The sequence below is a fragment of the Carcharhinus amblyrhynchos genome, chromosome X (genome assembly GCF_965287045.1).
Source record: "Carcharhinus amblyrhynchos chromosome X, sCarAmb.v2.hapA, whole genome shotgun sequence".
NCBI classification, from domain to species: domain Eukaryota; kingdom Metazoa; phylum Chordata; class Chondrichthyes; order Carcharhiniformes; family Carcharhinidae; genus Carcharhinus; species Carcharhinus amblyrhynchos.
Genome location: NC_137359.1, coordinates 8,341,528 through 8,413,063, shown reverse-complemented (window position 1 = coordinate 8,413,063; position 71,536 = coordinate 8,341,528). Strand labels below are relative to the sequence as shown.

The following is a 71,536-nucleotide window of genomic DNA, read 5'->3' as shown; positions in this document are numbered from 1 at the left end:
GTCTGTGTGAAGTCTGCACATTCCCCCCATGTCTGCGTGGGTTTCCTCCGGATGCTCCGGTTTCCTCCCACAGTCTAAAGATATGTGGGTTCAGTTGATTGGCCGTGCTAAATTGCTCCTTTGTGTTGGTTAGAGCAATGAGTGAGGCAAATATGTGGGGTTGTGGGATGGGGCCTGGGTGGGATTGTTGTCAGTGCAGACTCAATGGACCGAATGGCCTCCTTCTTCATTGTCAGGATTCTATCATATGAAATACTCTTTTTCACTTGATTTTGTCCTTCCAAACTTGTGTCAGGTCAGGCAATGTTTAAATTCTGAAATGCCAGAGCAAATTGATGGGCCATAATGAAGGAAATGAGTGAAGCATTCCAATCAAACTAATAAGGAATCAGAATATAAACAGATACGAGCGAGAGTAGCTTTACTATTGAATAATGCTAGACCAGCCTATCAAATACTCCATTACATTGCATGTATTGTAGTGCAGGTTGTTTTGAACCTGTGTTAGTATCCTGTTGCCTGATGTAATTTTCCAACAATGGGACAGGGAAAAGCTAAAATACAACAAAGTCCAACTTTTTTAATGAAAGGCTACAGAGCTGAAATGTAAATTGTGTTTCTCTATCTGCAGACACTGCCAAATCTATTGAAAATTCTGGCCATTTTTGCTTTCAGTCATACAGTCAGCATCTTGATTTCTTTAGCTGCTTAAGTGCTGAGGGTAGGGGACCCATATCCAGAAGCGTATACATAAAAATTCACTCTCTCTCCCCCCACCCCACCCCCCACATTCCCTGACAGTCCTTGTTTGTAAATTATCAACCTCTTATCCAAACAGACCTTCACTCTGTTTCCCACTCCATAGAATCTTTTTTGACCTGCTGAGTGTTTTCAATATGTTGTTTCAGTTGTCATGTTCGACATGTAACACGACATTCTGCACCCTCTCCTTTCCTTCTCTATGAATGGTATGCTTTGTATAGCGCACAAGAAACAGTACTTTTCACTGTATGTTAATACATGTGACAATAATAAATCAAATCAAACTAAACTCAGTTAATTCCTCCTCAGTAACAAATTTGATTCACAAGATTTGCAGTGTGGATTTTTTGTGGGGACTTTCTCCTGTAAAGTTGTGGTGATAATGAGTGTCCTGGGGAAATGAGTGTGAATCCCCCAGCCCCAGGGGAACTGACTATCCATCTCTAGCTCTAACTCCCAAACACAAAATACTGCCAATAATCAGCAACTCAGCCTGAGGCTGTGGCCCCGCCCACCATCTAAAACCGTCACAATGCCCGGCTGATTGACAGAACCTCCTGACCAATAGGAAGAGAAGGGGCAGGGCTGGAGGAGCGAGCGGGAGCGGCTGGTCCTCCAACCAATCGGAGTGAATGAGGGGCAGGGATGGGAGTGGAGCATGCGCAGTGTGGGTAATGGCGATCGGGAGGTGCATCTTTGTTGGATGCGGAATAAGTAAGTGCAGAAAACGACAAGACTGAGGAGGCGGTGGATCCGGTAGGCGAGCGGAAAGGCTTTGTAAACAAATTCTGTAAACCGCAAACCCGGAAAAAGTATTTCCCTGTTGTCAGTTTTTCCGTTTCCATCGAGCGCGGACTCAGATTTTTCCCAGTTTCTGAGCCGGGTTGAGCGCCGCCATCTTTATTGGGGGCAATCCGCTGAGGAGCGCATGAGTGGCTGCCATCTTTGTAGGGGCTATGTGAGAACAACTTGTTCACCAAGGTACTTCACACTCTGATGGGGCAAAACAAAACAACCCTGTATGTACAAGGCAGTGACTATATCTGTATTTATATTGTGTCTTTAACATCGTAAAACTTCACAAATCATTTCACAGAAATGTGACAAAGTAACACATGACACTGATATTAGGGCAGGTGACCAAAACCTTGGTCAAAGAGGGAGGTTTAAAGAAGAATAGTAAAGGAGGAAAGCGAGGTGGAGAGGTTTAGGGAGGAAATTCCAGACCCTGTGCTCCAGGGAAACGAATACATTCACCAACGGTGGAGCAATTCAAATCGGGAAAGTTCAAGAGACCAGAATTAGATGAATGTTGTGATCTCGGAGGGTGTATGTCTGGAGGAGATGACAGAGCTAGGGATGGTTACAAACATGGAGGAAAACAAGGATGAAAATTGTAAACGTTTGGTGTACTCAGCATTTTGTAGGTCAGTGAATGCAGGGATGATAGGTGAACAAGTCTTGGTGCAAATAAACACATGGGCAGCGTAGTTTTGGATAACCTCAGGATTACAGGGAGGTCGTATGTGGGAGTTCAGCTGGGAGTGGGTTAGGATAGTTAACTCTAGAGCTAACAAAGGAATGGATCAGAGTTTCTGTAGCAGGTGAGAGGAGACTGGGGTGGAGTCGGGTGAGATTGCTGAATTGAAAATAAGCTGTCTTGGTGATGATGTGGAAATTCATCTTGCATTAAATAGTGACACTAAAGTTGAAAAGTTTAAGTGTGCTTGCATCACCAGAGAGCAATGGAATTGGTGGCTAGGGAGGGGAGTTTGTAGTGGGGCTTGAAGAGAATGGTTCCAATCTTCCTGATATATGAGTGGAGGAATTTTCTGCTTGTCCAGGACCTGATATCAATGTGTGTCCAGATTGTGTAACAGATTACTTTTCCTGAATGATATTAGGAACCCATTGGGTTTTTACATCAATCCAGCAGCTTTCATTGTCACTTTTTCCTAGTGTCAGCTTCACAAATTACCAGATTCATTCAGGTCAATTTCACCGCCTGTGTTTTTGTGGGTTCTCTCTCACTCCCTTTTTTCTATTTTAATTCAATTTCACAGGATAACAGAAGGGGAGGACTTGCAGTTAGGAAACTGAAACCAAATATTGTATCAGAATCTGTCAAAGCTGCCCAATCTTTTGTAACGTGAATATCATCAGATTTTGAACATGGAAGGAAAAAGCACCGTTCACAGTGTGGAGAAACCGTACACGTGTTCTGTGTGTGGACGAGGCTTCAGCCGACCATCTTACTTGTCAAAACACAAGCGCAACCACACTGAGGAGAAACCGTGGAAGTGTGCGGATTGTGGGAAGGGATTCAATTACCCGTCTGAACTGGAAACACATCGACGGCGGCACTCTGGAGAGAGGCCTTTCTCCTGCTCTACTTGTGGGAAAGGATTCACTGATTCCTCGAACCTCCTGAAACACCAGCGAGTTCACACTGGAGTGAGACCATTCACCTGCTCTGAGTGTACGAAAGCCTTTGCACAACTATCCCACTTGCTGACCCACCAGCGAGTTCACACCGGGGAAAGGCCATTCATCTGCTCTGTGTGTGGTTTGAGATTTGCAGATTCGTCCACCCTGCTGAAACACCAGCGAGTTCACAGTGGGGAGAGAGCTTTTAAATGCCCAGAATGTGGGAAGTGTTATAAAAGTTCTTGGGAACTGATGTCCCATCAACGTGTTCACAGTGATGAGAGACCGTTCAGGTGCTCTCAGTGTGGAAATGGCTTCAGGTGGTCCTCTCAACTCACTGCACATGAGAGAGTTCACACTGGAGAGAAGCCATTCACCTGCTCTCAGTGTGAGAAGGGATTCACTCAGTTATCCCACTTGCTGAGACACCAGCGTGTTCACACTGGGGAGAGGCCATTCACCTGCTCTGACTGCGGGAAGGGATTCACTACCTCATCCAATCTGCAGACACACCAGCGACTTCACAAGAATGCACAGTAATTGGATTTTGCTGTTAACCATATCCAGGATTCAACCATGTTCATTGGGATCTGTTTCTGTGGTGTTAATATTTTGAATAAAGTCAAATAAATCAGCCTTTAAATCACTGTTATCTTTTTTAATATCCCTAATACAAGTTACTTTCTTTTGAAGGTCTCTCCCCTGTCTCCTCCATCCTCGCCTCCAACAAGCGTGAGGAGCTCATGGAGCCTCTTTGTCACTGACGTAGAGACAATCCCATCAGCTGCCTCTGCTATTTCCCCCCCCCTTCCAAATAGCCCACTGGGAAAAAGTATCTCAAAAGTTCGCCCCTTGTCTGAGTCCTGAACCTACATCTTTCTCCAGTTTCTCTCCCATCTCCCCCCATGTCCGCACAGCGCTCATCTTGTCCACGAGACCCACCTCCAGTTTCCGCAACCCTCTTCTCACTGAAATGCTGATCATCCAACTTCTCCGTGTTCACTGAAAATGTTAACGGTTCCCTCCCACTTTTAAATTATCTCTTCTAAAATAAGCAAACCCTTGATTCCACAATCATTGCAAACTACTGTCTCATCTCCAACCTCCCTTCCCTCTCCAAACTCTGTGAAAATGTTATCATCTCCCAAGTCCGTGCCCATCTTTCCCAGACTCCCTCCAATCAGGTTTCTGCCCTGCTACAGTACTGAAACAGCTCTTATCAAATCCACCAATGACATCCTCTGAGAGTGTGACAAAGGTAAACTATCCCTTCTTCTCCTTCTCCACCTATCTGTAGCCTTGGACAAGGTTGACCATCCCATTCTGCTTCAACACCTCTCCATTGTTGTCGAGCTGGGTGGGGCTGCTCTCTCCTGGTTCCGTCTAATCATAGCCAGAGAATCACTTGTAATGTCTTCCCTTCCCACTCTCACTGTTACCTCTGTTGTCCACAAAGCATCCAGCCTTGACTACCCCCCTCTCTCGCCCTCGCTGGACTTGTTTAAGGTTTACTTAGGCACATGAGCGAAACAGGGATGGAGGGTTATAGGAGACGGTTTTAAATAACAATCAGAGCCTCGGGACGTTCCTGGAAATCTAATGCTACATGTGTTGATGTTTTGTCTCTTTTACTTCGCAGGTGCGTCGGTCCACCTTGTCTGATGAGGGGCATGCACATGGTGGGTCGTGCGTGGGCTGCTCTTGGATGTTTCGAGAGTGGCCTAGTACTTTGCATCGTTTGTGTATGCTTAAAACTGGACCAGCAGACGGGCACCACAACAGCTCAGTGACTATCACTGTTTGCTGTGCAGATACATGGATTTGGGCCGGTGTCTGTGGGAGTTTGCGCATTCTCACCGTGCTTGCGTGGGTTTCCTCCAGGTGCTCTGGTTTCCTCCCACACCCCAAAGATGTGCTCTTGGGCTGACTGGTGTAACAAATTGTCCCTAAATTATTCTCCCCTGAATCTGGTTTCCAATGGGGGTACCATAAGCATAGACACAGGTCAAGGGTGGTGTAGGAAAAATACATTGTTAAGATGGCGGCGCAGGTTTGTTGGGCCGAAGGGCCTGTTTCCCGTGCTGTGTTGTTCTTCGTTCCTATTTGTGTGGAGTCTGTGCAGTTTTCAAGTTCTCCCCGTGTCTGCATGGGTTTTCTCCAGGTGCTCCGGTTTCCTCCTGCAGTCTGAAAGGTGTGCTGGTTAAGTGCATTGACCTTGCTAAATTCTCCCTTAGTGTACCCAAACAGGTGCCAGAGTGCGGCAACTAAAGAATTTTCACAGTAACTTCATTACAATGTTGATGTAAGCCTACTTGCAACACTTAATAAATAAACTTTAAACTATTTTTCACCTTCAAATTCAGCATGAGAATCACAGTGCCAGTTTTTACACACTTGATGACACCCAGCTTTATCTCAGCACCATTTCTCAAATTGTTCTTCATCCGTTTTGGTAGGAATAACAGCAAAATGGACTATTATTTAAATGGTAAAACATTGCAGGCTGCTGTGCAGATCTGGGTGTCCTTGTGCATGAATTGTCAAAAGTTGGTTCACATGTGTAGCAGGTAATTAAAAGGCAAATGGAATTTTGTCCTTCATTGCTAGAGGGATGGAGTTTAAAAATAGAGAAGTTATGTTGCAGCTTTATAAGACACTAGTGAGGCCACAGCTGGAGTACTGTGTACAGTTTTGGTCTCCTTACTTAAGAAGGGATATACTGGCACTGGAGGGGGTGCAGAGGAGATTCACGAGGTTGATTCCAGAGTTGAGAGGGTTGGCTTATGAGGAGAGACTGAGTAAACTGGGACTATACTCATTGGAATGCAGAAGAATGAGGGGAGATGTTATAGAAACATATAAAATTATGAAGAGGATAGATAAGGTAGAAGCAGGGAGGTGGTTCCCACTGAAACTAGAATTAGGGGGCATAGCCTCAAAATAAGTGGGAGCAGATTTAGGACTGAGTTGAAGAGGAACTTCTTCACCCAAACGGTTGTGAATCTGGAATTCCCTGCCCAGTGAAGCAGTTGAGGCTATCTCATTGAATGTTTTTAAGGCAAGGATAGATAACATTTTGAACGGTAAAGGAATTAACAGTTACGGTGAGCGGGCAGGTAAGTGGAGCTGAGTTCACAGAAGATCAGCCATGATCTTATTGAATGGCAGAGCAGGCTCGAGGGACTTAGTTCTTATGTTCTCTTGAATTGTACAGACTTTAAGAATGTCTACCCAGTGATAGTCAGCACATTCAGCATGTTATTTGTTCTGTGTCATGAACTTTTACCACTTCTCACTTAGCCAATTATATTTTTAAACTTTCTTTCTATATTTTCAAAGGCCCAGCAGATTCCCTGGTGTTCCAGTAGTTAGGAATCAGTGCTTTCATCTCCATAGCCCGGATCGATTCCTGGTCAGAGAATGAAAATTTTAATTGCTCTCACATGAACTGTGGAAGTGAACCTGAATTTCTTCAAAACACCTCTGCCAGAATCAGGGGAGTGAGAGTTTTAGTTTCCTGCCAGATCTGGAACTAATACAGAGTCTTCACAGGGAAGCCAGTCAAGGACAGCAAAGCACTGACAATCATGGAAGGTAAAATTTGGGTGGTAATGGGTCAGAGTTTGCCATTTACACTGACACAAAACGTCCAGATCTGGGTCCAAATTTTGGACGAAATGAAAGAAAACTGCTCACTGAATTTACTCAGTCCCATGAGGTCACAGGAGCTGAACAGAGGGAAGAAGGTGATTTTGTTGCATTGAAATGTAAGGTAACGGAATTATTGTGAAGGCAGCAGCAGTGAGGATGAAAATGAAATGAATTATATAAAGTTATGCCAACAAGGAATGCTTGAACAGGCTTAGAACGTATTCTGTGAGGAATGGGGGCTGGCCTGATCTAATTGTGGCCTTTCAGATGGGTTACAGGATAACGAGTGAAATGTATTTCAATTTGTGAATGGAGGAGGATCAACATAAGAAACTGGGTTACTTTATCTTGTGATGTGGAGATGCTGGCATTGGATTGGGGTAAACACAGTAAGAAGTCTCACAACACCAGGTTAAAGTTCAACAGGTTTATTTGGTAGTAAACACCACTAGCTTTTGGAGCGCTGCTCCTTCAGGTGAGTGGGGAGTTCTGATCACAAACAGGGCATAGAAAGGCACACACAGTTTACAGAACACTCATTAGAATGTGAGTCTTTACTCCTAATCAAGTCTTAAAGGTGCAGACAATGTGAGTGGAGATAGCATTAAGCGTAGGTAAAAGAGATGTGTATTGTCTCCAGACAGTGCCCAGGCAAGTCATGGGGGTTACAGATAGTGTGACATGAACCCAAGATCCCGGTTGAGGCCATCCTCATGTGTGCAGAACTTGGCTATCAGTCTCTGCTCAGCTATTCTGCGCTGTTGTATGTTGTGAAGGCCGCCTTGGAGAATGTTTACCTGAAGATCAGAGGCCGAATGCCCGTGACTGCTGAAATCTTCACCAACAGGAAGGGAACAGTCTTGCCTGGGGATTATTGACCGGTGTTCATTCATCTGTTGTCGTAGCATCTGCATAGTCTCTCCAATGTACCATACCTCAGGACATCCTTTCCTGCAGCGTATCAGGTAGAAAATGTTGGCCAAGTTGCAAGAGTATGTGCTGTGTACCTGGTGGATGTTCTTCTCATGTGAGATGACAGCATCCATGTTGATGATCTGGCATGTCTTGCAGAGGTTGTTCTCCTGAAGGCTGGGTAGTTTGCTGCAGACAATGGGTCTGTTTGAGGTTGTGCGGTTGTTTGAAGGCAAGAAGTGGGGGTATGGGGATGGCCCTGGCGAGATGTTCATCTTCATCAAAGACATGTTGAAGACTCCGGAGAAGATGTTGTAGCTTCTCCGCTCCAGGGAAGTATTGGACGACGAAGGGTACTCTGTCTGCCATCTCCTGTGTTTGTCTTCTGAGGAGGTCGATGTGGTTTTTCGCTGTGGCACGTTGGAACTGTCGATTGATGAGTGAAGCGCCATATTCTGTTCTTGTGAGGGCATCTTTCAGCATCTGGAGGTGTCTGTCACGATCCTCCTCATCCAAGCAGATCCTGTGTATACGGAGGGCTTGTCCATACGGGATGACTTCTTTAACGTGTTTAGGGTGGAAGCTTGAGGAGAGCACTGTGAGGTTACCCGTGGGCTTGCGGTACAGTGAGGTGCTGAGGTGACGATCCTTAATGCAGATGTGTGTGTCCAAGAATGTAACCGATTTCGGAGAATAGTCCATGGTGAGTCTGATGGTGGGATGGAACTTGTTGATGTCATCATATAGTTGTTTCAGTGATTGTTCACCATGAATCCAAAGGAAGAAAATGTCATTGATGTATCTAGTGTATAGCATCGGTTGAAGGTCCTGTGCATCTTGTTCGAGCCTGTGCATGAAGATGTTGGCATATTGAGGTGCGAATTTGGTCCCCATGACTGTTCCGTGTGTCTGGATGAAGAACTGGTTGTTGAAGGTGAAGACATTGCGGTCCAGGATGAAGCGGATGAGTTGTGAAATTGCATTTGGAAACTGGCAGTTGTCAGTGTTGAGTACTGAGGCTGTTGCAGCAATGCCATCGTCGTGGGGGATGCTGGTGTACGGTGCCGAGACATCCATTGTGACGAGGAGTGCTCCTGATTCAACTGCTCCATGTGTGCTGAGTTTCTATATGAAGTCCGTAGTGTCGCGACAAAAGCTGGGGGTTCTTTGTACAATAGGTTTCAGGATGCCCTCAAGTAGCCAGAGAGGTTCTTGCACAGGGTCCCATTGCCCGATACGATGGGACGGCTGTGTGTGTGTGCCTTGTGTATCTTTTGGGAGGCAGTAGAGATCTCCAATGCAGGGAGTACATGGGATGAGAGCACGGAGGGTGCTCTGAAGGTCTGGATCAAAAGTCTTGATCAGAGTGTTGAGTTGGCAGGTGTGTTCTTTGGTCAGATCTGTGGGTAACTGCCTGTAGTGTTCCTTGTTGTTCAGTTGTCGGTACATTTCTTTGCAGTAATCCGTTCTGTTCAGTTTGACGATGGCCCCTGCTTTGCTGGTTTGATGACAATGTCGTGGTTGGTCTTGAGAGCATGGATGGCATTGCGTTGAGCTTGGGTGATGTTCGGGGCTGTCTTGTGAGTGCGGTTGATGAATCTGGTGTTGACGCACCTCCTGATGGCTTGGGCATACATGTCAAATCGAGGGCAGCGGCCTTCCAGAGGAGTCCAATTGGACTCTTTCCACCATGCTGCCTCACACTTTCCTCTTCGGCTACTGCACTGCAGATCTCTCTGTCAGCTGTTCCAGTTCATCGGCTGTCTCATTGTGTTCACTGTTGGCCTCTTGAGGTTTGTGGAAGAACTCCCGCAGCCTCATTCGCCTGATGAATTCCTCTGTGTTCGTTACAAGACTGATGGGGTCCATTTTGTTGGTGGGGCAGAAATTGAGCCCTCGGCTGATCTTGGGTTGATTTCACACTATCTGTAACCCCCATGACTTGCCTGAACTTGCAACATCTCACTTACTGTCCTGTCTGGAGACAATACACATCTCTTTAACCTATGCTTAATGCTATCTCCGCTCACACTGCACCTTTAAGACTTGATTAGCTGTAAAGACTTGTATTCCAATTAGTATTCTGTAAACTGTGTGTGCCTTTATATGCCCTGTTTGTGATCAGAACTCCCCACTCACCTGACAAAGGAGCAGCGTTCCGAAAGCTAGTGGTGTTTACGACCAAATAAACCTGTTGGACTTTAACCTGGTGTTGTGAGACTTCTCAGCAGGTCTGGTTGTGTTTATCTCCGCACACACAACCAGATCTGCTGTGCATTCGCAGTATTTTCTGCTGTTATTTCAGATATCTAAGATATGCATTATTTCATTTCTTTTGGCCTGAACTGTGTTGTGAATGTGGAACACCTCACGAGTTGTGTAGCGATCCATGAATGAGCTGGTAACCCAGCAGTAAAATCCCACCATGCAAAGAATGTTCACCAGCTGAAAGTGGAAAGGGATTCATTCAGTCATCCCACTTAATGACCCAAGAGACCATTCAGATTCTTGACGCGTGCAAAGGAATTTATTCAGTTTGCCCACCAATTTCCCCACCCGGGGAAGGCACAATCAGGTTATTCAGTTGGATGATCAGTCATGAACATAAAAAATGGTGGAGCAGGCTCGAGGGGGAAAAGGCCTCCTCCTGCTCCCATTATCAATGTTTCTGTGTTAACACTCCAGCTGTAAAAGGGTCAAAGGATTTGATCCATAGTTAGTGCATTCTTATGTGACATGGTTTAATCATAGAGACCCTAAAGTGTAGAAGGAGGCCATTCAGCCCATCGAGCCTGCAGTGACAACAATTCCCCTGACACAAAGGGGCAATTTATCTAGGCCAATTCACTTAAACTATGTTCCATTGCATTCTTTGTCTGGAGTGCCTCTCTGGAAGGAGTGAGGGGTTATTTGGAGCTTTTTGTTGCTTCGATATCTGGCAACAGTTTCCAGGCCAGCAATCTCCATCCAAGCCAACACTAGGCCCCAGTAAATTCTGCCTCCTGGGCTTTCCTTTGATTCCTGTCTGAAGGTCAAAGTGTGTTTCCATCTGTCTTGTTTGGGATTCGTGCAAGAACTTTGGTCCCAGCTGGGACTTGTGAGAGAGGCGACGTTCCAGTCGAGAGTCGTGTGCCCAAAAGGCATAACCAGGAAAGTGTAACTCTGGAAGACCTAACCCGGAAGGTGCAACTCGGAAAGGTGTGACCCCGAAGGCGAAACTCCGGATGATCTGGCCCAGTCGGGTGGAACCTTGGAAGTACATTGATGAGCTATTTGCGATCCCAGAAGGTGAAGCCCCCTCCCCGGACTGTTGCAAGATAACTTGCTTGATAATTCTATTGTTAATTATAATAGACACTATTGTTGGAAAGGGATTTTCTGTTATTGCATTATTAGGTCTTGGTATTGTGTTAGTTTGTTGGTTTATTACTTTCTCTTTTTTGGCATTACTTTTGGCCCAGAGGGCATCCCACCCACCGGCTAGAGTAACCCCAGAGGGTGTAACCTCCAGCAAGGGAAAAATCCAGAAGGCGAAGCTGCGGACAGAGTAACCCCGGAGGGTTGTCTGAGGCAAGATCCGGAAGGTTGTGTCCAGAGTACCCCAGAGGCCCACTTCTCCCCTGCCTCCCACCCTGACCAATAATCTGTAAGGTGTAACTCCCAGAGAACCTCCAGAAGGTTGCCCCCCCACCCCACACCCCCATAGAGTATTAGAGTATTTGTTACACGATACAGTAACAAACAGTTGTTACTGTATTGAGGAGGATATATTATTGTGACTATTGTGTTAATATTAGTTGTTGTTTTATAATTTATCATTGTGGATTGCCTGTAGCCCAGACAGTGTAATCCTTGGATAGAGTAACCCCTCAGATAGAGTTACCCCCAGTTAGAGGTAAGCTGATCCAGCAGGCAAAAATCCGGAAGGCAAAACTCCAAAGGGTGAACCCCGGGTGGGCTGCAGATGACTCACAACAGTAATTTCATTGAAACAGAGATGTTTGTTATTATATTAAGAGGGGTATATTACTTGCTGTACCGTGTTTATATAAGTTTGCTGATGTATTATTTCACAATGTGACTGCAGGAAGGTCTAGCCTCAGAAAGGTGTAGCACAGCCCGGGAGGTGAAACCCTCAGAAGAGGAAAGTACGGAGGGAAAAGCCCTAAAAAGTTGTCGATAACTTACAGTGGACTCCTTTCTTATTGTTATTGGTTAAAGGACAGTGTGTTAGCTGTCAGGATTGTATTTATATTATAGCTGACTGGTTTATTGTCACTGTGAGAGTTATTTGCAACCTTGGAAGGCCTGTTGTGGATAACTCGTAATGCATACTAGCTGTTTGTTACTGTACTATGTTGTTTGTGCTATTGTATTAAAAATGGTATGGTTATTGTTGTAGCAGATGTTACCTCTCAAATTTATTATTGTGAGATGGTATTGTATTCCGGTTTGTAATTTGAAAATGTATTTTGTACTTGTAAACTGTTTGATCAATAAAAAGATTGACTCACACTGATGGCTTTTGGAAACTCCTTTTATAGGGGATTAGAAGGGGTGCATTTACACACACAACACACACTAAGAGAACAGTTGTGTCTTCTAAATTTCTATCCTGCGCTAACAGTGATAACTTAAACATTTTTTTTAAACCAGGATATTAGGTGGTCAGGCTTTGAGGGCTGCAAACTCAAAGCAAACATCAGATCAAAGCCTGACAGTCACTCGATTAATCAGAACATGAATGTAAGTGTGTCTGTGTAATAAGATTCAAACGTCTGTGACTAGAAATAGGGGAAAGCAAATCATGGAGAGATTTGAAGTTAAGAATGCAAGTTTTAAAGTGAGTCATTGTTTAACCACAGCCAGTGTAGGTCAGTGAGGACAGGGTAATAGACGAGTGAATGCGAGTCAGTGCAGAGGACAGGGATTTATATCTGCTGGTCATTTCACCTTCTGATTCTCCAGCATGCATTCGCTGGTGAGAGACCATTCACCTGCTCGGAGTGTGAGAAGGCATTCATTACATCAACAGAATTGCTGACACACCAGCAAGTTCACACTGAGGATAACCCATTCACCTGCTCCAAATGTGGGAAGAAATTCACTTCCCCCTCCAACCTGCTGAATCATCAGCGAGTACACAGCGATGAGAGACCTTTTGAATGTCCAGACTGTGAGAAGTGCTTTAAAAGTTCTAGGGAACTCATGTCCCATCAATGTGTTCACACTGATGAGTGACCTTTCAGGTGCTCTCACTGGGACTGGAATCAGGTGATCATCAGCTCTCACTGACACACCAGTTGTGTATTAATTGCTGAGTCAGTGTTTTGAGATGACATTATTTGGACTATGGTTCAAAATTTAGGGAGAGATGAACTGGGGCTGGTGAGTTGGCCAGACAACGTTTAAAAGTGGCACAGCATGTGATAAATAAAGCCGTGGATAAGCGATCAAAAGTTTCTGGTTTTGCTCATGGGAGATTATTACCAGTGAATCTTTAAAAGCAAGGTCTCGTGGGCCTTATCAAATAGAATGAAAACTGAGTGGGGTGAATTTATAAGAACACCAGATTGACTCAGTGAAGGAAATTAAGAAGCAAATCTGAAGAAGTTTGTGCCAGTTTGCCTCCAGTGTAGTTTTACCCTTCAAATTGTGCCCAGCTCTCTGCAGACATTCCCAGAACGAATTTACATGACAAAATTAAACTCAAGATTGGAATCTAATCAGACTCATGAACTGAAGAAGGCTTTGAAAAAAAAGAGAAAGCAACCTGTCAAGAAAAGAAAGAAGAGAACATGATTGCAGATGCTTTATCACAACTTTAATGAAAGATAGAACGTTCAGTGTTGGAAGAGAAAGATTGAACTGGACTATACTACTGTTATATTTGCAAGTGTAGATTTTATATGATATGGAATGCTAATAGTGTGAAACTAAGAGATTATTGAAAAACAAAGCCATCTTTTCACGTTCATTTTTAAGGCGGGAATGAACAATGATATTGTGTGTTTAAGAAATACATTTCAATCATGGTTCTTGTGAAGAATATATTTATGAGCCCGCTCTGCTTAAATGATGCTAATCTGTCTGCTCCAGGCAGTCCACATGCTGAGAATGTAGGAGAAGAATTGATCCTGGAGATTGTTTTAATGTGAGGTAATGCAGTTTTTTTTTGGGTTGGCCCCTGGGTTCAGAGTAGAATTGACAAGAGAAAAATTTTGTACTAGCGCGAGGAGCTAGGCTTACAAAGACAAGCAGGCAGATTCTGCTTTGGTTTGCAAGAAGTGTTTCTCTCTTTGGAGCCAGCTGTTTGCGCTATGCAATAGGTCTCTTTCTCTCTCCCCCAATACGATTTGGGCGCTTGACGAAGCCCATGTAAGCTTGTGTGTTTTTTCTAACTAGTTTTGAAGAGGAGTTTGGATCAATGAGGAATATTCCTGAAATTAGAACTAACAGTTAATTGACTTTTGTCATGTTTAAGTATTTCAATTGGTAAAAGTTAAGTTCATTAATTCTGTTATTGTTTGTTTTGATAAAAACTTCCTAGTGAGTCAACAGAATCACACCTGGAATGAAACACCTTGTTCTTCACACTAAACTTAAAATAAAAACAAAGTTGGAATCTTCTCTAACTTCATAATACACCTTGGGTTTCTGATCTGGTCCCTAACAAAATATTCATTAACTACATAATGTAGGAAATATCGAATAACAATAGAATGAACAACATTTCAAAAAGATTTATTTGTTACCCAAATCCCCATTGTGAACCTGGAATGTGTGTCAATGAATGCTGGCAGGGAAGCAACAGAGAAAGATCCGTCGCTGGATGTTCTCAAACCAGCGAACTTTCAATTAACAGCTAAACACACTGACCAATTGCCCCACAGAAGCTGATTGAGGATATCTCATGAGCTTATTTTCAATCAGGTTAGCAACAAGTTAAAGCTTCAAGTTGCTACTACTCAGAATAAAATTGATGGAGAACAACTGGTGGCTATTCAAGCCTGCTCCCCCATTCATTATCATAGTTTATTATCCAACTCAATAGTCTGATTCATGGCACCCCTCCCCACCCCATATTATTTGATCTCTTTACCCCAAAAGCTACATCTAACCCTTTCTTGAGAAGATACAATGTTTTGGCTTGTACTTTCTATAATAGTGAATTCTACAGACTAACCACTCGCTGATGAAGACATTTCTCATCATTTCGGTCCTAAAAAGCTTACGCCTTATTTTTAGACTATGACCCATGGTTCTGGACTATTCCTTTAACCACAACCCCTCCCCACCTCTGAATTTTATGACTGCACTGACCCTCATTAAAGGCACTGTGATGTTTTCCCTTAATTCAAGATCTCTGTACAGTAACTCAAAATTAATGAATTTTGAATGGAACATGAAGTGTCAGGTCCTGAAATACTTTGCAGTCATTTCAATGAAACTTTATGAATCAGCATGATATGAATGAACTTTGGAAGTCACTGAGTTCAATCGTTTGACACAGCAGCAGCAACATTTGGTAAAGGTGGAACCCACAAAGACTTGTTTGAGGCTCACTCAGCAAAGATAACATTGGTCATTGAAATAAAATGCAAAAGAGATACCTGATGCACAACACAAATCCAACAGCTGGACTCTGCACACCTTGAAACTAGCCAATGCAGTAGGTGTAGAGGATCAGGAGATAAAGTGTAAATAAATACAGGATCAGCCTATGTCAAGAAATCCAAACTGTCTTTGGCAACCAATATCTACATGCTGTGAATGGCAGGAACAAGAGGGTGTTTGGTGCTACCATCAGTAATGTTACCTCCCTGAGATTGGCAGACGGGTGAATTACTCACCAATAGAAAAGAACAGATGGCCCTCTGGGTTAAACATTGTTATAAGCTTTACTGCTGTGAGACAGACATCTCCCAGTCTCTGACATTCTTCTGCAGTTTCCTGCCTTGGTTAAGTTGGGCGAGGAAGCCTCATCACTTGAGCTGGAAAAGGCCGTTGATCATTGAGTGAGCAGAAAGGCACCCGGCAAAGATGGAATTCCAACTGAACTGCTCCATCCCGGAAAGCCCCCATCTACTGCCACACCTTCATCACCTCCTGCTCCTTCTCTGCTGGAGGGTAGGATCCATTCCTCAGGAGATGTGTGACACAAAAATCATCACACTATAGAAAAAAAGAAAAGTAACAGAGGAGATCGCAACAACCACAGGAACATCTCACTCCTCAGCTGGGAAGTCCTTCGCTAGTAGAGGCAATATTCCATCTACTCACAGCCCGAGTGCATCCAGAAGCACAGTGTGGTTTCTGTGCTGTGTGATCGACAGTGAACATGGTCTGCTCCATAAACCAGCTACAAGAGAAATCTACAATTGGGATTTAATCAAAAATGCTGCCAGCTTCCGTGCTGAGAAAAGTGAAACTGAGTTTAAGTAAAGCTTTCAATTTGAAGTACACTTTATTGGTAAAATTGTAAAAGGCACCAAAAGTTTCATTCCCTGAAGATAAGCTTCAGCCTTGAGGTTACATTTCAGAGCTCCGAAGCTTTGGGGACTCACACTGTCTTGAACATCTCAGGAGGTTGAAGTTTCTGTTTACCAGTGGAAGTTAACTTTTCTCGTCTCATTTTTCTTCAGTTTAAATGCAATGATTCTGAAAGACACCCGAAGAAATCAAAAAAACATTTGGGTAAAGCAGAGAAAAATACCAAAACAAAATTGTTGAAATTTTCTGTTGAGGATGAGAATGGTGCCTGGTCCATCTTTGATCTGAAAATAAAGTTGACACAGTCACATGCATTTGCAAATGTTTGCTTCACCCTTTACAAACAAGCAGAGATGTTAACCCTTCCCACTGATAGCATGGGGACAATTTAAGCTGAAGATTTGGCTTCATCCCATCTGTTATCATTCAAGACAAAACGCCTGAGAATGGCAGAATACTGGATTCAGACTGATTGCAATTATCTCTATTTCTGTCTCTGATCTACAAAGACCATCTTATACACTTGTTTAATTAGACAGGAAAGTGCCTGCATCCTCCTAAAACAAATAGAATGACTCCAACATACATGGATCAGTCTTGTGTTTAATTCATTCCTGGGATGTGGGCATCGCTGGTTAGGACAGCATTCATTGTCCATTACTAATTGCCCTTGGGGAGGTGGTGGTGAGCTGCCTTCTTGAACTGCTGCAGTCCATAAGAACATAAGAAATAGGAGCAGGAGTAGGCCATCTAGCCCTTCGAGCCTGCCCCGCCATTCAATAAGATCATGGCTGATCTGTCGTGGCTCAGTTCCACATTCCCGCCCTCTCCCCATAACCCTTAATCCCTTCTCTTATCAAAAACCCATCAACCCGCTTCTTAAAAATATTTAGCGAGGCAGCCTCCACCACTTCAACGGGCAGAGAATTCCAGAGATTCACCACCCTTTGAGTGAAGAAGTTCCTCCTCAACTCCGTTCTAAACCGCCTCCCCTTTATCTTGAGGCTGTGCCCCCTAGTCCTACTGTCTTTTTTGAGCGGGAAGAGTCTCTCCACCTCTATCCTATCCATCCCATTCATCATCTTATACGTCTCAATGAGATCTCCCCTGGTGTATTCTTGATAATGATTAACAGCAAAATCCAATCAACGTAATTACTTGTGAACTTGATGGCGTCTCAGTTGTGGAAATGACTGAGAGAATCCCCGTCCACACACAGAATGGTCTCTCAGAAGTATGGACGTGATGCTGTTTCAGTTAATGAAATCAATTTTGAGGTAACTGAGCAGCCCGTTCTTTAGTGTGAACTTGCTGGTGTCTCAGTAGGTTGGATGACTGAGTGAAGCCCTTTCCACAAACAGAGCAGGTGAACGGCTTCTCTCCAGTGTGACTGCGCTTGTGTACCAGGAGGTCATTTGATCTCCTGAACCGTGCCTCACAATGAGGGCATCCAAATGGTCTCACATCAGTGTGAATACGTTGATGGGACTTCAGGTCCTGGGAACTTCCATAGGCCTTCCCGCAGTCGGTACATATAAACAAGGTCTTGGCTGCGTGAACATGGTGTCTCAGTAGGTAGGATGACCTAGCGAACCTCTTCCCACACTCGGTGCAGATGAACGGTTTCTCCCCAGTGTGAACTTGCTGGTGTGTCAGCAGGTCAAATGACTGAGTGAATTCTTTCCCACACTTGGAGCAGATAAATGACTTCTCCTGACTGTGCAGTCTCTTGTGTGTCTGAAGATTTGTCAAATTAATGAACCCCATCCCACACTCAGAGCAGGTGAATGGTCTCTCCCCAGTGTGAATTCTCTTGTGTGTCTGCAGATGGGATGACTGAGTGAATCCCTTCCCACAATCAGAGCAGATGAACGGTCTCTCCCCAGAGTGAACTCGCAGGTGTTTCTGCAGAGCAGACGACTGAGTGAATCCCTTCCCACACTTGGAGCAGATGATCGGCCTCTCCCCAGTGTGAGTGCGCCGATGAGTTTTCAGGCCAGAGGGATAATTGAATCCCTTCCCACAGTCTACACATATCCACGGTTTCACCACAATGCGAACAGTGCTGTTTTTTCCCATGTTCAAAATCTACTAATATTCTGGTCCTGATGGATTGAGTGACTCTTGTTAAATATTGATGTGATGTTTAGATTGAGTTTCCAGTCTTCGTTAAATATCCTGGTAAAAGAAAGTCAGTATCAGTCCAGGTTATAAACTGAGAAGACACAAAGATTGCATTTGCTTTGAGTTTTGTGTGTAAATGCTCCCCTAATTCCATGTAAAAGTTGTTTCCATCACTTGGACTGAGAGGGGAAACAGGAGCACATGGAGGAAACCCACACAGACAACTTCAAGTTTTTATGTGTCCAGATCACAAACAACCTGTCCGACTCCCTCCATGCCGACACTATAGTTAGAAAAGCGCACCAACACCACCACTTTCTCAGGAGATGATGGAAATTTGACATGTCCACTTCAACTCTCACCAACTTCCACAGATGCACCACAGAAAGTATTATTTCTGGTTGCATCACAGCTTGGTATGGCTCCTGCTCTGTCCAAGACCACAAAATATTACAAAGGCTTAGAGTCACAGAGGTTTACAGCATGGAAACAAGCCCTTCAGCCCAACATGTCCATGCCGCCATTTTTTTTTTAAAAACGTCGAAGCTTGTTCCGATTCCCCACACTTGGCCCACATCCCTCTATACCCATCTTACTCATGTAACTGTCTAAATGCTTTTTAAAAGGCAGAATTGTACCTGCCTCTACTACTACCTCTGGCACCTTGTTCCAGACACTCACCATCCTGTGTGTGAAGAAATTGCCCCTCTGGACTCTTTTGTATCTCTCCCCTCTCACCTTAAACCTATTCCCTTTAGTTTCGGCCTCCCCTACCTTTGGGAAAAGATATTGACTAACTATGCCCCTCATTATTTTATAGACTTCTATAACATCATCCCTAAGCCTTCTATGCTCCAGAGAAAAAAGTCCCAGTCTATCTATCCTTTCCTTATAATTCAAACCATCAAGTCCTGGTAGGATCCTAGTAAACCTTTTCTGCACTCTTTCTCGTTTAATAATATCCTTTCTATAAAAAGGGTGACCACAACTGTACACAGTATTCCAAATGTGGCCTTACCAATGTTGTGGACATCTTCAACAAGATGTTTCAACTCCTGTATTCAATGTTCTGACCAATGAAACCAAGCATACTGAATGCCTTCTTCACCACTTTATTCACCTGTGACTCCACTTTCAACGTGCTGTGAACACCTACCCCTAGATCTTTGTTCTATAACTCTCCCCAGCGCCCTACCATTAACTGAGTAAGTCCTACCCTGGTTCGACCTACCAAAATGCATCACCTCACATTTATCTAAATTAAACTTCATCTGCCACTCGTCAGCCCACTGGCCCAATTGATCAATGGACTGGGCTTGTGAACAAAGTCCAATCCATCACTCAAACCAGCCTCCCATCCATTGACACCATCTACATTTCCTGCTGCCACGAAGAACAGCCAACATAATCAGCCACTCCATGCACTCCAGACATACTCTCTTCCACCAAAGACACAAATGTCTCTGGACATGTATCATACGACAAAAAAAGGCTTCTTCTCTGCTGCCATCAGACTTTTGAATGGACTTACCTTGCATTAAGTTGATCTTTTTCTATATCCCAGGTATGGCTACAATATTACATTCTACACCCTGTCCTTTCCTTTGCTACATACGATCTGCTTTGTCTGTATAGCTTGCAAGAAACAATACTTTTCACTGTATATTAATAAATGTGACAATAACGAATAAAATCAAAGTCCTGTGCCTGGCGCAGGATGAGGCATCTATGCGCCCTGCTGCCTTTATAAAGATGGTGGTTTTAAGGTATTTTTCATGGCCTCCGCTGGGTGTTTGTGAAGCACCATGTCTGCATAGGTTTGCTTCAGGTGCTCCAGTCTCGCCCCAAAATTCAAGGATGTGCAAGTTAGCTCAATTGGACATGTTAAATTGTCTCTAATGTACAAAGATGTGTAGGTAAGGGAAATTAGTGGGGTAAATATGTGGGGTGACACAGATAGGGTCTGGGAGGCTCGGTGGGCTGAATGACCTCCTTCTGCACAGTGGGGATTCTGTAGTAACTGTTGGTTGACACAGTGCTCAGTCGTACTTCATACAAAACACAACCACACCTATGAGACAATCTCCAAAATCCTCATCACCACCTAAAAGGACCAGCGAAGCAGGTGAATGTGAAAACCATCACCTCAAAGTCAGACTTGGAGAGGAACTGATTGATCTGACATCCAGAATTGGGGGAGCAGAAATGTACTGCATTTAAATTTTGGGAAGACTGAAGTCATTGTCTTCAGTCCCACTGTAAACTCCACTCCCTGAGAACCGTCCGAGGCAGAACCAGACCGTTCATGTGTTGAAGTAGTTTAATTCACAAGCTGCGCCCATTGAAAAGATAGTAAGAAGTCTCACAACACCAGGTTAAAGTCCAACAGGTTTATTTGGTAGCAAAAGCTTTTGGAGCGCTGCCCCTTCATCAGGTGAGTGGGAGTTCTGTTCACAAGCAGGGCATATAAAGACACAAACTCAATTTACAAAATAATGGTTGGAATGCGAGTCTTTACAGCTAATCAAGTCTTAAAGGTATAGACAATGTGAGTGGAGACAGCGTTAAGCACAGGTTAAAGAGATGTGCATTGTCTCTAGACAGGAGAGTTAGTGAGATTTTGCAAGCCCAGGCAAGTCGTGGGGGTTACAGATAGTGTGACATGAACCCAAGATCCCAGTTGAGACCGTTCTCTCGTGTGCAGAACTTGGCTACCAGTCTCTGCTCAGTGACTCTGTGCTGTCATGTGTCGTGAAGGCCGCCTTGGAGAACGCTTACCCGAAGATCAGAGGCTGAATGCCCGTAAGCACTGAAGTATTCCCCAACAGGAAGAGAACAGTTTTGCCTGGTGATTGTCGAGCAGTGTTCATTCATCCATTGTCGTAGTGTCAGCATGGTCTCCCCAATGTACCATGCTTCGGGACATCCTTTCCTGCAGCGTATCAGGTAGACAACGTTGGCCAAGTTGCAAGGCCTCTCATCCGGACCTTCAGAGCACCCTCCGTGCTCTCATCAAAAGTACTCCCCACGTTGGAGATCTCTACTGCCTCCCGAAGGCACACACACCGAGCCGTCCCATCGTATCGGGCAACGGGACCCTATGCAAGAACCTCTCCAGCTACGTCGATGGCATCCTGAAATCCCCCATTTGTACAAAGAACCCCCAGCTTTTGTCGTGACACTACGGACTTCCTACAGAAACTCAGCACACATGGAGCAGTTAAACCAGGAGCACTTCTCATCACAATGGATGTCTCGGCACCGTACACCAGCATCCTCCGCAATGATGACATTGCTGCAACTGCTTCAGTACTCAATGCCGCCAACTGCCAGTCTCCAGATGCAATTTTACAACTCATCCACTTCATCCTGGATGTCTTCATCTTCAACAACCAGTTTTTCATCCAGACACACGGAACAGCCATGTGAACCAAATTTGCACCTCAATATGCCAACATCTTCATGCACAGGCTCGAACAAGACCTCTTCACCGCACAGGACCTTCAACCGATGCTATACACTAGATACATCGATGACATTTTCTTCCTTTGGATTCATGGTGAACAATCACTGAAACAACTATATGATAACATCAACAAGTTCCATCCCACCATCAGACTCATCATGGACTATTCTCCAGAATTGGCTGCATTCTTGGACACGCGCATCTCCATCAAGGACGGTCATCTCAGCACTTCGCTGTACTACAAGCCCACGGATCACCTCACCATGCTCCATTCTCCAGCTTCCACCCTAAACCTGTTGAAGAAGTCATTCCCTACGGACAAGCCCTCCGTATACACAGGATCTGCTCAGATGAGGAGGATCACAACAGACACTTCCAGACGCTGAAAGATGCACTCATAAGAACAGGATATGGTGTTCGACTCATCGATCAACAGTTCAGATGCGCCACAGTGAAAAATCACACCTACCTCCTCAGAAGACAAACACGGGAGACGGTGGACAGAGTACCCTTCGTCATCCAGTATTTCCTTGGAGCGGAAAAGCTACGACACCCTCTCTGGAGCCTTCAACACGTCATTGATGAAGACAAACATCTCGCCAAGGCCATCCCCGCACCCCCAGTTCTTACCTTCAAACAATTGCACAACCTCAAACAGACCATTGTCTGCAGCAAACTACCTAGCCTTCAGGGGAACAGTGACCACAACACCACACAACCCTGCCACAGCAACTTCTGCAAGACGTGCCAGATCATCGACACGGATGCCATCATCCCACATGACAACACCATCCACCAGGTACATGGTACATACTGTTGCAACTTGGCTAACATTGTCGACCTGATATGGGTTCATGTCACACTATTTGTAACCCCCATGACTTGCCTGGGCTTGCAACATTTTACTTACTGTCCTGTCTGGAGACAATACACATCTCATTAACCCATACTTAATGCTATCTCCACTCATATTTTCTGCGCCTTTAAGACTTGATTAGCTGTGAAGACTCGCATTCCAACCATTATTTAAGTTTGTGTCTTTGTGAACAGAACTCCCACTTACCTGAAGAAGGTACAGCGCTCTGAAAGGTAGTGGCTTTGGCTACCAAATAAACCTGTTGGACTTTAACCTGGTGTTATGAGACTTCTTACTGTGTTTACCCCAGTCCAACGACAGCATCTCCACACCCATTGAAAAGAACATTGCCCCTCACACACATAGCGACCACGCATGCGCCAAATCTCACGTTGCCCCTCACAAAGGATCCACGGCGGCGCATGCGTTGTCGGACGCGTAGCCCGCTAGTAAAGTGACGTACGTGAACTCAGGTTTTGGGGAAAAACTACAGCTCTGCTGTGGACAACCGGGAAAAAGATTTTCAGGACTTTGCAACTTACAAAACACGTTTACGAAGCCTTTCCGTCCACCCGCCAGACCTCTCGCTCCTGTTCACAATCATTCACCGAGAGCACATCCCAGAAAAACATCTGGCCATCACCACAACTCGCATTGCGCATACTCAACTCCCGGCCCCGCCCCTCATTCACTCCGATTGGTTAAAGGCGCAGCCCCGCCCCCTCTCTTCCCATTGGCCTGGAGCTGCTGTCAATCAGCCGGGCATTGTGAGGTGTCAGTGAGAGAGGTCAGATGGGTTCAGAGAGTGCAGGCAGAGTGAGATGGATAATTTACCTGAATCACATTCACATTGCATTAAATTTATGACTCTGAGAAGAGCTGTGACAGGGATACAAATCATATTGCAGGATTCAAACATGCACTCCCAGGAAAGATGAGCATGGATTTGGGAGATGACCATGACATGGGAGAGGAAAAGGAAATTGGGATGATAAGGACATTGGGTCAAGTTTGTTTTTTTTTTATTTTCAGAAGGGAATGATGACGGTAGATTTGAAAGAAAGAGGAACAGTACCTGAAAAGAGAGAATGATTAAAAATACCAGCCAACATGGGGACGTTGGGTGATCAGTTCACTGGGCAATGAGCAGCAGGTGGGTGGACACGACGAGCACAGGGAGGGGAGAAACTAAAGAAAGATGTGGGTTCAGGGCTCAGAAACAGAGAAATTTAGAGACACTCAGAGCACGTGAATGGTTTCTGCCCAGTGGGAACTCACTGGTGTAGAGTGAGCACAGATGATCACTTGAATCCAGTCCCTAGAACACCTGAAAGGTTTCTCATCAGTGTGGGCATTTTGATAGGATATCAGGTCCCGGGTACTTTTAAAGCACTTCCAGCAGTTTGGGCATTTAAAAGGTCTCATGTTGGTATGAACTCACCGGTGTTTTAGCAAGCCGGATAAGAAAGTGAATCCCTTGCCATGCTTGGTGCTCATGAATGATCTCTCCCCAGTGTGAAATCGCTGACGTTCTTTGCAATCGTGTTGTTCAAATTAATCCCTTGCCATATTCAGGGTAGGCAATGGCTTCTTCCCAGTGTGAAATCGCTGGTATTGCAGCAGGTTGTATGACTGAGTAAATCCCTTCCGACTAAGCAGGTGGATGGCCTCTCTCCAGTGTGAATTTGGTGATATTTCAGAAGATGGATGACTGAGTGAATCCCTTCCCACACTCTGAGCAAGTGAATGGTCTCTCCCCTGTGTGACCCCGCTGGTGTATCAGCAGGTCAGAATCCATTCTCACATTCACAGCAGGTGAACGACCTCTCTCTGCTGAGAAATCCGCTAGTGTTGCAAAAGATCAGATGAATGAATGAATCCCTTCCTGCATCTGGAGCAGATGAATAGTCTCTCCCTCCTGTGAATTTGCAAGTGTGCCTGCAGGTTGGATGATCCCAAGTAGCAGGTGAATGGCCTCTTCCCAATGTGACTGCACCAATGTGTTTTCAAGTTCAGAAGGGAGTCTGAATCCCTCCTTGCAGTCCCCAAATTTCCATCTTCCTTCTGTGAACAGTGCATTTTCCTTTCATGTTCAAAATCCAACAATATTCAAATTACGAATAAATTGGGCAACTGTGTCTATTCCCTGAATTGATGTTTGGTTTCAATTTCCTGACTGGAAATGCTCCCCTTCTAACACCTTGTGAAATTGTTTTAAAACAAAAAAAAAGGGAGTGAGACAGAACGCACAAAAACACAAAGTAGGTTGTAAAATTGAGCTGAATGGATCTGGTCATCTGTGGTGCTGACACTCGGAAAAAGTGACCATGAAAGCTGCTGGATTGTTGTAAAACCCAACTAAGAACATAAGAAATAGGAGCAGGAGTAGGCCATCTAGCCTTTGAGCCTGCCCCGCCATTCAATAAGATCATGGCTGATCTGCAGTGAATCAGTTCCACTTTCCCGCTTTCTCCCCATAACCCTTAATTCCCCTGTCTATCAGAAATTTATCTACCCGTGACTTAAATATATTCAACGAGGTAGCCTCCACCACTTCAATGGGCAGAGAATTCCAGAGATTCACCACCCTTTGAGTGAAGTTCACTAATGTGAACTGGTTCACTAATGTCTGCAGGAACGGAATCTGTCACCTGATCTGGACTTACATAAGACTCTGTTCTCTATCAAAGCAGATGTCAAGAAAGAGTGAGAGACAGAAAGAGAAACAGCAATATCAGTGTAGCAGGGGATGGAATTGAGGGATTAACTCTCAGATTTAAAACCTGATGAGAATTTTGACAGAATCTCCCAAACTCCACCACCAGGATCAGGGTAGGAGTTGGATGTGAACACCATCGTCTCCAAATCATCCACCATCCTGATTTTGATTTGATTTATTATTGTCACATGTATTAGTGGACAGTGAAAAGTATTATTTTTTTCAGGAAAAGATAGGGATAACCTGATTGAGGTCTTTAAGTTTAAGAAAGAAATCGACAAGATAGACAAGTGGACAATGTTGCCAATTGTGGAGAGATGGAAATCACTCCTAATTTCTTATTAGCGTGGCACAGAGTCCCAGGGACTCAGGTTCAGTTGCCACCTTGGGTCACTGTCTGTGTGGAGTTTGTACATTCTCCGGGTGTCTGTGAGGGTTTCCTCCCAGTCCAAAGATGTGCAGATATGGTTGATTGGCTATGCTAAATTGACCCTAGTGTCGGGGGGATTAGCAGGGTAACTATGTGGGGTTACAGGAGTGGGGACTGGGTGGGATTGCTGTCGGTGCAGACTCAATGGGCTGAATGGTCTCTTTCTGCGCTGTAGGGATTCTATGATTTAGTCACCATTAATTCAAAATGAGCCAAAAACACACAATGCTTCCAATCCACAGAATACCTGCAGCATGTGGGCAGCACAGTGGTTAGCACTGCTGCTTCACAGCTCCAGGGACCTAGGTTCGATTCCCGGCTTGCTTCACTATCTCTGTGGAGTTTGCACATTCCCCTTGTGTCTGCGTGGGTTTCCTTCGGGTGCTCCGGTTTCCTCCCACAGTCCAAAAATGTGCAGGTTAGGTTGATTGGTCATGCTAAAAATTGCCCCTTAGAGTTGTGAGATGTGTAGGTTAGAGAGATTAGCGGGTGGATATGAGGGTAGGTCTTGGGTGGGATTGTGGTCGGTGCAGACTCGATGGGCTGAATGGCCTCCTTCTGCACTGTAGGATTTCTATGATTTGTGGATTGTGAAACAGAGCTAAAATGAAGTGTGCACTGATACAGCGCAGTTCCAATGAAAGGTCGTAGGCCAAATGTGTCCTTTACAAACACTGGCAGAACTACTGTCTATTTTCAGCATGTTTTGTTTCTATTTAGGATCATCTGTGTCCTCAGCATGTTGAAGTGCACATGAAGACTAGTGAGAAATTGAAATTCATTGTCAAAAAAGCTTGTGCGTTCTTACCATAAAGATGTGACCTTGGGGGAACAAAAAAAATCACTTGTTCTTCTCACCTGTTGAGACTCCAATAAGTTCATATCTAATTGTGGGAGGCTTCTTTTGTTGTTAATTACACCCAGGACAGGATTGGACTGGATGGTTCATGCACATTGTTTGTTGTATTAACTCACAGGTTTTGTCTCAAGGGCTCCAGGTGTATTTAGATCACACAACATCATTTTCCATTGAGAAATTTCGCCTTCCAATGGAGGGCAACTTACCCAGCATTCAGAGCTGGCTAGGCAGTTGCTTGTGGTGAGGAGCATGTGCACTGTGGCTGTAAAAAGTCTGACAACACCAGGTTTTAGACCAACCGATTTATTTGATAGTAAACGCACAAGCTTTCGAGGTTTCCCTCTTCGTCAGGTGAATGGCATTCGAAGAGGGAAACCTCGAAAGCTTGTGCGTTTACTATCAAATAAATCGGTTGGACTAAAACCTGGTGTTGTCAGACTTTTTACTGTGTTTACCCCAGTCCAACGCCGGCACATCCACATCATGACCACTGTGGCTGTAGCAGAGAACCGAAGGCGGTCACAACTTGAGAAAAGCGAAGCTTTGTGGGAAGGTAATGGAGGCGGGGGAGAGGGCATGGAGGCTTCGTGAACACCCCATGCAGGACTAAAAACCCGAACATGATGGTACTTTGGTTCGTACCAACTGGGGCCGCTACCTGAGTTGGAGGCCGTGCGTTAATGGCCGCCATATTTCTAGGGGCAATGGACAGTGTGCTCATCCTGCTCCAGGAAAAGAGAATGTTGCTTGGGCAAGAGGTCTTTCAACATGTCTCAATCATTCTGCCTCCAATTGGACCCCCCCACCGGGGCAGCTCCCTGCCCTCGATATTTTATAGAACCCTACAGTGCAGAAACAGGTCCTTCGGCCCAGTGAGTCTACACCGAACACAATCCCACCCAGGCACCTGGAGGAAACCCACGCAGACACGAGGAGAATGTGCAAACTTCACACCGACAGTGACCCGAGCTGGGAATCAAGCCCAGGACCCTGGAGCTGCGAAGCAGCAGTGCTAACCACTGTGCTACCGTGCCACCCCTGATTTGTGAAGGGCAAACTATTTTTAACAAACTTGCAGGAGTTTTTTTGTTGAGGTGACAGAGAGCATAGAAGGGGAATTCTGTTGAAGTAGTCATGTGGATTGACAAAATGACGCAGCTTTAATAGTTTTTTTTCAGCAAAGGTTAGCACTGAAAGAATAAACAGGACAATAGTTACATGTATAGAAAATTAGCCAAATGACTGGAAACAGAATAATTGTTAAGGGTTGCTTATTGAACTGCAGTATGTTTTCTAGTGGAGTTCCCCAGGAGTCAGTTTCAGGACCCCTGATGTTACGTGCAAGCAACACGAAACTTGGAAAAACTGAGAACTGTAAGGAGAAAGATGTGCAGGTTAGGTGGATTGTCCATGCTAAATTGTCCCTTAGTGTCCCAACGTCTATAGGTGAAGGGAATTTATGAGGTAACTACGTGGGGTTACAGGGATAAGGCCTGGATAAAATGCTGTAACATAGAGTTAGTTTAGATAGATGGATCAGATGTCCTCCTTCTGCACTTTGGGGACTCTATGATCCACAAGGACAAGGATAGACTGTGTAACCAAGATGGTTATGCATGCGCTCTGCTCCCTGCTGAACCAGGATGGTGGCCCTTTACCTGGGGCTGTTCCCAGGGAAAAGCCATGATGTGGAGATGCTGGCGTTGGACTGGGGTAAACACAGTAAGAAGTCTCACAACGCTAGGTTAAAGTCCAATAGGTTTATTTGGTAACACAAGCCACTAGCTTTCGGAGCGCTGCTCCTTCATCAGATGAGTCACCAGGGAAAAGCCCTAGAGCTGCAAACATGATGGTGTGAATATGTGATTAGAAGCTCATCTCAATGTCAAATGTGACAGTGACCTCATAGAAATCTGGTTTGATCTCATACTTTTCCAAGCAAGAAAGATGGAGTCAGTAGCCTGGGAATTAGTTTTAATTTTCACAATAATTAAGTTTGAGAAAGGTTCTGCTAATCCATGCTGAATGTTAGATAAGCTGTCTGATATTTTAACAAAAGTGACCAATTAAAGGGGAATGGTGATCAGGTAGAGCTGGGTGTTATCAAGTGTACATGTGAAAACTGGTGCTGTATTTCTGATGCTGAAGCTAAAGAGCAGCTGGTGAGAAAGAGGAAGGGTGAGTCTGGATCCTTTGGGGACACCAAAGGTAACAATGGGAGTGGGAAGGGAAGACATTTGATTGCATTTATTATTGTCACATGTGTTAACATACAGTGAAAGTATTGTTTCTTATGCGCTGTACAGACAAAACATACTGTTCAAAGAGAAGGAGAGAGTGCAGAATGTAGTGTCACAGTCACAGCTAGGGCGTAGAGAAAGATCAACTTAATGCAAGATAAGTCCAAGTCTGACAGCAGCAGAGAAGAAGCTGTTCTTGAGTCGTTTGGTACATGACCTCAGACTTTTGTATCTTTTTCCTGAAGGAAGAAGGTGGAAGAGAGAATGTCCGGGGTGCGTGGGGTCCTTAATTATGCCGGCTGCTTTGCCAAGGCAGCGGGAAGTGTAGACAGAGTTAACGGATGGGAGGTTGGTTTGCGTGATGGATTGGGCTACATTCATGACCTTTTGTTGTTCCTTGCGGTCTTGGGAAGAGCAGGAGCCCATACCAAGCTGTGATACAACCAGGAAGAATGCTTTCTATAGTGATCTGGAAAAGTTGGTGAGAGTCGTAGCTGACATGCCAAATTTCCTGAGAAGTTGATGGGCTTTCTTAACTATAGTGGCAGCATGGGGAGACCAGGACAGGTTGTTGGTGATCTGGACACCAAAAAAACTTGAAGCTCTCCACCCTTTCTACTTTGTCCCCATTGATGTAGACAGGGGCCTGTTCTCCTTTATGCTTCCTTAAGTTGATGACAGTCCCCTTCATTTTGTTGACATTGATGGACAGATTATTGTTGCCGCACCAGTTCACCAGATTCTGTGTCTCGTTCCTGTACTCTGCCTCATCATTGTTTGAGATCCGACCCACTATGGTGGTGTTGTCAGTAAACTTGAAAATCAAATTGGAGGGGAATTTGGCCGCACAGTCATAGGTGTATAAGGAGTATAGTAGGGGGCTGAGAACACAGCCTTGTGGGGCACCGGTGTTGAGGATGATTGTGGAGGAGGTGTTGTTGCCGATCCTTACTGATTGTGGTCTGTGGGTGAGGAAGTTCAGGATCCAGTCACAGAGGGAGGAGCCGAGACCCAGACCACGGAGTTTGGAGATGAGTTTCGTAGGAATGGTGTTGAAGGCTGAGCTGTAGTCAATAAATAGGAGTCTGACAGAGGTGTCCTTGTTATGTAGGTGTTCCAGGGTTGAGTGCAGGGCCAGGGAAATTATGTCTGCTGTGCTCCTGTTGCAGCGGTAGGCAAACTGTATTGGATCCAGGTCATCCGGGAGGCTGGAATTGATTCATGTCATGACTAACTTTTTGAAACACTTCCTAATGATCGATGTCAGAGCCATCGGCCGATAGTCATTAAGGCACTGCTTGGTTTTTAATAGAATCATAGAATCCCTACGGTACAGAAGGAGACCATTCGGCCCATTGAGTCTGCACCAACCACAATCCCACTCAGGCCCTATCCCCATAACCCCACACATTTATCCTGCTAATCCCCCGACACTAAACTGGCAACTTACACGGCCAATCCACCTAACCTACACATCTTGGGACATTAAGGGACAATTTAGCATTGCCAATCCACCTAACCTACACATCTTTGGACACTAAGAGGCAATTCAGCATGGCCAATCCGCCTAACCTGAACATCTTTGGATATTAAGGGTCAATTTAACACGGCCAATCCCCTTAACCTGAACATCTTGGGACACTAAGGGGCAATTTAGCATGGCCAATCCATCTAACCTACACATCTTTGGAGTGCGGGAAGAAACCGGAGCATTCGGAGCAAACCTACGCAGACACCGAGATGATGGTTGTCTTCTTGAAGCAGATAGGGACCTCAGATTGTTGTAAAGAGAGGTTGATGATGTCTGTGAATATCTCCACCAGCTGATCCATGCAGGGTCTCAGTGCATGTCCATCCGGGCCAGTTGCTTTCTGTAGGTTGCTCAAGGAACTTCAAGGAAGTTGCTCTTACAGGTACAGGTTCATCCAGGGTGGAGGGCATGCTCTCGCTGGCTTCTTGCTCAAAACGGGCATAGAATGCACTGAGCTCATCAGAGAGGGGTGCGTTGGAGCCGGTGATTTTACATGCCTTCATCTTGTAGCTTGACATCACACGCAATTCTCTTTCTATGATTAGACAGAGAAGAATGAAACCAGGAGGGAGCAGTCCCACCCAGCTGGACAACAGTGGAGAGGTGTTGGAGCAGAATGGGGTGGTCAACCTTGTCCAAGGCTACAGACAGGTGGAAAAGGATGAGAAAGGATTGTTTACCTTTTGTCACAAAGTTTGCCATTTAGTAAGAGCTGTTTCAGTACAGTGGAAGTAGCAGAAACCTGATTGGAGGGATTCAAACAGGGAGCTCTGGGAAAGATGGGCACAGATTTGGGAGGTGACTACACATTCAAGGAGTTTGGAGAGGAAAGAGACGCTGGAAAGAACCATTAACAATATCAGCGAACATGCTGGGTGATCAATATTGAATGGGAATAAAACAAATGGAGCAAGATGTGGGCCATTGGACAGGATGAGCGCTGAGAGGGCATAAGTAGAGATGGGAAAGAAACTGGAGAAAGATGTGAGGTCAGAGCTGAGACAAGGGGGAGCTTTCGAGACAGTTTTTCCCAGTGAGCTATTTGCAAAGGAGGGGAGGAGCAGAGACAGCTGATGGGATTGTCTCAATCTCAGTGACAAAGAAGCTCCATGATCTCCTCACACTTGTTGTTGGAGGTGAGGATGGAGGAGACAGGGGAGAGGGAGAGCCCTTCAAAGGGAACTAAATTGTGTTGCAGATAATAAAAAGGATCTGACAAAAAGCTGGTTTATTTGAGTTTTATGCAGAAGATAATTCTATAACTGGGCTGGAGTTTATTAACATCAGCAGAAACAAACTCTAATGAACATAGTTCAATCCTGGATGTGATTAACAGCAAAATCCAGTCACTGTGGTTATTTTTGAACTCACTGGTGTCTCGGCAGATGGGATAAGGTAGTGAATTCCTTCCCACACAGTGAACAGATGAACTGTCTCTCCCCAGCATGAATGCACTGAGTGAATCCCTTCCCACACTCTGAGCAAATGAACGGCCTTTCCCTCGTGTGAACCCGCTGGTGTGTCCCCAAGTGAGATGATCGAGTGAAACCCTTCCCACACAGGGTGTAAGTGAATGGCTTCTCCCCAGTGTGAGTTCGCTGGTGTATCAGCAGATCAGTTGAGCGAGTGAATCCCTTCCCACGCTCTGAGCAGGTGAACGGCCTCTCCCCGGTGTGAACTCGCTGGTGTATCAGCAAGTCCGATGTCTGAATGAATCCCTTCCCGCACTCGGGGCAGGTGAATGGCCTCTCCCTACTGTGAAGTCGCTGGTGTCTCCGCAGGTGCGATGAGTTAGTGAAACAGTTTCCACATTCGGGGCAGGTGAACGTCCTCTCCCCAGTGTGAACTCGCTGGAGGTGTGGGCTCCAAACGTGGGTCAGTTACAATCAGGGATGCTCACTAAGTCAGAATGAAATGATCCCAGAAATCTGGGAGCGATGTAGGTTGAAGGATAAAATAAAATTACTGAGGAGAGAGGGTACAGAAGGATTTGAAATAAAGGGTGAGAATTTTAACTTTGAAGTGCTTCTTAAAGGTTTAAAGTTTATTTATTTGTATCACAAGAAGGCTGACATTAACACTGCAATGACATTACTGTGAAAATCTCCTAGTCGTCACACTCTGGTGCCTGATCGGGTACAGAGGGAGAATTTAGCATGGGCCAGTGCACCGAACAAGCACATCTCACAGATTGAGAGAAAACTGGAGCACCCAGAGGAAACCCACGCAGACACGGGAAGAACGTGCAGGCAGTGACCTAAGCCAGGAATCGAACCTGGATCCCTGGCGCTGTGAGGCAGCAGTGCTAACCACTGTGCCACCTGCCATAACCAGGAGCCTTCGCAGGTCAGTGAGCACAGGGTGTTGGATAAATGAGAGTTAGTGTGAGTAAGGATGCAGGAAAGCAGAGTTTTGAATGACACAATCTTTATGTGGGCAGCTGGGAATAGTCCAATTTCGAGGTAACAAAGGAATGGATGAGGCTCAGCAGGAGATGAGCTGAGGCAGGAATGAAGTTAGACAAAGTTATTGAGGCGATGTGTAGTCAGAAGCTCAGCTTGGGGTAAAATCTGATGCCGAGGTTGTGAGCAGTCTGGTTCAGCCTCAAAGCTGTGAGAGATGATCTTGATGGTTAGGGAGTGAAGTTTGTAGCAGGGACTGAAAACAATGACATCGGTCCAATGACATTAGTCTTCCCAATATTTAAATGGTGGAACATTCTATTTATCCATTACTGGATATCAGACATATATCCAGTCGATGTGTGACTTGACCTGATAGCCTGATACTTTTAGGTTGTGGAAGTTGAGGGTTTGGGAGATTCTGTTTCTGTTAGAATTGTAGAAACATAAGAGCTTTTTCACCAACTCCTGCATCTCCCTGTCTATATTTAAAAACCACCACCCCAACCTTTCCCCATACAGCCACACACACACGCTGAGATTTTGCAATCCTGCAGCTTTCATGGTCATCTTTTCTGAGTGCTGGCCCCACTAATTAGCAGATTCACTAAGCTCAATTTCACAACCTGTGTTTGTATACCTGTGGGTCTCTCTTTCTCGTTCACCTTGCTCTGTTTTAAATCATGTTCCCAGAGCCAGAAACTCAGTCTGGCAGAATTGCCCAATCTACCATAACTTGAATATCATTTGATTTTGAACATGGAAAGAAAAAAGCGCCATTCGCAGTGGGGAGAAAGCGTGTACGTGTTCTGTATATGGAATAGGATCATCTGACCTGTCAAAACATAAACGCAGTTACACTGGGGCGAAACCATGGAAATGTGACAATTCTGGGAAGGGATTTAAATACCCATCTGAACTGGAAGCACATGGATGCGGTCACTCTGGGGAAAGGCCTTTCACCTGTTCTGAGTAAGGGAAGTGATTCACTCGGGTATTGCACCTCCTGGTCACACCAGCGATTTCACACTGGGGAAAGACCTTGTACCTGCTCAGAGTGTGGGAAGCCATTCATTCATCACACCTGCTACCACACCAGTGGATTCACACTGGGGAGAAACCACTCACCTGCTCGGAGTGTGGGAAGAGATTCATTTGGTCATCCAACCTGCTGAAACACCAGCTAATTCACACTGGGGAGAGGCCGTTCACCTGCTCGGAGTGGGGAAAGCAATTTTCTCAGTCATGCCAGCTGATGAGACACCAACACATTTACAAGAAACTGGAAGCTGGAGTTTGTGACTAAAGGCTTTTGTGTCTGTGGTATATTCATGACAGACGGGGAATAAATGTTTTACTTTGCTTCAATAAATCTTCTTATTTATATAACAGACTGTAAGAAATATGTCTGCCCAGTAACAGTCAACACATTCATCACTTTATCAGCTCTGTGTCTCATGAATTTTTACCTCTTCACATTTTGTGGACTGTATTTTTTTTTAAAAAGTTTACAAACGTTCTAAGGACATGAAGAATCTGCTGGAGCCATTACCAAATTTAAACGATTTTAGTCCCTGTCGCATGAGAAGGCAGCATGGTGGCACAGTGGTTACCACTGCTGCCACCAGGGACCCAGGTTCAATTCTGGTCAATGTCTGTGTGGAGTTTGCACTTTCTCTCCGTGACTGTGTGTGGGTTTCCTCCCACAGTCAAAGATGTGCAGGTTAGATTGATTGGCCATGCTAAATTGACCCTAGTGTCAAGTGGATTAGCAGGATAAAAGTGCGGGGTTACGGGAAAAGGGTTTGGTTGGGAGTGTGGTCGGTACCGACTTGATGGGCCAAATGGCCTCCTTCTGTACTGTACATCTATTATTCTATGAATGAAGAAACATTCATCAAGAGCAAGTTTCCACAAATTGTATCAGCTAAGGTTTCTCGTTTGACGCTGAAAGAAAGTTTCACTGACTCGGGCATTGTATTAATGAGGTTTAGTGAGTGGATATATTTGCATTTTCTGTCTGCATTTTCCTGTGCTCTGTGTAATGGGAGAACTAACCCAGGTTGGAGCATCTTGTGTCACCAAGGAATGGGCAGTAACAAATATTGATCAATAAACATGAAGTTTTGATCTTTTCCTATGAATTTTACATTTTGAATCATTGTCCAATTCCCTTGTGAAACTGAGTTAAGAGTGCAGGAGCTTCTGCAGCGTCCACGCACAGTGTGTGAAAATTAACAACATTCCTCTGACCTAATGACACGAAGAGCTAAAATCGAGATTGTTGTGCAGTTTTTGAGAATGGGATATAAATTGTCCCATTGGGAAACCGCAGCATGGGTTCATGAAGGGCAGGTCACTTTTGACTAATTTGGTGGAATTCTTTGAGAAAATTACGTGCACAGTGGACAGTGGGGAATCTGTGGATGTCGTGTATCTGGATTTTGAGAAGGCATTGACAAGGTGCTGCATCAAAGGCTGCTGCATAAGATAAAGATGCATGGTGTTAGGGGTAATGTATTAGCATAGATAGAGGATTGGTTAACTAATAGAAAGCAAAGAGTGGGGGTAAATGGGCTTTTTTTCTGGTTGGCAATCAGTGACAAAAAGTTGATTTGCAGGTGCAGCAGATAATTAAGAAGGCAAATGGAATTTTGTCCTTCATTGCTAGAGGGATGGAGTTTAAAAACAGTGAAGTTATGTTACAGCTGTGTAAGGTGCTGGTGAGGCCACACTTGGAGTACTGCGTACAGTTTTGGTCTCCTTATTTGAGAAAGGATCTCCTGGCACTGGAGGGGGTGCAGAGGAGATTCACTGGGTTGATTCTGGAGTTGAAAGGGTTGGCCAATGAGGAGAGACCGAGTAGACTGGCACTCATTGGAATTCAGAAGAATGAGAGGAGATGTTATAGAAACATGTAAGATTATGAAGGGGATAGATAAGATAGCAGGGAAGTTGTTTCCACTGGCGGGTGAAACTAGAACTAGGGGGCATAGCCTTATCTAGGACTGAGTTGAGGAGGAACTTCTTCACACAAAGGGTTGTGAATCTGTGGAATTCCCTGCCCAATAAAGCAGTTGAGGCTACCTCATTGAATGTTTTTTAAGGCAAGAATAGATACATTTTTGAACAGTAAAGGAATTAAAGGTTATGGTGAGCGGGTGGGTAAGTGGAGCTGAGTCCACAAAAAAGATCAGCCATGATCTTACTGAATAACGGAGCAGGCTCGAGGGGCCAGATGGCCTACTCCTGTCTTAATTCTTGTGTTAAAATGGTTACTGCAGAGAATGAGAGCATTTAGCCCTATATATTCCTGGACATTCTACAATTTATACGTCCTCTCATTCTTCCCAGTAAAACAAAGGGTAACATGTCAGCTGCCCCAAGGGCTACCGTAAGTGATTGAAATGATAAAGATGGTGAGATTTGAACACATGCTTCCATAGAGAGACTGCAGCTTTAATCCGGCACCTCAGATCCACAGCCACGCTATTACAATTAAATGCCAATTAATCATTGTCATTACAGAGAATTTCAATTATCATCCACAACCACTTGATAGTTGAACAGACTCCTTGGTGGGGGGGAAAAAACAAATCCAGACAAAGCATTTGCCTCTTGCATAATGCTAACTTGTTCTTTCTCTCTGCACCATTTATAGATGAAACTACACAAATAATGCAAAAACATAACTAAAATTACAGTCAGCAGGAGAGTGGTAGTGAGACAATGCTGGAGCTGTGGGCTGACAAATCCCAGGACCCAATGTTCATATTAGGGTCTTAAAAGTGAATTATGAGAAATGATGCATTGGTTTCAATTTTCTAAATTTCCCTCATCTGGGAAAAGTTTCATGCAACTCCTTCATTGAAGAGAAAAACAGAAAGCTGGAAAGTGCAGGCCAGTTAGCTTACGTGTGTCACTATGAAAATATTGAGTGCTATGGCTAATGTTAGGGTAGGGCACTTAGAAACATTCAAGATATTCAGGTGGAGTCAGCATGCAGGGGAAATCATGTTTAACCAATTTATTTTAGTTCTTTGAAGAAGCAATATGGGCCTGTGGATGAAGGAAAATCATTGTATGTACAATAATTAATTTCCAGCAAGTATTTGATAATTGAAGATTATTAAGACATTGAAGATTATTAAGACATTAAAGATTATTAAGACATTAAAGATTATTGTGGAAAATAAAAGCCTGTGACTTAAGGTAAAATAATAGTGTAGATAGAAGATTAACTGGCTAACAGGAAGCAAAGAGCTGGCTTACCTAAGTCATCCTGTGGTTTGCAAAATGTAATTAGTGTTGTGTCATAGGTCAGAGCCAGGGCCGCAACAGTTTTACAGTTTATGTGAATGACTTAAATTGCAAGAGGAATTCAATTTTTAAAATAGCAGCGAGTTAATGCTTCACATATTGAGGGGATTGGTTAGACACCATCAGAAATACTTTGCACTGACCTCCTTATTTAGGGAAGAGTGCACAAATCAGAGCAGATTTACTGGGCTAATACCTGGAATAGGATAAAATACTGTAGATGCTGGAATCTGAAACAGAAACAAAAAAATGTTGGAAAATTTTCAGCAGATCTAACAGCACCTGTGGAAGGGTCATCCTGATAGAATAGAGCCAATGTTTCACTCTCCACAGATGCTGATAGACCTGCTGAGATTTTCCAGCTTTTTTTTTGTTTTGTTCCTGGAATAGGAGTTGTCTTATGGCAAAAGGTTGGACAGGGTAGGCTTCTATCTCCTGAAGTTCAAAAGAGTGAGATACAACTGGATTGAAAGACATAAGTTCCTGAGGGGCCTTGACAGGGTGGATATTTCCTCGTGGGAGAATCTTGAACGTGGCGACATTGTTTAAAAATGAGTTGTCTGGTCAAAACAAATTTGAGGAGAATTTTTTTTTCCTCTGAGGATTATCAGTCCTTGGAATTCACTTCTGGAAAAGGCAGTGGAAGCAGAGACTTTGAATATTTTTAACTCGCTCTGCCTTAATCAGGAATTTAACAACAGGGTGAAAGATTATCACGGGTAGGTGAGAATGTGCTGTTGAGGTTCTAATCTGGTCAGCCATGATCTTATTGAATAGCAGAGCAGGGTCGAGGGGTCTGCTCCTATTCCTGGTCCTAATTCATATGCAGCTTGTGATATTAAACAGAGTCAACACACTGAGCGTTTTGCACAAAGTTAATTTATTTCACTTTTATGCATAATATTTTCCCTACAACTAGACTGAAGTCTATCAGCAGGAGGAGGCCCCAATGAAAAGAGTTGAGTCCTGGGTATGCTTAAAAACACAGATCAATCAGTGCAGTTACATGTTAACACACTGCTCAGTATGTAGATGGAACAAATGAGTGAATCCATTTGCACCCTTGGACCAGGTAATGGTCTCTCCTGTGTGGCTTGTCTTCAAGTTGGATGAATTAATGAATCCCTTCCCTTACTGGGAATGAGCGAACAGCTTCTCAGAGTGACTATGCTCACTGGGTTGAGATGGCCACAAACTCAGTCCCATAGTGAAAGCACCAGAATGTTCTCTCGCCAGTGCGAACATGTTGATGAGACACAAGGTTCCCAGAACTTCCAAAGTATTGTTCACAATGTGTACATTTAAAAGGTCTCATCAGTGTGAGCTCGCTGGTGTCTCCGCAGGTTGGATGAATCAGTGAATCTCTTCCCGCACTCAGAGCAGATGAACGGTCTCTCTCCAGTATGAGTGCGCCGATGTTTAGTGAGGTCAGATGACCATCTGAACCCACTCCCACACAAGGTGCACCTGAAAGGTCTCTCTTCAGTGTGAATGCGTCGATGTTTGGCGAGGTCAGATGATCGCTTGAACCCAGTCTCACAATGAGAGCACCTGAATGGTCTCTCATCAGTGTGAACACGTTGATGGAACATGAGGCTCTCTGAACTTTTAAACCACTTTCCACAGTCTGGACATTGAAAAGGTCTCAGCTCAGTATGTACTTGCTGATGTCTCAGCAGCTGGAATGAGGTAGTGAATCCTTTCCCACACTTCGAGCAGATGAACAGCCTCTCCCCAGTGTGAACTTGCTGGTGTGACAATAGGGAGCAGAAATGAGTGAATCCCTTCCCACACTGGGAGCAGTTGAATGGTCTCTCTCCAGTGTGAATTCGCTGGTGTGTTAACAGGTTGGATAACTGAGTGAATTCCTTTCCACACTCGATGCAGGTGAATGGTCTCTCCCCAGTGTGAGTGCGCCAATGTCTTTCCAGGTCAGACGGGTAATTGAATCCTTTCCCACAATCCCCACATTTCCACGGTTTCTCCCCATTGCATTTATGTCTTAATAGCCCAGATGATTGGCTGAAGCCTCGTCCACACACAGAACACATGTACGGTTTCTCCCAACTGTGAATGGCGCTTTTTCCTTCCATGTTCTAAATTCAATGATTTCAGGTTACGATGAATTCAGAAACGGTCAGATCCTGCTGTGATGCTTGGTTTCAGTTTCCTGAGTGCAAATCCTCTCGTTCTAATACCCTGGGACATTGACTTGGAACAGAAAAAAAAGCGGGGGTAAGAGAAAACCCAAAAAAAAAACAGAGGCAGATTGTCAGCAACCCAATCCATTCCCACATTTCGAGCAGGTGAACAGTCTCTCCCCAATGTGAACTACCTCGTGCACACTGAGATTCAATAATTGCCTGATCCCAGTCCCACAAAGAACTTAAGGACGTAAGAAATAGGAGCAGGAGTAGGCCATCTAGCCCTTCGAGCCTGCCCCGCCATTCAATAAGATCATGGCTGATCTGTCGCGGCTCAGTTCCACCTTCCCGCCCTCTCCCCATAACCCTTAATCCCCTCGCTTATCAAAAACCCATCAACCCGCTTCTTAAAAATATTTAGCGAGGCAGCCTCCACCACTTCAACGGGCAGAGAATTCCAGAGATTCACCACCCTTTGAGTGAAGAAGTTCCTCCTCAACTCCGTTCTAAACCGCCCCCCCTTTATCTTGAGGCTGTGCCCCCTAGTCCTACTATCCTTTCTGAGCAGGAAGAGTCTCTCCACCTCTATCCTATCCATCCCATTCATCATCTTATACGTCTCAATGAGATCTCCCCTCATTCTTCTAAACTCTAACGAGTACAAGCCTAGTTTATTCAGCCTCTCCTCATAGCTCAACCCCCTCAACTCCGGTATCAGCCTAGTAAACCTCCTCTGCACTCCCTCCAAGGCCAAAATATCTTTGCGCAGGTGCGGCGCCCAAAACTGCACACAGTACTCCAGCTGCGGCCTCACCAATGCCCTATACAGCCGCAGCAAGACCTCCCTACTTTTATATTCAATCCCCCTCGCTATGAAGGCCAGCATCCCATTCGCCTTCCTGACCACCTGCTGCACCTGCAAGCTGGGTTTTTGCGACTCATGCACAAGGACCCCGAGGTCCCTCTGCACCGCTGCCTGCTGCAGTTTTTCGCCCCGTAAGTAATAGTCCTTCCTACCATTATTCCTACCAAAGTGGACCACCTTATACTTGCCAACATTAAATTCCATTTGCCATTTCCTGGCCCATTCGCCCAGCCTATCTAGATCCTTCTGCAGACTCTCCACACCCTCCGCACAATTTGCCGTTCCCCCAATCTTGGTGTCATCAGCAAATTTCGACACCCTACACTCGATTCCCTCCTCCAGATCATCTATATAAATGGTAAAAAGCTGAGGCCCCAGCACCGACCCCTGGGGCACTCCACTAGTCACCATCCGCCAATCCGAATAGCACCCGTTGACCCCCACTCTCTGCCTCCTATTTGACAACCAAACCTCTATCCACGCTAACACCCTACCCCCAACTCCATGTCCCTCGACCTTCTGCAATAACCTCTTGTGAGGTACTTTGTCAAACGCCTTCTGAAAATCTAGAAAGACCACATCCACCGGCTCTCCTCTATCCACCGCACAATGAGAGTACTTGAACGGTCTCTCGTCAGTGCGAACATATTAAACATAGAAAAATATAGAAACCCTCCAAATGCATAAGGAGGCAATTCGGCCTATCAAGCCCATACCAACAACAGTTCCACCTCAGCCCTATCCCATTAATCCCACATTTACCTTATTAATCCCCCTAACCTACGCATCCCAGAACACTGAGTGGCAATTTAGCACGGCCAGTGCACCCAACCCACAAATCATTGGACTATGGGAAGAAACTGGAGCACCTGGAGGAAACCAACGCAGACATGGGGAGAACATGTAAACTCCCCGCAGGCAGTGACCCAAGCCGGGAATCAAATCCAGGTCCCTGGAACGTTGATGGAACATTCATTCCCCAGAATTTTTAAAGTACTTCCCACAGTCTGGGCATTTATAAGATCTCATATTAGCGTGAACCTGTTGGTGTGTCAGCAGTGGGATGATTGAATGAAACCCTTCCTGCAAACGGACTGGATGAACGGCCTTTCCCACTGTGAACTCCTGGTGTTTCAGCAGGTTGGATGACCAAGTAAACCCCTTCCCACACTCCGGGCAAGTGTATGGTCTCTCATTGGTGTGAAATTGCTTGTGTTGTAGTAACCCTGATGATCGTGTGAATCTCTGCCCACACGTGGAGCAGGTGAATGATCTCTCCCCAGTGTGAAATCACTGATGTATCAACAGGTTGAATGATCGAGAGAACCCTTTTCCCCATATGGAGCAGGTGAATGATTTCTCTCCAGTGTGACTGTACCAATGAAATTCCAGATCAGACGGGGTTCCATATCCCTTCCCACAAAGCACATATTTCCATGGTTTCTTCACAGTGTGGACAGTGCCCTCTCCTTCCATGTTTAGAATTTGATGGTATTCAAGTATGATAAATGGGGCGACTATCAAATCCTAATGTGATGTTTGGTTTCAGTTTCTCGACTGCAAATCCTCCCCCTCTAACACCCTGTGAAATTGATTTAAAACACAAAAAGGGGAGTGAGCGGGAACTCACAAATACAACGGCAGAATGTGAAGTTGAGCTGAATGAATCTGGTAATTTTGGAGGAAAAAGTGACAATGAAAGCTGATTGATTGTTTGAAAAAATCCAACGGGTTTACTAACGTCCTTTAGGGAAGGGGACCTGCCATCTCCTCTGAGCTCACGCAACACCCTGGACTCTCTCACAGGGCAGAAAGAGAAAGAAACGGAGAGAGATACACTGATTTAAAGAGGTAAGAGAGACAGAAGTGAAGAGTTTGCATATATCCACAATGAAATCAATTTTTCACAATCACCAAAACTCTCAACCTTCACCACCACCAAGAAGGACCAGTAGGTTCCCCTGTACGTCACACACTGTCCTGACTTCAACTACGGGAGATAAAGAAGTACTGAAATCAAGTACGGGAGAAAAAAGGAGTTTCATCCACCTGTATATTGGGAAGACTGCCTATTTCTGCCTCAGTAACATCGCCTACATCCACCCCAGTCTCACCTCATCTGCTGCTGGAGCTTATCCATTCTTTTGTTCCCTCTAGATTGAACTATCTTAATGAAATCCCAGCCGGATTCCCACATTCAACCTCCCTGTAATATTGAGGTCACCCAAAACTCTGTAGTCCGTGTTTATTCACACCAAGTCTTGTTCACCAATCACCCAGTACTCACTGATATCTAAATACTTGTTTCAGAAGCTCCAACGTTTAAAAATTCTCATCCTTGTTTCCTCCTTGGTTGTGACCATCCCCATCTCTGTAATCTCCTCCAGCCATACAATCTCCGAGCTCTACATTGATCTAATTCTGATGGCTTTAACATTCAAAGGATGTGCAGGTTAGGTTGATTGACCATGCTAAAAATTGCCCCTTAGTCTCCTGAGATGCGTAGGTTAGAGGGATTAGAAGGTAAATATGTAGGGATATGGGGGTAGGGCCTAGGGGGGATTGTGGTTGGTGCAGACTCGATGGGCCAAATGGCCTCTTTCTGCACTGTAGGGTTCTATGATCTCTGATTTGAACTGCTCCACTAGTGTGATCATTCTTTCATTTCCCTGGGTCACAGGCTCTGGAATTTCCTCCTTCAACCTCTTCACCTCACTTTCCTCCTTCAAAGGTTTTCCTGGAAACCTCCTTCTTTGACCAAGCTTTTGGTCACCTGCCCGAATATCTCCTGATATGGCTCAGTGTCATGTGTTACTTTGTCACATTTCTGTGAAATGATTTGTGAAGTTATAGGATGTTAAAGACACAATATAAATACAGATATAGTCACTGCCTTGTACATACAGGGTTGTTTTGTTTTGCCCCATCAGAGCGTGAAGTACCTTGGTGAACAAGTTGTTCTCACATTGCCCCTACAAAGATGGCAGCCGCGCATGCCCTCCTCAGCGGATTGCCCCCACAAAGATGGCAGCCGCGCATGCCCTCCTCAGCGGATTGCCCCCACAAAGATGGCAGCCGCGCATGCCCTCCTCAGCGGATTGCCCCCACAAAGATGGCAGCCGCGCATGCCCTCCTCAGCGGATTGCCCCCAATAAAGATGGCGGCTCTCAAGCCGGCTCAGAAACTGGGAAAAATCTGAGTCCGCGCTCGATGGAAACGGAAAAACTGACAACAGGGAAATACTTTTTTCCGGGTTTGCGGTTTACACAACATTTTTACTAATCCTCTCCACCCACCCGCCGGATCCACCACTCCCTGAGCTTGGTCTTTTTTCTCCACTTACTTATTCTGCATCTGACAAAGAGTCTCCACATCGCCATTACTCACACTGCGCATGCTCCATCGCGTAGCCGCCGTCCTGTCTTGCCGGCTGTCGGGGGCGGAGTCGGGGAGATCCATGGGGGTTACAAGGATGGGACGGGCCTGGGTAAGATGCTGTGTTGGAGACTCGGTGCAGAGTCGACGGGCCGAATGGCGTTCTTCTGCACTGTAGGGATTCTATGAGACTGAGAATCCCAATACATTGGAAGTGATAGCCAGCTTGAATGCTGTGCACAGAAGAGCGTGTTTGGAGATGTCAGTAAATGTCAACAAAAATGGCAGAGGTCAGTCACTTCCTTTTGATCAAGGGGAGATGATGGGGAGAAGGGACTGCACCTGAATGAAGAAAATGGTTAATTTGGGTGATTAACACTGGCGTGAAAATAGGGCCAATTGAGCAGGAGTTGGATCTCATAGATACTATGAAGGCAGGAGGGGAGGTGGGACAGAAGCTAAACAAAGATGTGAGTTCAAGGTTCGGATAAGGGGGATCTTTAGACACAGTTTGTCCTGATGGGTTTGTGGAATGCAGAGAAGCAGCAGAGACCGCTGAATCTTAGTGATAACAAAGCTCTTTGAGTTCCTGACACTTGTTGGAGGAGATGCGGAGGGAGAGACCTTCAAAAGGAACTGACTGAGATATTAAAAAGATCAGTGTATTTAGCACAAAGCTGATTTATATGACTTTGACCAGAATATTAACACCTCTAACTAGACTGGTATTTATTGTCAGCTGAAACAGACCCCAATGAACATGGTTCAGAATTTACTTAACAGCAAAATCCCATCACTCTAGTTAGTTGCAAACTTGTAACACTTGCATGTGTGTCAGAGGTTACATGAGGTAAGAAATCCCTCCCCACCCTCGGAGCAGCTGAATGGCCTCTTCCTGCTGTGATTCCACTGATGTACAGTGAGCTCAAATTATGTATTGAATTCAGACCCGCAATGAGAACACCTGAATAGTTTTTCTTTCACGTAAACACATTGGTGGGTCATCAGACTACCAGAATTTTTAAAAGACTTCTCAGTCTGGGCAGTTAAAAGGTTTTTTTTTGTCAGTGTGAACTAACTGTGTCTCACCAGGGCGGATGAGTGAGTGAATCCCACCCCACATTTGGAGCAGGTGAATGGTTTCTCCCAAGTGTGAACTCGCTGGTATATCAGCAAGTGAGATGATTTAGTGAATGCTTTCCCACACTTGGAGCACTTGAACAGTGTCTTCCCAGTATGAATTTGCAGGTGTACAATGAGCTCAAATGATATCTTGAACCCCAACCCACAGTGAGAGCACCCGAACAGTTTCTCTTCATTGTGAATACATTGATGGCGTTTTAATTCCTGAGAACATTTAAAGCACTCCCTGCAGTCTGGGCTTTGAAAAGGTTTCTCCCTGGTGTGTCACCAGTTGGGATAACTCAGTGAATCTGTTCCCTCACTTGGAGCTGCTGAATGGCCACTCATAAGAACATAAGAAATAGGAGCAGGAGTAGGCCATCTAGCCCTTCGAGCCTGCCCCGCCATTCAATAAGATCATGGCTGATCTGTCGTGGCTCAGTTCCACATTCCCGCCCTCTCCCCATAACCCTTAATCCCCTCGCTTATCAAAAACCCATCAACCCGCTTCTTAAAAATATTTAGCGAGGCAGCCTCCACCACTTCAACGGGCAGAGAATTCCAGAGATTCACTCCCTAGTGTGAACTGGCAAATGTGTGGTGAGTTATGATTGCCTGAATCTGCAATACAGTGAAAACAGCTGAATGGTCTCTCGTCAGTGTGAACTCGCTGGTGTGTCAGCAGGTTGGAAGAATCAATGAATCCCCTCCCACACTCAAAGCAGGTGAACAGTGCGAGTGTGCTGGTGTTTCATAAGGCCTGACGGCTGCCTGAACCCAGCCCCACAGTGAAAGCAGGTTTCTCGTCAATGTGAATACATTAATGGATCAACAATTCCCCGGAACTTTTAAAGCACTTTGCACAGTCTGAACATTTGAAAGATCTCTCATCAGTGTGAGCACGTTGATGGGACATTAGTTCCCAGGAACTTTTAAAGAACCTCCCACAGTCTGAGCATTTAAAAGGTCTCTTGTCAGTGTGAACTCGCTGGTGTTTCAGCAGGCTGGGCAAGGTAATAAATCCTTTCCTGCGTGTGGAGCAGGTAAACGGTTTCTCCCCAGCGTAGCTGTGTTGATGAGCTTTCAGTTCAAATGAGTAATTGAATCCCTTCTCACAATCCCCACATTTACATAAGAACTTAAGAAATAGGAGCAGGAGTAGGCCATCCAGCCCTTCGAGCCTGCCCCGCCATTCAATAAGATCATGGCTGATCTGTTGTGGCTCAGTTCCACATTCCCGCCCTCTCCCCATAACCCTTAATCCCCTCTCTTATCAAAAACCCATCAACCCGCGTCTTAAAAATATTCAGCAAGGCAGCCTCCACCACTTCAACGGGCAGAGAATTCCAGAGATTCACCACCCTTTGAGTGAAGAAGTTCCTCCTCAACTCCGTTCTAAACTGCCCCCCCCTTTATCTTGAGGCTGTGCCCCCTAGTCCTACTGTCCTTTCTGAGTGGTAAGAGCCTCTCCACCTCTATCCTATCCATCCCATTCATCATCTTATACGTCTCAATGAGATCTCCCCTCATTCTTCTAAACTCTAATGAGTACAAGCCTAGTTTATTCAGCCTCTCCTCATAGCTCAACCCCCTCAACTCCGGTATCAGCCTAGTAAACCTCCTCTGCACTCCCTCCAAGGCCAAAATATCCTTGCGTTAAGTGCGGCGACCAAAACTGCACACAGTACTCCAGCTGCGGCCTCACCAATGCCCTATACAGCCGCAGCAAGACCTCCCTACTTTTATATTCAATCCCCCTCGCTATGAAGGCCAGCATCCCATTCGCCTTCCTGACCACCTGCTGCACCTGCAAGCTGGGTTTTTGCGACTCATGCACAAGGACCCCGAGGTCCCTCTGCACCGTCGCCTGCTGCAGTTTTTCTCCACGTAAGTAATAATCCTTCCTACCATTATTCCTACCAAAGTGGACCACCTCGCACTTGCCAACATTAAATTCCATTTGCCAGTTCCTGGCCCATTCACCCAGCCTATCTAGATCCTTCTGCAGACTCTCCACACCCTCTGCACAATTTGCCTTTCCCCCAATCTTGGTGTCATCAACAAATTTCGACACCCTACACTCGGTTCCCTCCTCCAGATCATTTCCACACTTTCTCCCCAGTGTGACCACGTTTTTGCTGTGACAGGTCAGATGATGAGCTGAAGCTTTGACCACACATAGATAGAACATGTGTGTGGTTTCTCCTCACTGTGAACACTGCTTTTTCCTTCCGTGTTCAAAATCTAATGATGTTTCAGGTTATGATAAATTGGGCGACCCTGTTAGATCCTGATGTGATGTTTGTTTTCAGTTTCCTGAATCCTCCCCTTATGATGCCCTGTGAAATGGATTTAAAACAGAAAAAAAAGGGTGTGAGAGACAACCTACAAAAACACAAAGACAGGTTGTTAAGTTAAGCTAAATGAATCTAGTAATTTGTGGGGCTGGCACAAGGAAAAGTGACTGTGAAAGCTGCTGGATTGTTGTTTAAACACAACAGGTTCACTAATGTCCTCCAGGGAAGAAAACCTGCCACCCAGCATGAACACAGCATGCTAGTGTCTGCCACAGGAGCAGAGAGAGACATAGACAGAAATACACCGATAGCGAAGGAGAATAATTTTACAATGCGATCAATTCCTTGCTGGAGTCACCCAAACGTTCCTCATCGCCGAGAAGGACTAGGGTAGTAAAGGTTTCTAAGTCTTACAGTGTCTTAATGTGGGTGAAATCAAGTACTTTTTTTAAAGGGCTTTTAGATATGTACATGGATGGGAAAGGATTAGAGGGATATGGGCCAAATGCGGGCAGTTGGGACTAGCTTGGAATGCACATGGCCGGCATAGACCAGTTGAGCTGAAGGGACAATTTCCATGCTGTATTGCTCTATGACTCTAACATTACTGGAGAAACAGATATTTCCTCTACTTAAATATTACGAAGAGTGAAATAATTGCTTTTGATCCCCGTAACAAACTTGCCTCTCTATCCACTGATTCAATCCCTCTATGCAGGAAATGCCTGATGCGCAAACACCTTGATCATAATTTTGAAATTCCATATCCACATCATTATTAAGATCCCATCTTCCCACCTCAGTAACATCTCATGTCTCTACACCAGTCTCAGCTCATCTGCTGCTGACACTCTTATCCATTCCTTTGTTACCAAATGACTTAACTATTCTCGTGTTCAACCCAAGCTGATTGCCCATAGTCAACCTCCCTGTAACCTTGAGGTCATCCAAAGCCCTATTGCCCATGTGTTTACCCGCACTGAGTCTGGTTCACTCACCACCCCTGTGCTCACTGACCGACAAAGGCTCCTGGTGCAGAAGAACCAAAATTTTAAAATTATCATCCAAGTTTTCCTCCGTGGTTGTGACTATCCCTATTTCTGAAATCTCCTCCAGCCACACACCCTCCAAAATCTTGACACTCATCTAATTCTGACCTCCTGAACATTCCTGATTTTAATCACTCCACCTTTGGTGACCGTTCTTTCATTTGCCTGGGGTACAAGCTCTGGAGTTTCCTCCATAAACTTCTCTGCATTAATGAGACAATCTCATCAGCTAGGGTGGCACAGTGGTTAGCACTGCTAAGAACAAATATGTACAAAGGATAGATGAATTGGCGATGCTAAATGTTGATTTTGACTTGATTTATTATTATTAGAGGAAATAAGGATACTAAATAATGATACTAAAAGACTAATAAAACCAGAGTAGACTAATTCAGAAATGAATATAATGCAGAAAAGGTATGACATACCTAGGATTACAAAGGGACAGATGCATAGAAAGACATATAATCACTGTAGAGATTTTAAATATGTATTTTTGAAAGAATTCTGTACATCTTTGCCAAATATAGTCTGCCCCAAGGCATAATGGGATGAAAGCTAATTGGGATGAACCACATTCTTTAAGAACAATACAGCCACAGAACATCGTTTCTATCAGTATAGTTCCCACATACTAAATGAATGGGACAATTCATTTAATGCTGATGAGGGATGCTTGGCAGACAATGAGAAAGGCAACTCTTGAACTCGATCGAGAGACAGTGAGAAAGTTACCTTTGAACTCTTACTTACATAATAGCAGTTGCTAAGAGACAAGTAGGTGGCAGATTCCAGATTCTCTAGACCAATGTATTTTCATATTGACAGAGAGTAGAATGTAATTGGCCAAGGTAAATATTCCATATTTATATGATTGGTCCATCCTATTAAGATGGACAGTGTAGGTGGGCAGCTGACTTCTGAAGAACTATAATTACAGAATGTCTTAATAATTTAATTAGAGTGATTTGAGCTGTCTTAGATCATTCTCCCTCCATGGTGAAAACCAAGCCTGTGTCAATAAAATAGGTCTTCAACCAGAAACTACTGTCTCCGATGCACTCTTTGTATTTCCTGAACTGAATTAATAAAGAGAAATCTCCTGTGTGAAGCCAGCATAATAATAGCTCTCTGAAATATTCCTACAATTATTGTCACATGTATTAGTATACAGTAAAAAGTATTGTTTCTTGCACACGATACAAAGAAAGGAGAGAGTGCAGAATGTAGTTTTACAGTCATAGTTAGGGTGTAGATAGGGATTTTCCTTTCGAGGCTATGTATTGCTGAAACCTAAACGATACAAAGGCTCATGAAAAGCAGTGTACTGATTTTTAAGATGTGACTTTATTTAACCAAATAATCGAATGGGAGAATGATATAAGAGAGCTCAGCACTTGAGGTATAGAATGTGGCCAGTCCAATGTCACTCTGAAGAACAATGCCCCTGTGAAGGCAATTATACATTTACCAAATCACGTCAGCCGCATTTCCGGTGGTCATAATCCAATAAACATTAATACCAATCAGTCAATAATCATTCTGTCACTAACTCCAGCCAATAAGAGTAGACATCCTGACGTAATGAGATTTAATTTGTTCTTAGTTATGGAGGATACTCTCCTCCTCCTGTTGTCTCACAACATGAGACACTGGACAGTGAAATGGGAGGATGATTCCCGAATTGAGCACACATGACTCTCGTCCAATCCTGAGAAATCCCTTATGTCTGCTCACCACCTGCGTCATCAGCTTGAGTTGTATGACTCGATTCATAAAATTGGCATTGGCAGCCATCTTGTTCCCAACCACTGCTGATAACATAACTGCTATCAGTGGAACTATTATTTCTCAATACTTCTCCCACCAGGGCCTGTTGTATTTAGTCATTGACTGAAGTTTCACAAAAATCCTAAAATAGATTTCATTCATTTCAGAAATTCAAAATACATGTTTTAAAATGGAAAATATTTGTTATTCATAGGGAGCTGTTTTCTATAGCAACAGCCCTTATCATGTTTCTCCCTTATCTAAGCTTATTTACCGTCAAGTCAATGTTGTGTTAGTTTTCCTAAACCTATGGTTGTGTTTTTATTAGGCGAATTAGTCCTCTACATCATTGAGTGTAGAGAAGGATCAATTTAAAATGAGGTAGGTCCATTCAAGAGTCTGATGGCAGCCGGGAAGAAGCTATTCTTGAGTCAGTTGGTACATGACCTCAGAAATTTGTATCTTTTTCCCCGACGCAAGGCACATGGGGTCCTTGATTATGCTGGCTGCTTTTCTGAGGCAGCGGGAAATGTAGACAGAAGTCAATGGATAGGAGGCTGGTTGAACTCGACTTCGTTCAGGACCCTTTGCATTTTTTTGCGGTCTTGAACAGAGCCTGAGCCATACCAAGCAAATTGTTCCTTATTGTTCCAAGATGTGTGGGTTAGGGGGATTAGCGTGGTTAATATATGGGGCTACCAGGTTAGGGTCTAGGTGGGATGCTGTGACAGAGAGCTGCTGGGCCGAATGCCTACCTTAATCTGGAATTCTTATTTCCATATCAGATATAAGTTTGTGAGTGCGAGAGAGAGCTGGGAGAGGAAAGCAGTGAAGAAGAATTATTTCATATTTCTACAATAGATTCAGAACTATTGCAGTTGGAAGACAAACCCAAACTATCCAGTTGTTCCCAACATTGAAGCTGCTGCAGACTTGATGGGCCAAATGGCCCTCCTTCTGCACTGTAGATTATATGATTCTATGAAACTTGCCCTCAACAAACATGGAGACTGGGCAGGTGCTGTTCTCACAATGCCCCTCAAACAGGTGGCGATGGCGCATGAAAAAAACTGTGCAAAAAAACTTTGTTAAGAAGTCTCACAACACCAGGTTAAAGTCCAACAGGTTTATTTGGTAGCAAAAGGCACTAGCTTTCGGAGCACTGCCTGTTCATCAGGCGAGAAAATACTTTGACAAAAGGCCATCCGGACTCGAAACATCAGCTCTTTTCTCTCCTTACAGATGCTGCCAGATCTGCTGAGATTTTCAAGCATTTTCTCTTGTGGAAAACAAATTGGGCTTTGCTCAGTGCAAAGGAGTCGGTGGGTGGGGGGGACAGAGAAATTCTTTTCAGCCTCCCATCCATTGACTTCTGTCTACATTTCCCGCTCTCTTCTGTTTATGAAGCCCCTCTGGATCCATCGCTCCCTCTGGGTCGTTAATTGAGCCACTTACCGATTGGACATCAGTCTCCCTATCACCATTACTCATACTGCGCATGCTCTACTCCAGGCCCCACCCCTCATTCACACCAATTGGTTGCAAGACCAGCCGCCCCCACTTGTCCTCCAGCTCCGCCCCCACTTGTCCTCCAGCCCCAACCCCTCTCTTCCTATTTGTCCGGAGCTGCTATCAATCAGCGGCCATTGTGACAGTTTCAGATGATGAGAGCAGCCACAGAGTCAGGCTGACTTGCTGATTATTGAGAACATAAGAACCAGGAGCAGGAGTCGGCCATCTGGCCCCTCGAGCCTGCTCCACCATTCAATAAGATCACGGCTGATCTTTTTGTGGACTCAGCTCCACTTACCTGCCCGCTCACCATAACCCTTAATTCCTTTACTATTCAAACATCTATCTATCCTTGCCTTAAAAACATTCAATGAGGTAGCCTCAACTGCTTCACTGGGCAGGGAATTCCACAGATTCACAATCCTTTGTGTGAAAAAGTTCCTCCTCAACTCAGTCCTAAATCTGCTCCCCCTTATTTTGAGACCATGCCCCCTACTTCTAGTTTCCAGTGGAAACAACTTCCCTGCTTCTATCTTATCTATTCCCTTCACAATCTTATGTTTCTATAAGATCTCCCCTCATTCTTCTGAATTCCATTGAGTATAGCCCCAGTCTACTCAGTCTCTCCTCATAAACCAAGGAGGAGATGCCGGCGTTGGAATGCATGTCACATTATCTGTAACCCCCACGATTTGCCTGGGCTTGCAAAATCTCACTAACTGTCCTGGCTGGAGACAGTTCACATCTCTTCAGCCTGTGCTTAACCCTCTCTCCACTCACATGGTCTGCAAAGACTTGATAACCTATAAAGACTCGCATTCCAACCATTATCTTGTAAATTGAGTCTGTGTCTATGTATACCCTGTTTGTGAACACAACTCTTCACTCACTTGAAGAAGCGACACTCCGAAAGCTTGTGCTACCAAATAAACCTGTCGGACTTTAACCTGGTGTTGTGAGACTTCTTGCTGATCATTGGCAACATTTTCTGTTTGGGAATTAGAGCTAGAGATTGATGGTCAGTTCCCCTCTGTCCCTAGCCATGATCTGGAGATGCTGGTGTTGGACTGGCGTGGGCACAGTAATAAGTCTCAGAACACCAGGCAACAGTCCAACAGGTTTATTTGGAATCACGAGCTTTTGGATTGCTGCCCCTTCACCAGGAGAGTGGTGAGACCAGCCATCTGATGAAGGAGCAGCACTCCAAATGCTCGTGATTCCAAATAAATCTGTTGGACTGTAACCTTGTACTCTTCTGACCATTTCCCTCGGGTACTAATTATCATCACAAATTTACAGGAGAAAGTCCTTGCTTCAATCCCCACTGCAAACTTTGTGTTTTAAAATTACCCCGACTGGAAGAATTGAGAGGGATAGGAAAATATAAGATAAAATTTACACAGCAAAATATGGTGAAGCATTTCATCAGGTAAAATTGTTTAAATATGGACTAAATGGTTAGCTTGTATAAGTTGCAGAGGAACACAGAGGAAATAGATGGGAGATTCTAGTTAACATCTTGTCTTATTAATTAGCAGGTCCAAGTTAGCAACTTTATTATGAAATATAAACTGAGCAGGGAGGATGGTCACTCAGCACCCCAGTGCTGTCAGAAAGCAACATCATTCAACCCAGCTGGTCCTCTCCCTGTCCCTTTAAGTGGAACTGAGCCACTTCAGATCAGCCATGATCTTATTGAATGGCGGGGCAGGCTCGAAGGGCTAGATGGCCTACTCCTGCTCCTATTTCTTGTGTAAAGGTGGGGAATTGGGACATCCTATCTCCAAACACATTCCACCCTGTTCACACTAAGAATGATGTGGAGATGCCGGCGTTGGACTGAGGCAAACACAGTAAGAAGTCTCTTTAACCTGGTGTTGTGAGACTTCTTACAGTATCCACACGAAGAATCCCAGGGTGGAGAACTGGGACATCCTGTCGCTAAACACATCCCACTGTGTTCACACTGAGAATCCTAGAATACAGAACTGGGCCATCCTGCCTCCAGAGACATCCCACTGTGTTCACACGGAGAATCACAGGATGGAGAACTTGACATTATGTCTACTCTGTTCACACTGTCTGAGAATCCAAATGTTTGAGAGGTGACAGCATTGAAACACTGCGGAGATGAGAGTGAAGTTGGAGATGGGACAGTTCATTATGAATGTGATCGAGAAATGATTTTTTCTGAAGTTGGGTAAAGACAGCAGGTTTCAGGAAGAGATAAATTGGAAGCCTTTGCCGTTCAGAGAGCACAGTGGTGAAGGGTAAATGGGACTGGGTGTGAGAAAGCACATGGAAAGCAGAGTCTTGGATATTTCTGTGTGGAGCAGGGTATGTATTGGAAATGTATTGGAATTGTTGAGTCCAAAGATAACAGGACGGGAATGAGAGTTTGTGCAGATGAGCTGGGGTGAGGACATGTGATGTTATGGAGATTGGAATATCTGCTATTAGAAAATGGCATGGACATGTGGTCAGAAACTCATCGTGGGGTCAAATTCAACACAAACATTGTGAAGAGTGTGGTTCACCATCAGCCAGTTCCTATGGAGAGGGATGGACTCAGTTATTTTGAATTGGGCGGTATGGGGGCACCGTTTTTTTACCAGTTCTGCGTCACGTTGTCAAGGGCCCAGATTCGATTCCAGGCTTGGGTCACTGTCTGTGAATGTTTACCCCGTGTCTGCGTAGGTTTTCTCCGGGTGTTCCGGTTTCCTTCCACACTCAGAAAGAAAGAAAGTATTAGTTCGTTGTATTGGCCATAGGAAAATCTCCCTCACTGTATCAGAACCACCGCGGGAGTGTGCCGACTCGGAGATTTTCACGGTCGAATCATTGCAGTGTCAACGTAAGCCTACTCGTGACACTAATACATAAAATAAATTTCAAATTAACTCATGTGAAAGATAGCATTAGTGTGAGGGAGTGAATTAGTGTGAGGGACTGTATTAGTGTGAGGGACTGTATTAGTGTGAGGGAGTGTATTAGTGTGAGGGACAGTATTAGTGTGAGGGACAGTATTAGTGTGAGGGACAGTATTAGTGTGAGGGACAGTATTAGTGTGAGGGAGTGTATTAGTGTGAGGGAGTGTATTAGTGTGAGGGAGTGTATTAGTGTGAGGGAGTGTATTAGTGTGAGGGAGTGTAGTAGTGTGAGGGAGTGTATTAGTGAGAGGGAGTGTAGTAGTGTGAGGGAGTGTAGTAGTGTGAGGGACAGTATTAGTGTGAGGGAGTGTATTAGTGTGAGGGAGTGTATTAGTGTGAGGGAGTGTATTAGTGAGAGGGACAGTATTAGTGTGAGGGAGTGTATTAGTGTGAGGAAGTGTATTAGTGTGAGGGAGTGTATTAGTGTGAGGGAGTGTAGTAGTGTGAGGGAGTGGATTAGTGTGAGGGAGTGGATTAGTGTGAGGGAGTGTATTAGTGTGAGGGAGTGAATTAGTGTGAGGGAGTGAATTAGTGTGAGGGACTGTATTAGTGTGAGGGAGTGGATTAGTGTGAGGGAGTGTAGTAGTGTGAGGGAGTGTATTAGTGTGAGGGAGTGTATAAGTGTGAGGGACTGTATTAGTGTGAGGGACTGTATTAGTGTGAGGGAGTGGATTAGTGTGAGGGAGTGGATTAGTGTGAGGGAGTGTAGTAGTGAGAGGGACAGTATTAGTGTGAGGGAGTGTATTAGTGTGAGGGAGTGTATTAGTGTGAGGGAGTGTATTAGTGTGAGGGAGTGTAGTAGTGTGAGGGAGTGTAGTAGTGTGAGGGAGTGGATTAGTGTGAGGGAGTGTATTAGTGTGAGGGAGTGTATTAGTGTGAGGGAGTGGATTAGTGTGAGGGAGTGGATTAGTGTGAGGGAGTGGATTAGTGTGAGGGAGTGGATTAGTGTGAGGGAGTTTATTAGTGTGAGGGAGTGTATTAGTGTGAGGGAGTGTATTAGTGTGAGGGAGTGTATTAGTGTGAGGGAGTGGATTAGTGTGAGGGAGTGTAGTAGTGAGAGGGACAGTATTAGTGTGAGGAAGTTTATTAGTGTGAGGAAGTTTATTAGTGTGAGGGAGTGTATTAGTGTGAGGGACAGTATTAGTGTGAGGGAGTGGATTAGTGTGAGGGACTGTATTAGTGTGAGGGACTGTATTAGTGTGAGGGAGTGGATTAGTGTGAGGGAGTGGATTAGTGTGAGGGACTGTATTAGTGTGAGGGAGTGTATTAGTGTGAGGGACTGTATTAGTGTGAGGGAGTGTATTAGTGTGAGGGAGTGGATTAGTGTGAGGGAGTGTATTAGTGAGAGGGACAGTATTAGTGTGAGGGAGTGGATTAGTGTGAGGGAGTGGATTAGTGAGAGGGACAGTATTAGTGTGAGGGAGTGGATTAGTGTGAGGGAGTGGATTAGTGTGAGGGAGTGGATTAGTGTGAGGGAGTGTAGTAGTGAGAGGGACAGTATTAGTGTGAGGAAGTTTATTAGTGTGAGGGAGTGGATTAGTGTGAGGGAGTGGATTAGTGTGAGGGAGTGGATTAGTGTGAGGGAGTGGATTAGTGTGAGGGAGTGTAGTAGTGAGAGGGACAGTATTAGTGTGAGGAAGTTTATTAGTGTGAGGGAGTGTATAAGTGTGAGGGAGTGGATTAGTGTGAGGGAGTGGATTAGTGTGAGGGAGTGGATTAGTGTGAGGGACTGTATTAGTGTGAGGGACTGTATTAGTGTGAGGGACTGTATTAGTGTGAGGGACTGTATTAGTGTGAGGGACTGTATTAGTGTGAGGGAGTGGATTAGTGTGAGGGAGTGGATTAGTGTGAGGGAGTGGATTAGTGTGAGGGAGTGTAGTAGTGAGAGGGACAGTATTAGTGTGAGGGAGTGGATTAGTGTGAGGGAGTGTATTAGTGTGAGGGACAGTATTAGTGTGAGGGAGTGGATTAGTGTGAGGGAGTGTAGTAGTGAGAGGGACAGTATTAGTGTGAGGAAGTTTATTAGTGTGAGGGAGTGGATTAGTGTGAGGGAGTGGATTAGTGTGAGGGAGTGGATTAGTGTGAGGGAGTGTAGTACTGAGAGGGACAGTATTAGTGTGAGGAAGTTTATTAGTGTGAGGGAGTGGATTAGTGTGAGGGAGTGTATAAGTGTGAGGGAGTGTATAAGTGTGAGGGAGTGTATAAGTGTGAGGGAGTGTATTAGTGTGAGGGAGTGTATTAGTGTGAGGGACAGTATTAGTGTGAGGGAGTGGATTAGTGTGAGGGAGTGGATTAGTGTGAGGGAGTGGATTAGTGTGAGGGAGTGGATTAGTGTGAGGGAGTGGATTAGTGTGAGGGACTGTATTAGTGTGAGGGAGTGGATTAGTGTGAGGGAGTGTAGTAGTGAGAGGGACAGTATTAGTGTGAGGAAGTTTATTAGTGTGAGGGAGTGTATTAGTGTGAGGGAGTGTATTAGTGTGAGGAAGTGTAGTAGTGAGAGGGACAGTATTAGTGTGAGGGACTGTATTAGTGTGAGGGAGTGGATTAGTGTGAGGAAGTTTATTAGTGTGAGGGAGTGGATTAGTGTGAGGGAGTGGATTAGTGTGAGGGAGTGGATTAGTGTGAGGGAGTGGATTAGTGTGAGGGAGTGTAGTAGTGAGAGGGACAGTATTAGTGTGAGGAAGTTTATTAGTGTGAGGGAGTGTATTAGTGTGAGGGAGTGGATTAGTGTGAGGGAGTGGATTAGTGTGAGGGAGTGGATTAGTGTGAGGGAGTGGATTAGTGTGAGGGAGTGTAGTAGTGAGAGGGACAGTATTAGTGTGAGGAAGTTTATTAGTGTGAGGGAGTGAATTAGTGTGAGGGAGCGTATAAGTGTGAGGGAGCGTATAAGTGTGAGGGAGCGTATAAGTGTGAGGGAGCGTATAAGTGTGAGGGAGCGTATAAGTGTGAGGGAGCGTATTAGTGTGAGGGACAGTATTAGTGTGAGGGACAGTATTAGTGTGAGGGACAGTATTAGTGTGAGGGACAGTATTAGTGTGAGGGACTGTATTAGTGTGAGGAAGTTTATTAGTGTGAGGGAGTGTAGAAGAGAGGGACAGTATTAGTGTGAGGAAGTTTATTAGTGTGAGGGACTGTATTAGTGTGAGGGACTGTATTAATGTGAGGGACTGTATTAGTGTGAGGAAGTTTATTAGTGTGAGGGACTGTATTAGTGTGAGGGAGTGTATTAGTGTGAGGGAGTGTATTAGTGTGAGGAAGTTTATTAGTGTGAGGGAGTGTTTGAATTTGGGATAATTTAAACATGGGAAAAGTGCGCAAACAGCAAGTTAACTTTCAAATTTCTGCCATTTAAGCTCAGCGATCAACATATGTTACTCCCCAAAATCAAATATACTTGTCTGATTTCTTTTTAAACTGTAATTAAGATATTTTATTGGGCTGAGGCATTTATGAGTAGTGCGGAATAATAACCAGTGGAATGGAGTAAACTAAGTCAGATTGTGTCGTAGAGAGATGAAGATGGAAACCGGAAATGAAACAGCACAGAGAAATTTGGAAATTGTGTGCAGTTCAGGTCAGAGATATTTCAATCCGGCATTGCTCCTACATTCTACTGAATGGAAAGAATAAAAGAGCATCCAAAACGGAACGTCTTCTCTCAGTCATGTTTGTCTCCTTGTCTATGATATTTTTAAGAGAAGAAAATTTAATACATTGGCAGACCCCTGAGACATCTGGATCATCCATGGGGTGACAATGAAATATTTCATTATCATTTGTTATGGTCACCTGAGAGTCAAGAAAGTTTGCATAACATTGTGATACTGGAAACATGAAGCTGTGTAAATGTGAAATATCGAATATACTGGGGGAAAAGTACAAAATAGACCGATTCAAGTGTTTGGAAGGACTTGTAATTATGCATTGAAGAGCAGGTCTCAGATACGTACATTATTTGTCAGAGATCGGGACATAGAACATAGAACACTACAGCATAAACAGGCCCTTCGGCCCACGAGTTGCGCCGATCACATCAACACCTATCTATAACCCCCAATCCCATAAAACTCCATATACTCATCCAGAAGACCCCAGCGAGTTCGCCTCCACCACCACTGACGGCAGCCGATTCCATTCACTCACCACCCTCTGAGTGAGAAACTTACCCCTAACATCACTTCTGTACTTTCCTCCCCGCACCTTAAACCTGTGTCCTCTCGTAGCGACCATTTCAACCCGGGGAAATAGCCTCTGAGAATCCACCCTATCTATTCCTCTCAACATTTTATAAACCTCTATCAGGTCGCCTCTCAACCTACGTCTCTCCAGGGAGAAGAGTCCCAGCTCCCTCAGCGTACCTTCATAAGGCATGCCTCCCAATCCAGGCGACATCATTGTAAATCTGCTCTGCACCCTCTCAACAGCTTCCACATCCTTCGTGTAGTGAGGCGACCAGAACTGCGCACAGTACTCCAAGTGGGGTCTGACACGGGTCTTATAAAGTTGCAGCATTACCTCCCGACTCCTAAACTCGATCCCTCGATTAATGAAGGCCAGTACACCATACGCCTTCCTGACCACATCCTCCACCTGCGAGGCCGATTTAAGAGTCCTATGGACCCGGACCCCAAGATCCTTCTGCTCCTCAACACTGCTAAGACTCCTACCCTTGATATTGTCTTCCTTCATCCCGTTGGTCCTGCCACAATGGACCACTACACATTTATCTGCGTTGAAGTCCATCTGCCACTTCTCCGCCAAGTCTTGCATCTTATCTATGTCCCGCTGCAACTTCTGACATCCCTCTAGACCATCCACAACACCACCAACCTTCGTATCGTCAGCGAACTTACTAACCCATCCCTCCACTTCCTCATCTACGTCATTTATGAAAATGACAAACAGCAAGGGTCCTAGAACACATCCCTGGGGCACTCCAATGGCCACCGACCTCCTATTTTCCCTCTTGAGTATATTCCTGTATCCCCTGTACATCCCGAGGGGATTCCTTGATTCCAGCGGCTTGTACCTGGGCCGTGCCTCTTCTTTTCACTGTCAAAACTCAAGAAGTTTTGTCATCCAAGGTTTCCTGCTTCTGCCAGCCTCGCCCTTCACCCGAGCTGGAAAACATAGACCACGAAGTTCAGCTATTTGACTTTTGAAGTCTTCCCACTTGCCGGAGGTCCGGTTGCCCTCAAACAAACTCTTGCAAGTTCCTGCCGAATTCCAACACAAATGGTTTGGGACCAATTGGAGCTTGCACCTGCTGACCAGTTTACATAACTAATTTATAGTTAATAGGACTATGGTCACTGGTCCCAAAGTGGATCCCCATCGATACTTCACTCACTTTCCGTTCCCTATTTCCAAAGAGTAGGTCAGGTTTTGCCCTTTCCCGAGTCGGACCCTCCACATGCTGCCTGAGGAAACTTCTGTGAACACACTTGTTGTGGTGGAGCTAGTGCCATGCTCAGCCAAAGGAGAAGATTAGAAGTTGTTTGTTGACAGGGAAAGAACGTTCAAAGGTTCAAATCAGACTGTGTGCTTTGATCTGATCCAACACGGTAATTTAAATGGACAATTTACAGCCTGATGATGTGAATGTGGATGGTTATAAAACTACAGATAGTGTGGGGACGTGAAGGAGAGGTACAGGAACAAAGAGTGGGTGAAGAGGACAGAAGAAGAGGACAATACATACTGCAATGGGAATAGAGGGACTTTGTAAGTGGGGTGACTGTCTGAGATAGGGGCTATTCAGATGGTTGGGACTATTTCATAGAACCATAGAATCCCTACAGTGCAGAAAGAGGCCATTTGGATCATTGAGTTTGCACTGTAAACAATCCCACTGAGACCATATCTCCACAACTCCATATATTTACCATGGTAATTTCCCTGATACAAAGCAGCAATTCAGCATGGCCCACCAACCGAACACACACTGTGGGAGGGAACGGGGATACGCAGAGGAAACCCACGGACACGCAAGGAGAACGTGCAAAACCCACTCAACATTCACCCCAGGGCGGAATTGAATCCGGTTTCCTGGCGCTCTGACACAGCAATGCTCAGCACTGTGCCAACATGCTGCCCTCCATTGAGTGTGTATGATACAAAATATTGAGAGGGCAGAGAGAGAGAGACAGGACAGAGAAAGAGAGAGCTGTTATGCCAGAAGGTGGGAAGTAAAGTGACTAATAAGGGGAGGGCTCTTAAGTAGAGGAAAGAATTTCAAAATTGGAAATGGGCCAAAGATTCTGAAGTGGGGAATATCGAGGTCGAGCTCCACAAACTGAGGCGGCTTGGGTGGGGGTGGTTTGTTCGACAGGTCAGCAGGACTGAGGGAAGTGAGTATTGAGGGAGGGCTGTCAAAATTTGAGCGAGAGACCAGGAATTTTGTAGTTTACGAAAATTCGGCTGGAACACGATGAACGAAGGTGTGGGGTGGGGTGGGGGGGCACCCCACCTTGAGGGGGAACAGTTTTGTCAGAAAATAGGCATTAAATGACTCATGAATAAAGGCACAAGAATCTACTGCAGTTGGATTGCATGCACTCATTGGAGTGTCTGTAGCAATCGCTATTTCTTTACAGAATCTTGCAGCGATATCGATTGAGGAGCTAAGGAACAGACACAGGCCATTCAACCCCTCTAACCTGCTCCGCCACTTAATAACATGGTGGCTGTGCTGAAAATAATCTCAAATTTATATTTCGCCTGCGTCCGACAACATATCATTGCCTTGCTTGCCAGGAATCTATCTAAACATGCCATTACCGTGTTGGAAGTGAAGGCAGGTGAGATGTTTTATCGTTGTAATTTAGACTTACTCACCTTTCTGGTCTTCAACACTTGTCTGAAATGCTTCAAACGGATTTACACATTTCCTTAAATGAAGAGCCCAATGTTGAACACACTGCTCCAATAAGTGCTGACCAGTACACAGTATAACTGAAGAGCAACCTTCCTCCGTCTATATTCAATTTCCCACAGAGTAAATGCTAACATTGGAACGATCGATTGGCGACAGTTCATAAAGAGACCATTCAGCTCGTCGAAGCTTCATCAAATTTCCTAAAGAGGATTTTACCCAGGCTCACCACCCACCCTATCACCATAAACCGTGCACTCACCACGGCAAATCCACCAAAGCTACTTTAGATACCAAGCGGCAATTTAACATGACCAATCCACACAATCTGCAAACCTTTGGACTATGGGTGCAAAGCGGAGCACCCGGAGGACACTCACACAAACACGGGGAGAATGCACAAAATCCACACATACAATGAACCGAGGCTGGGAAAGAACCCAGCTCCCTGGCTCTGTGAGGTATCAGTGCTACCCACATAATACTACCTTACTTCATTTCTCACCGTGCCTGCATGCTCGTTTTTGTCATTCCTACTCTTGGAACCCAGACTGATCTGCAACACTGTGTGGACAAATTATATTTTGTTGTTGTCTTTGATACTGTTTTTAAAATGTACCATTCTACTTATCTTTATGCAATCACAACCCTTAATTCCTTCATGTGATTTATTCAATCTCTTGGAGGGTTCTGATTGTTTGAGATTCTTAAGGGGTTTGTGCTGATGCATTGCATTTAGCGTGTAACATATTACATTGCTGTATTAGCTTGAGGTATGGAATCATATTGTGTTGTATTAGATTGTGATGCGGAATCAGATTGTGTTGTATTAGATTGTGATGTAAAATCATATTGTGTTGCATTAGATCGTGATGTGGAATCAGATTGTGTTGCATTAGATTTAGATGTGGAATCAGTTTGTGTTGTATTAGATTGAGATGTGGAATCATATTGTGTTGTTTTAGATTGTGATATGGTATCATATTGTGTTATATTAAATTGAGATGTGGAATCATATTGTGTTGTATCAGATTGTGATGTGGAATTATGTTGTGTTGTAGAAATAAATTAAAATGGAACAAATTGTGTTGTATTAGACTGAGATCTGGAATTATATTGAGTTGGTCTTTTGGGTTGAGATGTGGAATCATATTGCCATGTTGCATTAGATTGAGATGTGGCATGATATTGTGTTGTTAAAGAAGATTGAGATGTGGAAACATGTTGTGTTGTGTTGGATTAAGAAACAGAACTGTGTTGAATTATATTGAGATGCCCAAACATTTTGTATTGTATTAGATTGAGATGTGCAACCATATTGTGCCGTTGTGTTGGACTGAGATGTGGAATCGTATTGTGTGTTATTAGATTGAGGTACATAACCATTTTGTATTGTATTAGATTGAAATGCACAACCATGATGTGTTTTGTATTACATTGAGCTGCAGTATCATATTGTTCTGCTCTATCAGATTGAGATGTGGAGTCATATTGTGTTGTCCTATTAGATTGAGACATGGAACCATTTTGTGTTGTATTTGATTGAAACGTGGAATCATACTGTGTTGCTGCATTATATTGAGATGTGGAATTGTAACGTATTGCTGTATTGGATTGAGATGTGGAATCGGATTCTGAGGTTTTATTCGATTGAGGTGTGGAATAATATTATGATGTATCAGATTGACTTGTGGAAACATATTGTGTGATTGAATTAGATTTCGATGTTGGAGCATACTGTGTTGGATTAGATGGAGATATGGTGTCATATTGTGTTGTATTCGATCTGGAATCCTACTGTGTGTAACATTAGGTCGAGATTTGAAATTATATTCTGATGCATTATATTGAGATGTGCAAAAGATTGTATTGTTGAATTAAATTGCAATGTGGGAAAATATGTTTTATCAGATGGCGATGTGGAATTCTGTATTGCACTGTAAGAGACTGGCATGAGAAATCACATCATATTGTGCTGTTGAAACACAGATACTTTATTATTCGATTCCTGCAATGACGGATCACAGAGAGAAAGCTGTATTTTTCAACTTGATGTTACAGTTAAACAGAGTAAACATATCCCAGGATAGTGCAGAACAGCCCTGAGAAATAAACTCTCTCTTGGAAGTTGAATTATTGATTGGTCACAGCCAGGTGAAGGATAATATTGGAGCAACATGACAGTTAGAGATTTGATGTTTGAGATGATAGCGCCATTGATGGCAAAATGCACTCTCTAACATTATTAGTGAATTAATGTTATCAATACTGCCCAGTCTATGAAACACAACAACTCGAGCTCAGAAACATGCATGTTCCCCAGACTAATCCAATGTTGTCATGTGTTAGTCATTAAAGAAAAGAAAATAAGTTGAGTGATTGTGTAATGCCTGGATCCCAGAGGATACCCAGGGTATATATTAAGGGGATTCCATTACCACAGAGTTAATACAGAAATTGTTTTCAGTTCGAAAAGACACCACGCAGAAAATGGGACTTCTGTTTGAAAGGGCGAAGCAAATATTCTATTCAATCCTGGGTGTTTTTGGAGTTCCTGGTAAGTGATTATATCCATGGTAGCTGTCTGATACAGTGTGTGAACTGAACAAATATTTCACTCTGTGAGTGAACTGATTGTCACCGATATACAAACATCTGGCCAACCATATCATTCCAGTCATCGGGTCAATTGAATTACCGCTGTGGCTTTTCACTATTCCCCCACTATTCTATGCTTGCAAAGCAAAAACTGTATGAGATTGAGATGTGGATTCATGGTGTGTTGATGCATTAGATTGAGATGTGGCATCATATTATATTGGTGTACTCAGTTGAGATGTGAAGTCACACTGTGTTTCATTAGGATTAGATGTGGGATTATAATGTGTTGTTGTATCAGAATGAGATGTAGAAACGTGATGCGATGTATTAGCTTATGATGTGGATTCGCATAAAGTTGTTGAATTAGATTGAGATGTAGAATCATATTATATTGATGATTGAGATGTGGAATCTTATTGTGTTGTATTATGATGAGATAGAACCATAGAATCATAGAACATTACAGCACAGAAACAGACCTTTTGATCCTTCTTGGCTGTGCCGAACCATTTTTCTGTCTAGTCCTATTGTGCTGTCTTAGATAGAGATGTGGAAACATTTTGTGTTGTTTTCGATCATGATAAGGAAATATATTGCATTGTATCAGATTGTGTCCAGAATAATATTGGATTATTCTGTAATGTTGAACCAGCCTTGAGTTACAGCAAGCTCGTTGAAAGACATTGTTCGTGGGAGTTAGGGTAAAATCATACAGAGTGATTTTACACTGACCCACCACCCAGAATGGGAAAGCTGACTCCAGTGAACAAATATACCCAAATATCTGTCATTGTGCATTTGTATTTTGTGAATAACTAACCCGAGTGGAAAAATATCTCCAGTGAACGTGTATAACAAGAGCATCTGTCAGAGTAGCGTTGTACTGAGTGTGGATCACGAACATGAGTGGAAATGCTGATTCCAGGAATCATCGAAATTGGGATAATCTGTCAGTGTAGAATAGTATTGAGTGTTGGTCGCTCACGAGAAACGAAATTCTGACTCCAACGAACATGTATACCGGAGGAATTTAGAGTAGCTAAGAGCAGTGGGCGAGAAGAGGATTGGGAAAGGTTTAAATGTCAACAAAGATTGACAAAGAAGTTGATAAAGGAGGGTAGGAGAAGCTATGAAGCTGGGCTAGCGCTTAATATAAAAAAGGATAGCAAGAGTTTTTATAAATATATAAAAAGGAAGAGGCTGGCTAGGGTGAACGTTGGTCCTTTAGAGGATGAGAAAGGGGAGCTAGTGGTAGGGGATGGGGATATGGCTAAGGTATTGAATAATTTTTTTGTTTCTGTCTTCACGGAGGAGGACGTGAATAATTTGCCGGGTGTTAGCGATGGAAAGGTGGTAGGACTGGAGGGTCTTAATGACATTACTGTTACTAGAGAGGTGGTGCTCGACAGACTGGAGGGGCTGATTGTGGACAAGTCCCCAGGACCGGATGGAATGCATCCGAGGGTTCTGAAAGAAATGGCGGAGGTTATAGTGGATGCCTTGGTGGTTATTTTCCAGACGTCGCTGGATTCCGGGGAAGTGCCGGAAGATTGGAAAACGGCTAATGTTACGCCGTTGTTTAAGAAGGGTGCCAGGCAAAAGGCAGGGAATTATAGGCCGGTTAGTTTAACGTCTGTGGTAGGTAAAATGTTGGAATCCGTCATTAAGGAGGAAATTGCGAGGCATCTTGAAGGGAATTGCTTGATAGGGCAGACGCAACACGGTTTCATTAAAGGGAAGTCGTGTCTGACAAATTTACTGGAGTTCTATGAGGATGTGTCTAGGGCAGTGGATAGAGGAGAGCCGGTGGATGTGGTCTTTCTGGATTTTCAGAAGGCGTTTGACAAGGTACCTCACAAGAGGTTATTGCAGAAGGTCAGGGGACATGGAGTTGGGGGTAGGGTGTTAGCGTGGATAGAGGATTGGTTGTCAAATAGGAGGCAGAGAGTGGGGGTCAATGGGTGCTATTCGGATTGGCGGTTGGTGACTAGTGGGGTGCCCCAGGGGTCGGTGCTGGGGCCTCAGCTATTTACCATTTATATAGATGATCTGGAGGAGGGAACCGAGTGCAGGGTGTCGAAATTTGCTGATGACACCAAGATTGGGGGAAAGGCAAATTGTGCGGAGGGTGTGGAGAGTCTGCAGAAGGATCTAGATAGGCTGGGCGAATGGGCCAGGAAATGGCAAATGGAATTTAATGTTGGCAAGTGTGAGGTGGTCCACTTTGGTAGGAAGAATGGTAGGAAGGACTATTACTTACGTGGCGAAAAACTGCAGCAGGCGACGGTGCAGAGGGACCTCGGGGTCCTTGTGCATGAGTCGCAAAAACCCAGCTTGCAGGTGCAGCAGGTGGTCAGGAAGGCGAATGGGATGCTGGCCTTCATAGCGAGGGGGATTGAATATAAAAGTAGGGAGGTCTTGCTGCAGCTGTATAGGGCATTGGTGAGGCCGCAGCTGGAGTACTGTGTGCAGTTTTGGGCGCCGCACCTGCGCAAGGATATTTTGGCCTTGGAGGGAGTGCAGAGGAGGTTTACTAGGCTGATACCGGAGTTGAGGGGATTGAGCTATGAGGAGAGGCTGAATAAACTAGGCTTGTACTCGTTAGAGTTTAGAAGAATGAGGGGAGATCTCATTGAGACGTATAAGATGATGAATGGGATGGATAGGATAGAGGTGGAGAGACTCTTCCCGCTCAAAAAAGACAGTAGGACTAGGGGGCACAGCCTCAAGATAAAGGGGAGGCGGTTTAGAACGGAGTTGAGGAGGAACTTCTTCACTCAAAGGGTGGTGAATCTCTGGAATTCTCTGCCTGTTGAAGTGGTGGAGGCTGCCTCGCTAAATATTTTTAAGAAGCAGGTTGATGGGTTCTTGATAAGAGAGGGGATTAAGGGTTATGGGGAGAGGGCGGGAAAGTGGAACTGAGCCACGACAGATCAGCCATGATCTTATTGAATGGCGGGGCAGGCTCGAAGGGCTAGATGGCCTACTCCTGCTCCTATTTCTTATGTTCTTATGTTCTTATCTGTCAGTGTTGAAATGCACTGAGTCTTGGTCACTCTCCAGAAACGAAATATTGACTCCAGTGAACATGTATCCCAGGAATATGTGCCAATGTAGAAATGTCCTGAGCGTGAGACACTAACTGGAATGGACTATTCTATAAGGAAATTATTGTTTCCTGCTCAGTGATATCTACATTCAATGGAGCTGTCCCTGTGCTTCCACAATCTGATAGATTTTGCAAGGGGAAATGATTCACTGTGGACTGAATATGTTTGTTGGTGGGTGGAAAGTGAATTGTCTCAATGACTCAATTTACAATTGAACGGCTCCAACATAAACAAATGTCAAAGAGTAACTGGCATTTAAACTCTGAGAGTACTGTGGCAGAATGAAACACATGGTTGTGTTTCTGATTCCCAATTCCACACTTTGAGGAATGAACTCGATTGCAGGTTTTAAAATAAGATATTTTTGTGAACCTGTGTTGCTATTTTAATTGATTGGTAAATCGATTACCCTCAACCACAAAAACCCTTTACCCCATTCAAACCCTTAATTTCCTAGCAGCACATTGAGAAACTTGATTTTCCTATCAGATAGCAGCAATTGTCACACCGAAGGCTTGTAATTAAACACTTATTGAAATGTTTAATGTGCGATTCATCAGTTACTACTAATGATATGTTAATGGAATTCGTTTCCATTGTTCCTCTGCTTTATCTGCTCTCAATTTGGATTTGGCTGGAATAGTTGAAAACACATTTCAGTTTCCCAAGACCACAGCATTTCTTTAAAGTGTGAAGGACCGTGATCCCAGTGCTGACCCCCTGAATTACCACTTCCTACCCACCACCAATCGGAACAACTACTTGCAAATACATTTCCCTGTTTAGTGATATTGTTGCCAGCTTGCTGACCATTCTGCTGCTTGTCCCCAAACTCCACTTGTTCTGAGATTCTTCATGACTCTGGGTTTTCTAACTTGCCATCAAGACCTTGGAAAATTAAATTGTTTTGCACCTATAAATTTACTCTAATTTTCAAATTCAGAGAGTTACTCATATATAAAAAACAGAAATGTGTCCAAATATGACCGTGAATGTCATATTATTTTATATAATCTTGAGATGTGTCCATCGTTGACAAGACCAGAATTTATTGCCCAGCTGCAATTCACCCTGAGATGGTGGTGAAGGCCTGCTTTCTGGAACTGGTGCAGTCCCGGGTGTGCAGTTATACCCACAGTGCTATGAGAGATGGAGCTCCATGATTTTGATGCAGTGACAGTGAAGGAACGCTGATATAGCCCCAAGTCTGGATGTTGTGTTCTTTTGAGGGGAACTTCTCTCTGCTTGGGTTCCCTTGTATTCCTTGCCCTTGTTCTTCAGGATGATAGAGCTTGTGGAATGAAAGGTTCTGTCCCACAAAGTTTTGTGAGATATTTCTGTGCGTCTTTTAGTTGGAACACACCGGTGCTCATGTCCATTGGTGGTGAATGTTGTGAATGTGTTATTAAGAACATAAGAACATAAGAAATAGGAGCAGGAGTAGGCCATCTAGCCCTTCGAGCCTGCCCCGCCATTCAATAAGATCATGGCTGATCTGTTGTGGCTCAGTTCCACTTTCCCGCCCTCTCCCCATAACCCTTAATCCCCTCTCTTATCAAGAACCCATCAACCCGCTTCTTAAAAATATTTAGCGAGGCAGCCTCCACCACTTCAACGGGCAGAGAATTCCAGAGATTCACCACCCTTTGAGTGAAGAAGTTCCTCCTCAACTCCGTTCTAAACCGCCTCCCCTTTATCTTGAGGCTGTGCCCCCTAGTCCTACTGTCTTTTTTGAGCGGGAAGAGTCTCTCCACCTCTATCCTATCCATCCCATTCATCATCTTATACGTCTCAATGAGATCTCCCCTCATTCTTCTAAACTCTAACGAGTACAAGCCTAGTTTATTCAGCCTCTCCTCATAGCTCAACCCCCTCAACTCCGGTATCAGCCTAGTAAACCTCCTCTGCACTCCCTCCAGGGCCAAAATATCCTTGCGCAGGTGCGGCGCCCAAAACTGCACACAGTACTCCAGCTGCGGCCTCACCAATGCCCTATACAGCTGCAGCAAGACCTCCCTACTTTTATATTCAATCCCCCTTGCTATGAAGGCCAGCATCCCATTTGCCTTCCTGACCACCTGCTGCACCTGCAAGCTGGGTTTTTGCGACTCATGCACAAGGACCCCGAGGTCCCTCTGCACTGTCGCCTGCTGCAGTTTTTCGCCACGTAAGTAATAGTCCTTCCTACCATTCTTCCTACCAAAGTGGACCACCTCACACTTGCCAACATTAAATTCCATTTGCCATTTCCTGGCCCATTCGCCCAGCCTATCTAGATCCTTCTGCAGACTCTCCACACCCTCCGCACAATTTGCCTTTCCCCCAATCTTGGTGTCATCAGCAAATTTCGACACCCTGCACTCGGTTCCCTCCTCCAGATCATCTATATAAATGGTAAATAGCTGAGGCCCCAGCACCGACCCCTGGGGCACCCCACTAGTCACCAACCGCCAATCCGAATAGCACCCATTGACCCCCACTCTCTGCCTCCTATTTGACAACCAATCCTCTATCCACGCTAACACCCTACCCCCAACTCCATGTCCCCTGACCTTCTGCAATAACCTCTTGTGAGGTACCTTGTCAAACGCCTTCTGAAAATCCAGAAAGACCACATCCACCGGCTCTCCTCTATCCACTGCCCTAGACACATCCTCATAGAACTCCAGTAAATTTGTCAGACACGACTTCCCTTTAATGAAACCGTGTTGCGTCCGCCCTATCAAGCAATTCCCTTCAAGATGCCTCGCAATTTCCTCCTTAATGACGGATTCTAACATTTTACCTACCACAGACGTTAAACTAACCGGCCTATAATTCCCTGCCTTTTGCCTGGCACCCTTCTTAAACAACGGCGTAACATTAGCCGTTTTCCAATCTTCCGGCACTTCCCCGGAATCCAGCGACGTCTGGAAAATAACCACCAAGGCATCCACTATCACCTCCGCCATTTCTTTCAGAACCCTCGGATGCATTCCATCCGGTCCTGGGGACTTGTCCACAATCAGCCCCTCCAGTCTGTCGAGCACCACCTCTCTAGTAACAGTAATGTCATTAAGACCCTCCATTCCTACCACCTTTCCATCGCTAACACCCGGCAAATTATTCACGTCCTCCTCCGTGAAGACCGAAACATGTTGCATGGAAACCAATAAAACAGGCTGTTCTGTCCTCGATGGTGTTGAGCAGTTATTGAGGGGCTCACCCCCAGCCCTCCCAACCTCAGTCCTGAGAAATATCCCTAGTGCAGCACCCACAACCCACCTAAACCACAAAAATACCAAAATGCCCTACATCCTCTATTACCTGGCATTTTCCATAAAAAAAGCAAATGGAGTTCTCCACCCCTGATTCTTATACTCACAGCAACTCTGAAATCACGAGGCCACGGGCACCCACTAACTTGGGACACTGCAATGCCTCCTGCACCTCATCCCAGCCTGATCCCCCAAGACCTCAACCTCCACACAACACACCCACCCCGCTATTTCTAATTTGGAAACAGTCCTCACTGAGTTACTTCCATGACAGAATCCTGCCCTTCCTCTCCACAGGTAGAATGAGTGAGCAGTCAATGCCCAGTTTACATTGCTATCTCTCTATTGCAGTTAATTTGCTGGCGATTGTGATCTTAATCCAGGGAAAGTGTGGCCTCTCCACCTGCACCACTCGCTACCTGACGGCTATGGCGATGGCGGATCTGTTGCTCCTAATCTCTAATGTTCTACTTTGGAGGATGGTTTATTATTATTTTGGAACAACTTTCCTGGACATCACGCCTGTGTGCACTGTTCTGAATGCAATAATTTTTACAGCCACTGGTTGTTCTGTCTGGTTCACCACCGCTTTCTCATTTGATCGATTTGTGGCCATTTGTTGCCAGAAGATGAAAGCAAAGTATTGCACTGGGAAAACTGCGACTGTGGTTCTCGCAACAACTGGCACCTTCTTCTGTTTGAAAACCATACCCACGTACTTTCTCGTGGAACCTGGACAGATCGTCGAAAATGTGCCATGGTTCTGTGTTGTAAAAATGAGTTATTATACAGACCAGAGATGGGTGGCTTTTTCTTGGTTTCAGTTAGTTTTAAATTCATTGGTGCCATTTGTTTTAATTCCATTCATCAATGCTCTGACAGTGAGACACATTTTAGTGACCAGTCGAGTCCGGAAGGGACTGAGGGGTCAGATTCAGGAGGAAAGCTGCCGTGACCCAGAGCTGGAGAGCAGGAAGAGGTCTATAATACTACTCTTCAGTATATCCGGCTGCTTTATTCTCCTGTGGTTGGGGGATGTAATGCATTTTTTATATTCTCAAATTGCAGGAACGGATCCAAGCCTTGATGCAGATTCTGAATATATATTTCAACAAGTTGCAGTTATGTTGCGGAACTTGAATTGCGGCACAAACACATTGATTTATGTGGTGACTCAGCCCAAGTTCAGAAAACAGATCAGGATCACAGTAAAATATCCACTCACATCAATTATTGAATTAGTAAAGAAAGAAATCAACTGACAGCATCACACTTCTCTTCTCAGCCAATCAGGGAGACACGGCTGATTATTGTTGACCCACCTCCATCAATTGTAATGATTTGTCCGCCCACTGTCCGCTACTTTAGGCTTTCAGGAAGATCTACCCAGTGACTCAATGTTGCCAGAGGTAATCAGATTGCTCTCAGCCTGACAGCC

The 71,536-nt window shown here is 44.7% G+C and overlaps 3 protein-coding genes across 8 annotated transcripts; 1 reads left to right on the top strand and 2 right to left on the bottom strand.

Moving 5' to 3' along the window:
* The first annotated feature begins 1,419 nt into the window (after nt 1–1,419).
* On the top strand, nt 1,420–3,823 carry LOC145361952 (uncharacterized). Of its 4 annotated transcripts, none has more exons than XM_080217946.1 (2): nt 1,420–1,476; nt 2,826–3,823. In XM_080217946.1, exon 2 carries the CDS (start codon nt 2,935–2,937, stop codon nt 3,727–3,729), a length of 795 nt encoding a protein of 264 aa, XP_080074072.1. In that variant the 5' UTR covers nt 1,420–1,476; nt 2,826–2,934; the 3' UTR covers nt 3,730–3,823. The 4 variants fall into 4 exon arrangements, with proteins under 4 accessions (XP_080074072.1, XP_080074075.1, XP_080074073.1 ...); XM_080217949.1 differs by having other exon boundaries at nt 1,432–1,518; XM_080217947.1 differs by lacking the exon at nt 1,420–1,476 and adding an exon at nt 1,526–1,743.
* A 7,701-nt stretch (nt 3,824–11,524) lies between these two features.
* On the bottom strand, nt 11,525–23,322 carry LOC145361866 (uncharacterized). 3 transcript variants are annotated; one of them, XR_013889882.1, is made up of 3 exons: nt 23,234–23,322; nt 17,404–18,423; nt 11,525–16,529 (listed from the first exon to the last, which is right to left on the bottom strand). XR_013889882.1 is itself a non-coding variant. In XM_080217852.1 (2 exons), the coding sequence occupies exon 2, from the start codon at nt 18,322–18,324 to the stop codon at nt 17,512–17,514; it is 813 nt and encodes a 270-aa protein (XP_080073978.1). In that variant the 5' UTR covers nt 18,325–18,423; nt 23,234–23,322; the 3' UTR covers nt 17,262–17,511. The 3 variants fall into 3 exon arrangements, 2 of the variants coding, with proteins under 2 accessions (XP_080073978.1, XP_080073979.1); XM_080217852.1 differs by lacking the exon at nt 11,525–16,529 and having other exon boundaries at nt 17,262–18,423; XM_080217853.1 differs by lacking the exons at nt 11,525–16,529; nt 23,234–23,322 and adding an exon at nt 20,515–20,575 and having other exon boundaries at nt 17,262–18,423.
* A 7,979-nt stretch (nt 23,323–31,301) lies between these two features.
* LOC145361872 (uncharacterized) lies at nt 31,302–43,578 on the bottom strand. Its single transcript, XM_080217857.1, has 3 exons — nt 43,545–43,578; nt 38,582–39,403; nt 31,302–32,216 (listed from the first exon to the last, which is right to left on the bottom strand). Exons 2-3 carry the CDS (start codon nt 39,283–39,285, stop codon nt 31,838–31,840), a joined length of 1,083 nt encoding a protein of 360 aa, XP_080073983.1. The 5' UTR covers nt 39,286–39,403; nt 43,545–43,578; the 3' UTR covers nt 31,302–31,837.
* Between the last annotated feature and the right edge of the window lie 27,958 nt (nt 43,579–71,536).

Excerpts from the sequence above, each read along its gene's own strand:
- LOC145361952 (XM_080217946.1), top strand. The coding sequence starts at position 2,935 with ATGGAAGGAAAAAGCACCGTTCACAGTGTGGAGAAACCGTACACGTGT.
- LOC145361866 (XM_080217852.1), bottom strand. The coding sequence starts at position 18,324 with ATGGGAAAAAACAGCACTGTTCGCATTGTGGTGAAACCGTGGATATGT.
- LOC145361872 (XM_080217857.1), bottom strand. The coding sequence starts at position 39,285 with ATGGAAGGAAAAAGCGCCATTCACAGTTGGGAGAAACCGTACATGTGT. Across the intron at positions 32,217-38,581 it reads ACTCATACTGGAGAGAGACC|GCCATTCACCTGCCCCGAGT; the intron begins GTTCATCTGCTC and ends CAGTAGGGAGAG.